The sequence below is a fragment of the Acanthaster planci genome, linkage group LG21 (genome assembly GCF_054643075.1).
Source record: "Acanthaster planci isolate LZ-2023a linkage group LG21, COTS_SCS, whole genome shotgun sequence".
Lineage (NCBI taxonomy): Eukaryota > Metazoa > Echinodermata > Asteroidea > Valvatida > Acanthasteridae > Acanthaster > Acanthaster planci.
The window spans coordinates 1,561,858-1,633,946 of NC_141797.1; the positions used below are offsets into that span (position 1 = coordinate 1,561,858).

At 41.5% G+C, this 72,089-nt stretch overlaps 3 protein-coding genes and 1 long non-coding RNA gene across 10 annotated transcripts; 2 read left to right on the plus strand and 2 right to left on the minus strand.

The window, feature by feature from the left end:
* Nucleotides 1-4,956: 4,956 nt before the first annotated feature.
* On the plus strand, nt 4,957-7,292 carry LOC147795669 (uncharacterized). Its single transcript, XR_015423625.1, has 2 exons — nt 4,957-5,093; nt 7,117-7,292. It is a non-coding gene; the product is annotated as an uncharacterized LOC147795669 (long non-coding RNA).
* A 2,695-nt stretch (nt 7,293-9,987) lies between these two features.
* Nucleotides 9,988-11,931, minus strand: LOC147795670 (uncharacterized). Its single transcript, XM_087131448.1, has 2 exons — nt 11,451-11,931; nt 9,988-10,927 (listed from the first exon to the last, which is right to left on the minus strand). The coding sequence occupies exons 1-2, from the start codon at nt 11,849-11,851 to the stop codon at nt 9,988-9,990; spliced, it is 1,341 nt and encodes a 446-aa protein (XP_086987574.1). The 5' UTR covers nt 11,852-11,931.
* Nucleotides 11,932-16,782: 4,851 nt separating this feature from the next.
* Nucleotides 16,783-58,571, minus strand: LOC147795671 (serine/threonine-protein kinase MRCK alpha-like). 5 transcript variants are annotated; one of them, XM_087131061.1, is made up of 33 exons: nt 58,460-58,571; nt 56,359-56,880; nt 42,874-42,965; nt 42,326-42,409; nt 41,306-41,401; nt 40,659-40,901; nt 40,164-40,220; nt 39,331-39,474; nt 34,174-34,339; nt 33,290-33,452; nt 32,540-32,682; nt 31,640-31,756; nt 31,397-31,508; nt 30,386-30,526; nt 29,983-30,118; nt 29,522-29,632; nt 29,042-29,188; nt 28,446-28,649; nt 27,672-27,793; nt 27,001-27,106; nt 26,427-26,575; nt 25,615-25,721; nt 24,851-24,927; nt 24,498-24,545; nt 24,250-24,303; nt 22,017-22,188; nt 20,632-20,703; nt 20,053-20,257; nt 19,370-19,451; nt 18,756-18,972; nt 18,125-18,265; nt 17,251-17,574; nt 16,783-16,970 (listed from the first exon to the last, which is right to left on the minus strand). In XM_087131061.1, exons 2-33 carry the CDS (start codon nt 56,540-56,542, stop codon nt 16,798-16,800), a joined length of 4,389 nt encoding a protein of 1,462 aa, XP_086987187.1. In that variant the 5' UTR covers nt 56,543-56,880; nt 58,460-58,571; the 3' UTR covers nt 16,783-16,797. The 5 variants fall into 5 exon arrangements, with proteins under 5 accessions (XP_086987187.1, XP_086987186.1, XP_086987189.1 ...); XM_087131060.1 differs by having other exon boundaries at nt 22,017-22,191; XM_087131063.1 differs by lacking the exon at nt 24,250-24,303.
* A 2,887-nt stretch (nt 58,572-61,458) lies between these two features.
* Nucleotides 61,459-67,051, plus strand: LOC110978439 (tetratricopeptide repeat protein 9C-like). Of its 3 annotated transcripts, none has more exons than XM_022233445.2 (4): nt 61,459-61,558; nt 65,077-65,498; nt 66,005-66,206; nt 66,472-67,051. In XM_022233445.2, exons 2-4 carry the CDS (start codon nt 65,141-65,143, stop codon nt 66,581-66,583), a joined length of 672 nt encoding a protein of 223 aa, XP_022089137.2. In that variant the 5' UTR covers nt 61,459-61,558; nt 65,077-65,140; the 3' UTR covers nt 66,584-67,051. The 3 variants fall into 3 exon arrangements, with proteins under 3 accessions (XP_022089137.2, XP_022089135.2, XP_022089138.2); XM_022233443.2 differs by lacking the exon at nt 61,459-61,558 and adding an exon at nt 61,995-62,290; XM_022233446.2 differs by lacking the exon at nt 61,459-61,558 and adding an exon at nt 62,002-62,290 and having other exon boundaries at nt 66,005-66,187.
* Nucleotides 67,052-72,089: the final 5,038 nt, after the last annotated feature.

Genomic DNA, 72,089 nt, shown 5'->3' on the forward strand with positions numbered 1-72,089 from the left:
TACGTACTTAGGACAAGGTGAAAAACGCCGTGGATTTATGGGCTGTTTGCGAGTAGAGCATTCCTCTGTGATAAACACAATGAGCGGGACTCTAAAAGGTCATGACTTGTCAGGTATTCCTCCAACGACCTATAGAGGTCGCTATTTATGTTACATAAATGTAAACATTGGGCTTTGGGGGTACTAGACAGGAATTTTTACTTTTAAATACTTTTAATGATTTCTTTTTAATGTTACATATATGTCACATGGGGCTCCTTATACGATCAAAATGTCTTGGACAAGCAGAATAGTTTTGAAGGAAATTGTTGTTGGCAAATTAGCGAAGCTTAGCCTGGAGAGATCGCGTGTCGTTGTTCCATGCTTGATAGCATATATAGCGACGGTTGACTGTAGTACTGGTCGGAGAGCTTGCTTTCCTCGTCCAGGTTTAGCCGGTGCAGGTTTCCGCTAGAGTCCGGTGAGGACTTTTATAATATGCTTCTTAATTGACTGACCCTGTGTTATTTCATAATACGTTGAAGTGGGTTAGGGTTAACTAAGTCACCTTAAACTCTGTTGCAGTTAGGAACTGTGTTGCTTGGTAAAGCAGAAGAGATTATTGTTGTATAAATCTACCCTTGTGTTGTATAATTACGAGGGTTACCTGGCCATTCACCCTGGTGTGTGTTGAGGGTAAATTTTGTAACTAATCAAATTAGTGGTGCAGTTGACCACGTAGGGGTACCTACCTGTGAGAATCATTTATACGTAATTAATTGCTTGTGTATAAAGGGTAATTGATGCACTGACATTGAATAAACCAATCACACTGTTGCACACCTGCAAATCTTGTTGGAATTCTAGCGTCCCCTAGTTTTACTCGTTCTCGTACCTTGCATTCCCAGAGTCTCTCATTTAGCTCAGCTATGCATTATGGAAATGTAGTACAGACGCAAATTTTGTATTAAGTTATTCATGCTGTACTCTAGCGTGATCGTGTGTTCCTTCACTCCTTTGTCCTTGTGTTTTCTTTGCTCAGTTTTGGCATGTTGGAAATTCCCCTTCACTTGGCTGCGTGGTTGGGCGTGGTAAGGTTCCAAGGAACGCTAACATTCAGAAACCTCGGACTTTGTAACTATCAGTCATTCACCAACGATGACCGGGTTAGCACTTTCACGCACCCTGCTCTATACTTTTTACACGCGATTTCTTATTCCGCATTTCACTTTTTTACACACGACACTTAGATTCTTGCACACGACTCTTGCAGGAAGTCATGGTACCCTTTGAGATTTAAGAGTCCCATTGATTGAGCTGTTCAACGACGCTCATGTTTCATTAATTCCTAAACCTCCGGAATCCTGTAGGAGGAGCACATTTTTCCCTAGCTCGTTGGACAGGTGCGGCAGACCAAATCCTTGGTACAAGAGCCAAACCTAACGTAGTGCAGCGGTTGGACCCTTTCCACTCTTATGGCAAAGAAAAGTAATTATTTGAATGCCCAGCTAGCTTAGCTTGGACCGATGCAAGAGTGGTACAAACTAGTCCAGGGTGCTAATGAGAGTCGTAGCGGCCCGTCACCACTACATCCGAATCGATTGCTAGAGGAGACACCCTCGTGTCCCTCGCCATCCTTGTCCTACTGACTAGCCCCGGTCCTCCCGTCTCTACTCTAAGCCAATGGTACATAGTGCGGTGATTCTATCATTGCGCTCATCGCTATGCTGTCAGAGCGGCAGTGAGGTCGGTACATACTGCTGGCCCCGCCCAGCCATTGCTCGTCACCGTGTTGGCCAGTGACAGCTCCCACCACATCCCGGAAAAATGAGTTTAGTCTAGATGTGCGATGCTATACACCCTTACCGTATCCACTCCGTCTGACTTTCATTTCCAATGGTCCTTCCAAAACGTAGTTTAGGTATACAACTTCGCCTCTCTGTAACTATGCCTTTTGTGTGTTGTATTCTGCTAAGCTACACCTTCATCAAACCCACATTGACTTTTGATGAAGACATGTAAGAGCAAACAACAAACTGTACAGTTTGATTGTCACCCAAACCCACTTGTTTCCCGTACACTTTTAATAAATTGTTGGCCCCAAATATCACATCCTGTAGACACTAGTACAGTCCATGCTACAATCGACTTGATATTAAGGGAACGCAACAATATAACTGTCTTTGGATTCACTGGTCACCGTGAGATTTAGTCCAGCCTATTTCACTTCTATTAGCATCTGTTGTAACCTTTCCTGACACTGGAATCAATTACTTAATCAGAGAGTGGTGGCAGTAGCGTCGCTAGGATTTTCCTATTGGGGCACAAGGGGGAACCAGCATCTTATGGGGGCACCAGCTTTAAGTGGTGTTGTTTTTGGAGGCAAGTTTTCGTTGGCCTTTTTTAGTATTCATTAGTTGGGGGACCTGGGGGGACGGGAATTTGTGGGGAGGGCACGGGCTCCCCCCTGCTACGCCACTGAGCGGTGGTAAACTTCCACCAAACGAACAGCCCCTAAGGCATAGTCCATCGTTGGTCCCCTGCGCGTTTGGAAAGCTGCTCATTTTTGCGTAGGGTTAAATAAATATATTTGTAGGGCTAGGCCAGGCCAATTCCATCTCCAATCAGGCCAGTCTGCTGGTCTGCCACAAAGGTGCCCTGGATACGGATGAGTTTCAATTCCATTTTCCTCCGTCAGAATTATTAATTAATGATTAATTTCATACAGTCGATGCGAATGTGGGGAGTGTAGAGGCATGTTCGAAATCTTTTCAATTGATCCACCAATCTCAAATTATCAAATTCATCCAAGACAAATTTAACGTTTGCTTGAAAAACCAGTTTATTTGCCAATTTGAACGAGTAAATGAAGAAAATACAGCTGATCATTTCAAAAATGTGTACATTTGGACTGTTCTCGGCATGTCCGTGTTACCACCGCCCGTAATGTTGTTAATTGTTTGCTCCCGAGGTCATAAAGGTCTTCTCTCTCAGCTACCTAAAGCTGAAAACAAGCGCTGGTACTCCTGAGAGGGCAACCAGTCCTTTTTTTTACTGGCCAGCAATTTCCTTAGCAGTGACTGGTGAGCTAGACCTGGTTTGTTATTGGCTCCTGCGTGCTTTTATTAAAATGCCATAAATATACCATTCTTATGTATGAGTTTGCATGAATTCGATACACATCACAGATGTACACCTTTATCCTGAACAATGGCCCCGAAATAGCTTATATGGTACCCCCCGGCTTTTCCATGGCCGGGCAAGACATCCCCCCACCTTTCCCCACCCCCAATTTCCAACACAGATTTACGCCACTGGTAAGAGGGCAAGTCAAGGGAGCAAGGGATATGAAATGATTGTCAACTTTGCTAACCTACTGGAAGCTCAGCACGTTTTGCTTGTCTCTATATTAACCAAAGGAAACCCTGATGTTTCTTTGACCACCCTCAGATTGCCACACATTGTAAAACCAACGCACATAAGAAAGGCGTCTTTGCGTCCGTTGTAAAAATGTAACCGTTTGAAATGAAACACCTTTTATATTAACACTCAAAAGTATTTGTTTGTTTCAAACATAAAAACCAAACCGTGCTTAGCTAACACCACAACACGTTCAAAAACTTTTACCAAGAGCGTTTAAAACGTCTTTAAAACAGTAATACTTGTTTTTACAGTGTTGTCCAGAAACCCGTTGGGATTTCTTTCCACGTCGTCGCTCTCTGCTCTGCCTTGGTCGTTTGTTATCGCTTCGCCCTTTAGCATTATGTAGAAAACTGCCACCTCTTTAGGGCGAGTAACTCGACATTTATCTAATAATGCGTTGCTTCCACCCTGTCATGTGCTGACCACATTTTAGTTCGATCAGTACAGTGATTCCGAACATACTGCTGGTCTTATGAAGCTGTTGATACTACAGCGATGCCCTTGTGCTGTGTTCACTCTTTCCGACCACAACCCATAGTCCTGCATGCCGCGTCAGTAATTAATTTCTCCACCTTTAAGTGTTACACTACTTGCCTAAGACACCACACTTCTCCTGTTTTCACAACCAAACGAAGCAATGAAAGCGATTCAAAAAAAAAAAAATAAACCAGCTAGTTTGACAGTCATCCAAGACCTTTTGTCCCGCTCTGATCGATAAATTGTTGACCTTGAATGAATAAATAGTAGTAATGCTATCGCCTGCCTGATACCAAGGGGAACGCAAAAATTTACGAATAATGTGGAACAACCGCCTTTGAAGTTGACAAAAACAATGGGAAACCAGAAATACGAGGTTGAACACTTCAATACATAACATGATTTATGATTGTCCGAATTTCTGATTTCTGAATATAGGTTCCTTTACAGTTTCTTCTGTGTGGGTACTTCGTTAAAGTGCACTCTCAATTCCCAGTACCAGCAAGTTCCCAACGATTTTGATTACAACCGTTTCTGGATGTGTGCTTTCGGAAGGGTTCGTAAAATGTCATCTACAAATATGGACAATATGTACACTGCACTTCTGGAACTTCAATCGCGAACATCCATCCCTGGGATCTCGGGGCATCATTAACGAATGGTAACTATGAAGACTGATTAATAAAGTTATTGAAGTCAGTAGTTGTTCTTTTCTAGCCAGTTTTTGCAGGCATGGTATAACGAATGCGTTAATTATTTCCCTGCCCCAATTTTTATAGCGTCGTCTGTCTGTCTTTTCAAGTGTTGTCCAAGGCCGCGCAATGCAGACCGCATCGGCCTCGTAGTCCAAAAAATCCTGTAACATCAATGAAAAAAACAAGTAAAACTTTTGATTGTTTTAGACTGGCAATTGAAACCAAAAGTGCACCTAAAAAATCTAACAGAGTGTCGATGACAAAATTATGGCGGTAAGACTTCCACGGGCTTAGTTTTACTGTAGCAAAAGTCACAAGGTTTCTAAATTTTGTGAGGTATATAAATCACTCAACAACGATCTTTTTTATTCAGGGTGATTTTCTCTTTCGAGTACACTTGACCATTTGTTTCCATTTCCATACAGAGACTTGACTTCACAGATTTTGAGAATGACTACCATGTGGAAGCTGGTGGCTCTTGCAGCTGCGTTTGTGACGGTTTCATCTTCGGCCATAATGGTGAGCACTGACTAACAAGGCGTATTAATCCACTGCAACATCTTAAAATGGGTGTTGGTGCAGTGCTTATTTGTTGTTTTTAACCATTGGTCCATAACTTCATAACTGCTGTTAGTAATAATTTTCATCGGTAGTCAATCATCTCTGTTTCCTCCGACAATTTGGAAGATATGTACATGAATGCCCTCAATCCGGATATGCAACTTTGCCATTCCTCATTTGTTTTAAAAAGGGTTCAACCCATTTCGCTAAATATGCAGGCGATTTCGCGCCAAAGTGTGTTTTAAGGTATGCCAGGTCAAGCATAAGTATTCATATGAATATTACCAAAAGATATATTCTTTAAAAATGTTTGAGTAAATAGATATATGTTTGAATGTTCATGGTGATTTAGGTAAACCGATATGTGTAGTGTTATTGGTGAGTTGAGCGCTGGAAATTGAAGAGCTTAGTATACCATACTTAGAGGCCTTGGAAGACGGATCATTGACCGAAATAAAGAGAGAGAGACACAGAAATGCATACAGAACATCAGAGATGCAAGACAGTAGCTAGATTTATTTGCAACAAAAATGTGACAACTTATGTTTTCTACAATCCAACAAGATTACTTTGGTAGGTATTTAGTAGATTTTCATTACACTCTCATTAACCCTACACTACCACATCAGCCTTAATTCGTGTGTAGGCCTATGATAACTGTTTACTCTCGTCCTGCTGGCATTCGTTATCGAATTCGACGAGTGTTACTGCGAAAATCATCACCAGGTTATGCGTTGTTTTCAAAATGTGCGCAAAATTCAATCTTTATTTTTCAAATTCAAAACACATTTTCTGAAAATGTCTTTTACAGTTTTATTGGCCTAGTCTGTTTCATTTTAATGAATGCTTGCTCTGTCAGCTACAAGTTTTGGCATGAGAGCGGGGTCAGAAGATTCACTAGCCCGACTACCAACAGTTTGGAAAACTTGTTAGTGCGTTAAATTGTGCAGACAAGTGCGACCAAAAGGTATTAAGAAATTTAAATGTCCCCTGACAACAAAGTATTCCCCCTCCCCGGTACTCCGGGATACATTTATTTCATGTTGGCGACGAAAGACGTCCCAAATATATAAATTTGCCTACTACAAAGAAATTTGTTACAACAATCAATGAAAACTAGCGTATTATCAAGTTTGGTAATTGTACACAGTTTGATTTATTGCCAACGCTAAGGGGAAAAAGAAGCTGTGTGCTTTTGGGTTTTCCCATTACAACAACAGAAATTCAGATCAGACAAGAAACCTAAGATAGGAGATAGGGACAATACAAGATGATACACTGCAAGGACAGGCAACAGTAAGACTGATATGCTATCTGTTGGAGCCAGACCATTTAGAAGCATTCAAGTAGACTGACATGACTACATGAACTAGGGTTTATCATACAAACGATGTAGGTTTTGGTTTCTAGGTAAATGCATTAGGGTTGAGGGTCTTATAAGATCATTAAGGTTGGTCTAAAAGGATACAAGTCATGGGATATGATTGTTTTCTGAAAAATGAATCGGTTATAATTTACACTTTAGTCATCCGAGGTAACTTCTAGCTGCATAGGAATGTAACAAGGAGACAATTATAACACAGTCATTGAAATCACGCAGTAAAAGACCACGTTTGTATATACACACAAATTTACCCAAGTTCGAATTTTAAAAAGTTAGTCTATATTTCGTATTCTTTACTCCAAGTTTAATTTTACAGCCATCTTAGAGGGGATTCTGGGAACCAAAATGCATTCAATAGCACTCAAAACATTTTTAAAAGACCTCAAATGTTGCATTGAGGTAAGGATCTGCAGCAGTGAAACACATTCCAAACTGTATGTACGTAAGATTGCTTTTCAGTGGTTGGTATCAGTACCATGAAAACGTTTCAGATTTCCATTGATGGGAAAGTCACCACCTTACAATATCTCATCCCATCCTCATTCTCCCCGTTACCATCAAAAATTTATTCTATAACCATATGCGCTTTTTGTACAGGAATCCGATCTCGAAGTTCTGCCATCCAAGGAGGAGCAGCTGATTCAACTGCTCAGTGAGGATTTGGCTGAAATGACTCCACAAGAAATCGCCAAGTTTCTCCTTGTCGACTTTAATTCCGGTGAAGTTATTTTTACCTAGTTGCTTTTTAACTCGTAAATGATCTGAGAGTCTCCCAGCTACAAAAGCTGTTTCTGTTAAGCCCCAATTAAGCACAGTTCCACCTACGCTCTCTTGTGGCCCAGTACCCGCACTTTGAACTTTGCAAACGAAGCTTAATTTTATTGCTGTCTCTATCAACAACAGTTGGCTGTAAACAATCTTTTAGCTGAGCACGCCTCTTTCACGACGATCCATGTCAAAGGATGTACTCGTAACGGTTTGTCGTACACTGTACCCAATAATACATTTTACAAAGACTTGCTGACCACTAATATAAACTTTCATTTTTTGAATCAGTCTTAGTGACGAGTTCTAATTTCCAAAGGTTCAATACAAAAAGGTCAAGCGCGCAGGTTTAGAAGCAAAAAGTGAATAACCCGGGAAAGGGGTTGAACTTGTCCATTTTGATACAGAAGACCTTAATTTTTTTTCGTGTTTTCCCTGAAATGATTAAAGACATAATTTACCCGGTAGTTTCTACAGTTAACCTACACTTGTGGCGTAATTCTTTCATTAATGCTGGGTAGTCTATCGCCCTTTTTTGTGTGCATGACCTGGCTCTGCAGGTGAATTGCATTGGGCTCCAACAGACGTACATTACAAACTTCCAGGCATATTTTTATCTTTCAGTTCCCATTCCCAAATTACATAGGGACGGCATCAAAAATAAGTTTACCGTTTGCACGCGTGCGAACGCCAGGAACGCATTCTTTTGTTCGAGCCACCTCAGATGGCATGCAAGGGAACGGGCCCCCCGTTCCCTTGCGTTCCTTGACAACAAAAGGCCCGTCACGGTCTCTGCACACAGCAAGACGTCTAGGGGGGCAATAGTGGCACAAAACGTATCCGGAGAATGGTATACGCTTACTGACACTTGTCCATTGGTGTGAAATAAAATTCTTGGCAAACACCGAACAGCGGGATAGTGAAAGGTTTGGCCAATATTCTAGGTAGCACATTCCTTTTAATTCTCAGAAGCAAAACACTGTCGGTTGAGCACAAAATGATCAGGGCCTCTTATTAACAAAAAGATACACACTGTATATAGTTATGGAATACAAACACCCGCTGGGTCTTAGGTGGAGGGATTGCGATCGCCCATTATTTTATTCGGCATATGAGGCCTGCCTAGCCAACTTTTAGTTAACAAGTTAACACTAGTTGAAGTTAACACTTCTGACGTCAGATTAGAATTGGGTAGGATTATTGCCCGGCCGATGGAATTCTTTTTTCAGTGCCTCTATCAGACAGCATAAACAGCGTTTTTAACAAAAAATCCTCAACAGTTTCTGAAGACAGACAGCCGAGATAATGTAATGTGTTCCGCGGGAGACAATGAGACTAATTTATTCTTTTTAGTGGTAACGTCTTTTCTTTCTTCAGAAAAGATGAGATTTTTGTGGAAGAGGTTGTTTATAAATTTCGAGGCCTGGAAAATGTGTACTTGTATGTTAGTTTCAATAAATGTCAAGAAAAGGAGGTGAAGGAACATTATTCAATTTATCCAGGGCTGTACAACTAAAGGCAGTTATGGGCTCAGCGCTAAAAAACAAAAGCCTGGCTAGCGGCCATGCAGTGTACAAGACAGCGTGCCCCGGCAGAAGGCCCAGGATTTTCCATGGCAATACTGTTTCTTGGCAACAGTGGCATAACTCTGGGATTGCACAAGTATAACAATCCTACCAATGGCTGCTTTGCTTGCAAAGAATCAACTTGTTAATTGGCCTAGGACTTATGATAAAAAAAATGTGCCCAGCAAGTCTTGGGGCGAAAGCGGTGTCTTCAAATACAGGTGACCCAGACCCAAATTCTTAAAAATATACATTGTGTCTGACGGAACAATAGAGCTGTCAATCAATCCTGGGGAGATTTCTTTTTCGACAGAGCTGGGGTGGATTTATTCTCGAATTTTTTTCATCGGGACTTGCGGAGCCACTTGAAAATAATCATTTCTTCCCACGTATTTTCTATGTATTGGCGTAAGCAGAATTTGAGTTGTCAAGAGTTCTATGATTTAACTGGGTGCTGAAGTGTTAGGAAATGTAAAGATACTTCTGCAGCATCATTTGAAAATAAAAATTCACCCAGACGGTGTTAAATAAACTTTGTGAAAACTCAAACAATTACTTCCATTTCCATGTACACGTACATTTAGGAATTAAAGGTCGAATTTTACGTTGAATTTGCTAAACCCTTAGTAATATTTCAATTTGCCGTTTAAAACGTTTGCCAACACAAACAATAAAAGCAACCCCATGTCGGCTCTGTTTCAGCCTAACAAATGAGTTTTTAATGCAGGTGTAGCTCCAAAACAATGCTTTATTAAAAATTTTATATTTAAATTCAACATTAGTTTTTCCAAACTATAATTATGTCCTTGATAACGATTTCTTTTTGAGGATGAGAAATCGCTTACGTTTGATGTTTTGAATATATTTGTCTCTCTTGTCCGCAGATAGTTGAGCCCCAGATTCATTTATTTACTACTTCAGTGAAAAAATAAAAAGTAGTTTATACAAATTGAAATCAAAGTATTAATTTATACAAAAGACATACCGTCTGAAACTGTTACGTCTTGTTCATAATCTTTATATTAATGCATGGAGCCTAGATTTCCGTTTTATAGTCTAAAGTACAGTGTTTGCATGGCACAGTGAAATTAGTGTTTAATTATAAATTTTCTATACTGACAGCCAGCTAGATCTGTATTTATTGGGCGCCATGGTGCACTTTTCTTCTGTGGTCGTCTACATCTGTCTTACTGGTGAACACATACTTGCACCGGGACTTGTTGCACCGACCAAGTGATTTTTTTAAGTACAAGGGCATGTGTTGACATGGAGGGTGTCTTGGGTGGCGAAGGGCTTCTAAAAATGTCAAAAAGTGACCAGGGTGCTCTTCAGAGGGGACCGGTGTTGGAAAAGTGCGCACACACTGTAGCATATCATTTGCAATCGGTGGGTTGGAAGAGCAGTGCTGACACCCTGGATCGGTGCATTTAGCAAAAATTACCATGCCAATGCGCCGATCCATGTGTCTCATAACGAACTGATATTCGTCATACACTGCTCTATCCTCCCGCAGCCGAGTTGCCGATGATGTTACTGCAGTGTGTACGCGCTCAAAGTCACTGAAAGGAGTGTCCGGAGATCCACTGGGCGTGCTGATTGTTGTGACCGGGTGCCCAGCATACTGCAGTCCTCTCCAGTACTGCTGCACTGTGGCCATGGCTTTGTCAAAGACCTCCCGATCTTTCAGTAGGCGTTCCTCTGCGGTGAGCTCGGTTTGTTTGCTGGGCGGTATTTCCCCAGGGAGTGCTGCTGGTATGATCGTGGATGTCAACGCGCGGGTGCACGGTGCCCACAGCCGCTCCACGGGGTTCATGGCTGAATGGCCGGGACAATAGGACGTGACGACAAGGGCGTCCAACTTGCAATGCTTGAAGAGGCGGCCGTAATAGATTTCGTTCACCACATGGTTAACGTTGAAATCTGGTCCACCGTCAGCAATCATTACAAGGAGTGAACGGCCTTTTGCCACCTCCTCTGCTATCTTCAGATGATTGACCATGTCGTTCATGTGTGTTGAAACATGACATGCGTTCTTTGGACTCCGGATGACAACAGTCGCCTTTGACCTTTGGGGGGTTCTGGAAAAAAATAACACGGAACAGGAAAAGAATGGAAAAAATGTCAAAATATATTATGTCAGGCTGAAATTGAATAGAAAATCATTCTTGCAAAAGAGGATTACCGAATTAGCACTGAAAGAATTGTATCAGCAAGGTGGTTCAGGCCTACAGGAAAAAATGTGACGCATGTTCATAAAACGATCAGCTGAAAAGAATTGTTTCAGTCGCCCGGCTATTTAACTGAATTAACTTGCAGAAACTTCTTGCAACATCGATTGTCTTGTTTTCGAAGACCTTCTTTAGAGTTGTGTTCATGTATAGTTGAGTTTAACCACAGTGTCATTAAACTGCTTCAGTACATACATGTACATGTACGTAACCGTGGTAACCGTGTAACAGCCAAAGATCATGTTCAAAGTTGAAAAGTCGTTCACTTTTAGGAGGCTCCTGATGTATGGAAAGAATTTTCCCTGTTCGGCGATACATGTACTTTGTCCCAATCATTAAAAAAAATGGACACATTAAAACTACTTTGACTTACTGAAACTGGTCCCTCCCGAGATCATCTTTAGTCAGTGTCGTTGAGGTTGGGGGAACCATTTGAAGGTAGCCACAGGGGACAATGTAGTAGCCTGGGGTGGGGAAGTCATGATCCGGGAGGTTTGGGCTGTCGTCAGTGGGGAAAAACCGGTTGATTTGGATGCGACGATCCACGGCTGCCACCTGGCTTCCTAGGAGGATTTTATTTTTGTTGTCCACTGAGTAGACTATTGCCACTTCCTGAAACTTGGATGCCAACTCTAGTGCGTACCGTACTCGTGCAGCATAAAAATGACTATTCTCGTTCTGCTTACGGATGGAGTTCTCCTTTGCTGGCACCTTGGCGTCGATGTAACCCTGGTAGTACTTGGAAGACCTGAGTCCTTTGTTAGGTGGCTTCATCCATCTCGCAATCGTACGAACACCTGCAAATTTAAATTGTTTAAACAATTTAAACAGGAAAGAAGGATTGCAGTTTTGTGTCTTTTGCCCCCGGGTGGAATCACCCTTTGTTGTACCGGTAGAGCAAGTTGCAAACGACAGAAAGAATATTATTGTTTAGTTTTACATTAAAACATGAGTTTCAAAAACGAATATTAAAGTAGAAATTGAATATAAAGCAAATACCTATGTTTGGTCGGTTTTCCTTTAGGTCTGGAAAGGTTTCCAAGAGATGTTGTTTAACTTGCTGGAGGGTTGACCCGCAGGTACCAGTGTCCTCTCGTCGCCGACGATGTGCTTGATATCCATTGCCTTCAACAAAGGTTCTAGCAGCGTCAACGATACCGGAATAAAGCTCGGCCACAGCAGGACGACCCTTCCTCCTCCCTTCCTTAGGTTTAGGCTTTGTACGTTTGCGTTTTGGACTAGCTGTAAGACAGCTGATATCGACATTTGAGCGATTTGCTATAATTTCTCGAAGTGGTGAACTCATTCCGGACGAAATACATACGATTCTTCAAACTAAAGTGAAAGAAGACAGGGTTGGTTTTCTTTCCCCCAGCCTATTAAGGGACGGGTGCTATCTTCAAACCCGCCCTGTTCATCCTTCGCTGGGCCATCAAACGATCTCAACAAAAGCTTGGTTTTAATTGTTGGAGAGCATGAATTTCGCGGTAACGCCTTGGAACTCAGTTTATAAAAGGGGGATTGTGGAGGTAACGCCTTTCGATGGGTGGGTAGAATTGAGGCGGAAGAGCTCTGTGATTTAGTTTCATAAAGGGTTGGACTGATGTATTGTGAGTTGGTACCGACTGGGGGTAATCCTCCCAGCAAACCCCCATTGACAGTTGGATCTTACACTGGGATAGATTATTGCGGTAACGCCTTGTGTCGTTCGCGTGTAAAGCACCACACAAAAGAACCGAACTACGAACCAATCAGCTTGAGCATCTTTGCTCTTTGGCGCCCGTTTCAAAGCCATGCAGCTCACTGGAGCAAAAGCATCATTTCGTGGGCATCCTTTTTAAACTGCAGCCTCTGTCATTTAGAAAGACAGTTGCCCGAGGAAAAATGTCTGCAAAACTAACAATTAGATGGCTCAATGAAAAATGGCATGGCATCGAAGAAGATGTGGTTCGGAGCAGGGTGAAATCTTGCGATCCCCTAGAAATCGGCATGGAGGTTCTAGTGAGCTACAAATCCAGTCACCACAGAGCAGAAATTGTACGACTCGGCGACAAAAGTAAGTCAGACAGCAGTTTTGATGTGTTCAGATTCACTGATAGATCAGGTAGGAGATAAACAAGGTGGTGGCGGGTAGCCGCACGAATGGACCTGCCCTTGTCTCTCGAATTTCCAAATTCTAATTGAATTTATGTATCATTTTATAGATGAGCCAATGAGAGATATCAAATTTGGTTTATAGAGGTCTAATAAATAAATATGTTTTTTTTTGCATAAATTGATTGACTATTAAACTTCCTGTCGCTTTGTTCACACTTGTGAAGGCTAACTGTATTACCGTACACTCAATTTTGATCCTATATCAGTCCTCTCATATGACTTTCAGAGATTTCTATCAATGGTAACCTAGAAACGTGAACTTGCATTATCAGATTCATTATTGCCATAACATCAACATTTTGCAGCTCGAGTTTTTAAATCCATGTACACTAATAATCCGTATGTGCAAGTATATACGACGTTCAGATTGGTTTTGACACTTGAGATTAAAGAGTGGCATACATCCTTTCACCACCGTGCATCCATTCAGGATGCAATTTGAAAATGAGTTATTAAAAGCTAAATTCAAGTTAATTTCCTATTTACAGAGAGAAAACTTTCGGAGGATTCCGATGATGACGACTTGCCGCTGGCAATGATAAAAAAAGTTGCAGTTGGCCCCGCCATCGTTCCTGAGCCCCAGGAGCCGTCCGTTCCCATGACCGATGAACCCACGGTCACCGATCCTGAACCCCAGCAACCCGCAGCTCCTGAGCCCGAGGAACCCACCGGTCCCACTAGCACTCCACGGCCCCACGAACCCACCACCACCGATCCTGTGCCCGAGGAACCCACCGGTCCCACTACCACTCCGCGGCCCCATGACCCCACCACCACCGATCCTGAGCCCGAGGAATCCACCGCTTTCAAGCCCCGAGAATCCACCGCCTCCGCTCCAAAGCCCCACCCTTCATGGTTTCACCCAGCTGCGAACACCGTCGACAACCACCCTGCTCTCCTCCATCCTGAGTACGATCCACTTTCAGATTTCGACCTGGATCTTTCGGCAATTACCGGCTCCAACACCGAATGCACCCCTATCGTGCATCTCCTGACTTCCCAGCTTGCAATGGTAGTTGCCAAGCTGGATGAGCAGTCAGCTGAAACCAGAGGGCTACGGAGTGACATTCAGAAGCTGCAAGGAGACGTCAGTGAGCTTCGAGCTGAAGTTCAAGAGCTTCGGGACAAAGGAAAAAACGCGTCTAGCATACAGGAGCATCGTGAACCGCAGTACATTGTCGTTGACCAGAACACGATAACCATTGGCACATCAAACAATGCCACCCATACAATGGACAAGGATATTTATGATAGAATATTTGATAGGGTGAACAGTCCAAAAGAATTAATTGTTAAACTTATGGCCGAGGTGTTTACCAAAGAAGAGCTAGCCCGATCTAATTTCCATGGCGGTGTTGTGTTCAACGGGAAAGAAAGAATAAGTAAGGAGTGCATGCGAAAGAAACCTGAATTCGTTGCAATCATGTCTCAGGCGGCCCTCGAATTTCCTAGAGTAACGATCGACAACGACTTCAAAAAGGCACTGAAAGATGCCGTGAACGCAAAATGCCGAAAAGCATCGCTGTTGTTAAGGTTGTAGAAACGTTTAAAGTATATTTCTGGAACTTAGGTGAGGATATCTTTTATAATAACGAATAGGCCTATGTGACATATTACCACCACCAACTTTGTGTATCACTCCCGTAGAAACAGGTTTATTTTAAGTCCCTGAAATATTCAACATTTTAAGAATAAATGAAGTAGAACACCAGAACTAGATTGTCATGTTTATATTTTGATTTAGAAAAATCAGGGAACTTGATGCGAAAGCTGTGTATCATTAAACGGAAACTCATCCTTCCCGATTCACTGTTTTATTTTCAGCCGCCATCCTGTGTACGCATGATTACTTTTATTCCGGATGTATATGTACAGTTCCTTCCCTTTTGAATATATTTCAGCTTTATCCATTCGTGAACCACTCCCAGCTTTGATTTTTTCCCCGCACCGGCCAGCGCATGTCATGCATGTAATCAGTTTATTCATTAGGAGCTTCAGACACACCGCAGATTGTTTCCATCTCTGTAATAATTCTCTTGACTTTATACAACCCTGAATTTTATTTTGTCGCATCCTTGAATTTATATTTTATCCAAAACCTGTACCACCCGGATGGGCTTTTTGACTTCCCAGCCCCATCAAATAATCGTTACTTCTACACAAACCCTCCAATAGTCCCAAAATAGTTATTTCCCTGCTCAGTACACATGTACACAGACGTTTTTGCTTTTGTTTTTATTCGTCCCCATCCCAACAAAATTATTCTTTACTCAAACCTGGACTACGTGTGGTGTCTTTTTTTTTCTTGAAACCTTTTGCAGAAATTTTATTCTGAGTGTCTGATCTGCCAAAAGCATTGTTTCCCATCTGAGCATCTATCTAGAGCCAGACAACATGGGGCTTCTTTTTTCCCTACCCCACTGAATAATTATTATTTTACGTTACAAAATGTCCTTTCCAAACTAATCATTTTATCGCCATCCTAACTTGGACCATATCTGGGGTTCTGTTTTGATCTTCAAACCAGTCAAAAACCTTTTTCAAAACTGGAGCCTCTGTGTAATCATTACATATTACTTTGTTCTTAACAAGCCTGTTAGAAGAATTATGCTCCCCATCACTCGGCAAACCTTTAACCATTTTTTACCCCAAAACACCCAAGTATGTATTCATGCTGCCAGACTGTGTAAAAATATATATTTATTGAAATCCAGACCTTGCAAGGTTCGCCTATCGTCCGACAGTTTTTGTCCCATACAGCACATTCAGCTTGCCGAAAAAATAACTTATCGGTGACCACAACCAGTGAGACTTTTTTACGTTCACCCCTGGTATCAGTACACAAGAATGTATACTATGTAAGACGTCGGTACATCAGAGGGTCAGACACTTTCAGGTTAATAACAGAAAGGCAGAAATCTTTCACATCGGACCAAACCCTGTGAACAACCAACAGTTATTCGGATCTTTTTTGTGACGTTGCCGTTCTCGCACGCACCAGAACGGCTCATTAACATAACAATGCCCTCTTGGCTACTCAGGCATGCGAACGGTGTGGAACGCTTTCCAAGGCACCCTTTGGAACGGGGGTGAACGGGGTTGTTTGCAGAACGGGGGGGAACGCGTGCGAACGCGTGCAAACGGTACTTGTATTTTTGATGCCGCCCCTAACATCTCCAAAGCAGTCGGACAAATTTTTCTGATTACTTTCATTTCCCTCAACAATTTCACAATATGAACGCTCCAGCACTTTCCAAGCTAGACAGAATGTATACATGTCTTCTTTTTTAACAGATGACATATCTTCCAACACAGTCAGATGCATGAGTATTTTGGATGTAGTGACACACATCAACTGTGCCATACTTTGAGGCTATTTGGCTCAAAACACGCATGCATAGCACATTTTCACATACTGAGTGCCACTGGCACCTGATGGCGTTGAAAATGCAGTAGCACCTGTCCTGCAAAGATGATGCCATATGAGAGAGACCCATACTCCATTATACAAGACTAGCTCCACAAATACGGGAAAAAATGCACTAGGGGAAGTCCCCATGAGGCTAAAGACCGTTTAAAAAAACATAAAACTCTTCTAAGAGCCACAAACCCTGATGCCTGTACTTACTCATAAAGCATAATAAATATTCTTTATTGCTGATCTGTACGGCAGCCAGCGCGTCCACTGGTGTTTTCTGAAGGTAGGACAGGGAGGGATCATCCACATTCAACAAGGCTGTAAAAATGCCAACAAAAGGAGTTGACAAGTCAATAAAACACACCTTTTCATTGCTGAGTGCAACGAACGACACTCTGAGTAATGACAGGATTTCAAGTTGGAAGAATGTGCAGACTCAAGAAATCAAACCAACTCAAGCGTGTAATTTGAATTTCAAACATAAAACTCTAGTACTTTTTAAGGAAAGAGGGGAGGTGAAAGGCTGTCGGAACATCTACCCCTCCTCGACCCCCGCCCCACGCATTCAAGCTGGTTCCACAAGGTCAAGAGAACTTACGCTGGATGTGCTGGCCATCCCCTTGTATGCTGAAGAGGCCGAAGCCGGACGTGTAGCCGGCGCACAGCCGCTCTTGGAACAGCTCCAGGCAGGAGCAGGGTGCCGGCAGGGTCAGCTCCTTGATCTTGCGGTGGCGCAGCTTGGTGCGGTTGAACTCATAGACCACAACGTGGCGCTTCATGGCCACGCACAGGCACATGGTGGAGCCCTGACGGATGCGGCCCGTGGTGAAGAGGGTGCTCCCCTTGGGATCCTCCACTTTGATGGTGTTGGTCTCCTGGTCTAGGGCCAGGATGGGGATCAGGCGAACGTGACGACCCCTGCCTGCAGGTTGAATTCAATGGTGAGAAATACAACCAGTAAGATTACATCCACGTACAGGTATCTGTGAACGTTTGTTGGCACATAAATTTTCGAGTACATATTTGCTGCTAACTGCAGCTAAGCAACTGGGAATTCAGGGGAAACAAGAGGAAATTCCAACTGCATTTTTGTAGAGTGTTTCCAATTTGTAATGGTACAAATGAGAAAAAAACATAGAAGGAAAACAACGAAAGCAAGGGAAAGTTGCGAGCCGGTAAGAAGCTCTATAAAGATTGCTCTGCACTCTTCTACAAAGGTTCACTAATAACACCTCTACATCAGAATGCCAGGCATTGCTGGAGTGTTTCTTAATCAGATCATATAGTATTCCCACTGGATTACTCACTACGTTCAAATTTTTCCTTGCTCTATAAAGAGCCTTAAAACGCCAAAGATGAAGATCCACAAGGTCCACTTTTTCCTCCCACAAGGTTACGGGCCAAGAAAAACAACCAGAACGTAGACACCCTGAGAGAGTGAATAGCTCTCAAGGCGACTCACCGACACCTACCTGAGATGACAACAATGAGCTGTTCGGTGGGCACAATCTCAACCTGGAATATCTTCTTGTTATCTACCCGCACAATGAAACCGGTGGACAGCTGAAGGCAGTACAAACCCTCGTCCGTCCCAAGCACAAACCTATCCGAATCTGCACCACCAAAAGACATCGAGTTCCAGATTAGTCATTCCAAGCAACGGCTCTACCAGCACTTTTCATATCTAATGACTGTGAGTAGGATCACTTAGGCCGTGTCCGAAACGGGCTTCCAGAGCTACGACTAGGTCTACTGTCTACGCGTCTCCACGCATTTCTAATGGAGCGAAGACCTAGACATAGCTCTAGACCAGAGATTCGGATGCAGCCTTACTTTGTTGGTTGAATGCTCATGTGCTCATTATATCACTCAATTCCCCAACACTCCCATGTTATTGATTTATTTGATAGCAGTTTTATTATGAGTTCTTGAATTTGGTTCATACTCCTATTTCTGTGTAACTTATGCATCTATTATGTCTATTCTCAGTTAAACCTTATCAGAACACATATGGTCAGTTGACAGAGCAAAGCAAACTGAGACAAAATGAAACGGCGTTCAGAATTTCTCTGGCAGGTTAAACTTGTGGGGTGCAAGACTAACCGATGATATCTGCACAGTGAGCCATCTTGATCAGCGACATGCTGGGGTCGCACACCTCCTTGGCAAGGAAGACGGGCTTCTCTGGCCGCTTGTTGCGCCGCAGAATGCGGTGCAGCTCGTTCAGGGCGTTCACCCACTTCCTCTTGTCGTTCTCGCTTGAGGCCAGGAGGAGGAACTGGGCGGTTATGCCTGGGGGATTCAGCTGAGATGCTGCCACCTGTCAGGGGCACAGACCATTGGTTAACAAAGACATGTCATCATGGATGCCAACCAAAAAAGTTACGATTTTCCTGTACTGCTGTATTCCATAGGAAAATTTACAACTCAAATCACAAGGGTCCTTCTTGCTTCATTTCAAGTGACACCAGGAGGTTTTGAGGTTTTCCAGGACCACTCATTATTACTTGGCCTTGGCCTACTGACCTTGTAACTAAAATTTGTGGTTTACGAGCATGAAATTAACAAAATAAGAGCTATCTACACTGGAGAAAAAGTCCACTACTCTCAACAGGATTTTTTGCCATGAAGACAGAATTCCTGCAATTAGTAGGAAAGATACAACAGTTTGAAATGCAATTCAAAGCACATATATCACTGCTCAGTATGACCCTCACCTTGAAGATGCAAGGAACATCCTTCCGATCAGCATGAATTACATCTGACTCTTTGACAGTGCTGACCTGGAAGTCCTCATCCCTAAAGAAAAAGACAAACGACATTCTAGTCTTCGATTTAAAAAGGAACATGAGGCCCAGAAATGATACTCAATTTCGAACACTAATATCTAAGAATTAATACGCCCGAGACAAGAATCACAAGATCAGAGACAGTTGATTACAAGTAGAATGAAGGAGGAAGCATGAAGGACGTCCAGTAGGTGCTACCTATCTCTCAGTGGAAGAAAACACCACGTCACCACAGTCAACAATAGACAAATACCTTACATGATCAAATGCAAGCTTTTCCAATACATCGCTTTTGCTTCTTGCCATCCGCAATTTCATTTTCAAGTTTTGGACTGAGAATAATTACTTCTTTCTACAATCCATGAAGTACAGGCTTTGAGCAAAATCCCACCTTCAGTGGCAGGAAGAGAGAAAAAAATACTGCTGTTGACACTGTGCCTCTCACAGGATGTGATAAGTTCTTGCACTTTCAGTCAAATATTGGTTTAAAGAGGTTAAACCTGAATGTAGGAACCAATGCCCACATGATAAATGGCCTTTCTTGGCCCTCACAATGCACCACCCACGATCCCCCCAGAGAGCCCCTAGTGCCAAGGGTGGCCTCCCCTCACCTCATGTCAATGATGTGGGAGGGCTCCAGATTGCTCTGGTTGCTCTTGCCTTCCACCATGTCAAACAGGAAGAGCTTGAAGTCGCAGACCACGGCAAACTGCCGCATCCAGCCCTTGCGCACCCCGCCGGGCTTGGGGATCCTCAGGATACCCTCGTAGGCCGTGCCAATGCCCCGGTTGGGATCAACCCCCAGGGGCTTGGCGACTATGGAGGAAAAACAAGGCAAAACAATGACTGGGTGCAAGGTTGGATGCAGTTGTATGAACGAATCGTTTCACGTGACATTTCCGATGGCCCCCTTTAATGGTAGAAACATTGCATTGGGTTTTGTGTGGAACAAGCGTCACGGAACAGTGGCAATGCACAATAGTTACAACAGTGCTCACTGCCATTGCTAGGGACCAATGCAACTGATCAGCAATACTGTTTACCATGATTACTGGATTCATCAATAATATTATGGTTCACAAACATCTCCTTTTGAGTGTTGACCAATTATTTTCATGCAGGGTCCCCTTACTTTCCTCAAAACGCATCCTATCCCTAAGCATAAACTTCAACGGCTTAGAGGGTCTTACTTTGATCCGCTGGAAGGGGACACACCGGAGCGGCCTTCTGGGAGCAGGAGACATGACAGGAGTACTGGCACACTGCAAGAAGCAAAAAGGGTTCAAATATTGAGATCATTTTAAAGGCTATAAGCACGTGTCAGTGTTAACCACTACCAGCCGGGGACTCCGAAATCGGAGCCGTATGGTTTATATGTGTGGCCGGGGTCTCCGAACTCGGACAAAGGAAACAGGGCCCTGTAACAAAAGACCGTACTCCAAACAAAAGACCAGGCTGCTGGGCATTACCGGCATTTTTCACTCTCAAAAGTGGTGATAATCCAGCATTATTTTGAAACCGTATACCAGGATCTGGGGTATTTAGAGCAAGAGGATTACCACCGGGGACAAAAGCTCTCCACCACCGCAGCGATGAGCCACATAGCACCACTGCATGCTAATCTGGCCACTATTGAAAAGAGGTCAGCAGTGCACTGAGCCAGGTTCGTGAACAAAAGACAGTTGTATAACACCGCACAATCTGGGCTCTGTTTACAAGGCTGCAGGCCTGGCTGAAATATTTGGTCGTCAATGAAGGTCACCTGTCAACTTAGAGTAGTGCCTAAAGATTACTCCGTGCGGCTATAAACGACTGTTAAATGGAATGATCAATTGTTGAAGGATTTTGAAAACGGAAAAAATGATAGTCATGCCGGCCCAGCATCCTCAACGTTGAAAAATGCCCCGGCACGAAGTGGTTAACCTTCTACACTATTGGGACTCAGGAGTGGGGTGAAAATACTGCTGCTTCTGCTGTGAAGCCCACGCTACATGCCCCATGACTTTCCCTGTTCAGACAAGTTTCAGAGACTTCTTACTTGTCACTTTCACTTGATAATGAAGACTGTGACACAATGATTCCTTTCTACCCAAACGCCCCACTAAACCTGCAGCTCTAACCCCAAATGCCATTGTTTATTTTCCAAATGGCCTGCACTGAATCCGCCCCAAGTTGAAGTGCACCCCCAAGTGGCCAAAGAAAGACAGATGGTTGTAAGTATTCCAAAAACACGTCCTCTTTTGTTGCGCTCGGAGCGGATAAATCAATAATCCTCTTGTAAAGATGGTTTTTGATGCGTGCATCTTTCAGGATTAGATCTGAAAGAGGGAGTCTCAAATGTAGCACTCATGACAGAAGCACCTTTTAAGAGGTTTACTAACCTAAGCCCTACCAGGGTCCTTCAGCATACAACCACAGGTTTAAGACGGTTTTGCAGAATTGAAAAAGGTACAGATGGATTACTCTGACCATGCATGTTAAAGAACAAATATTACGTTGTTAGTTTTGGTGCAAGTTCTAAAAATGTCTATGGAGTAAGGATATACTGGGAAAAAAAAATCAGCCCTGTACTGACCTTCACATCTCATTCCCTGCCTGATACGGCCGAGCATCAGGGATGTACAGTGGGCACATTTGAGAGGCACGCTGAACGTGCATATGACAAATCTGTGGGGCTTGGGTTTGGGCGCAAGAGGCATGACTGGGGTGACAGTGGCTACCGGCTTGGGGCTGCTGGCCTGGTCCACCTGCTTGAGTGATCACAGAGACATACCCCAGAGGTTAAAATTAAAAACAGCGAGCTTTGTTTAATTGGTAAAGGGCACAGGGCATGAATCTTACCCGAGGACCATATTTAGCGCGACTTTCTAATTCTTCTGAAATGGTTCCTTTTTGGTTAATCTTGCGGAAGTGTAACTTTCATTTACCACATTTTTCTTGACAAATGAGGGTGAAGTTGCTGTGATGTATCATTTCAGGAAGGCAATGTTTATTACATGGAGTTTTCTGTTCAAAATGTGAACCTACAGCATGCAAATGAACATAATGTTGAGAAAATTTTTCTTATTTGCGGACCTTCACATACTGCTCAAACATGAATTAGCAAAAAAGTAAACTCAGCATCATCAAAGAAATTCTGATGTATGCTTTTGCTGAACTAATTGTAGTAATGAGCTTTCTTCCTGGAATGACACTACACTTTTGCTCATGAATATGCAAATTTTCACAAGCATAAAAACGCTAAACCTAAAATTACCTTCAAAATGGAAAAATGAAAATTAAAATGGGATTAAATGAAAGACAAGGGTGCGTTTACAAGGACTGCATTCAAAACATTTATTGCATGGAATCTACGGATGAAGTTCAGGGAGCTGAGAAGCACAAAAACTGGGTAAGTGCAAAGAAATTTCTTCGGGGTTCCCACAGAAAACTGGAGACCAAATTCCAGAACTTTTCCAGGACTTTCCAGTGCTAAACTATGTCAATTTCCATGACATTTAATGCCATTATGCAGAGAAATATGTTTGGTACTATGAACAAGAAGATTGGCATAACCACAACTACAGATTGACAACGATGCAGCCTGTAAGTTAATCATCATTCCCCTATCAAAAAAAAAGTACCACATCAGAAATAACTCCGGCATGATCTTGATTTGCCACGACATTTTCTCCAACTTTTCTTGCCTCTCACAACAGGATTCCAGGGCACATTGTTTTCCCCCTAATTTTCCATGACTTTTCCATGACTTTTCCATGACCACTTTCCCTTCCCCACCCCTCAAGATTTTCCATGACCATGGGAATCTTGTTTCTTGCCTAGCAAGAGCAGGGTATCAGCCACAATGCCGTGTGATGCATACTAGCTGTGACTGGTTCTGCTTAACATGCTTGGTATGCTCAACGGATGAGCAACAATTTCTGTTGAGAAGCTCAATGAAATGAGGCAATGCAATTATAGGAAGCAACGGAATGTTGGGGAGATATTGTGTTTACTAATGGAGCAGGTATGGAACTGGGAAGCTAAATGGGGTAAAAACAAGGAAATTCCCAGCTGTACCAAACTTCCCACAGACTTCCAAGTTTGATGGCATACATGGGAAACATAAATGTTGAAGACGCCAAGTTTCGAGGTCCGATCATTCAGGTCTTGCTCATACTTTTGCACTTCATCGAAAGCGTACGATTACCGAATCACAGCCGTCTGGGAGGGAATTCAGGCCTTGGAAAAGCTTTACAGAGTCACTGCGTTCTGTCACCTATGTATGTAACTCCTCTGTTGGGTGTTTTGTGCTTTTTTCTTCATTTTGTAATCTGATCTGAGAAATGTAACAACTAATGGAGGGTTTGTACATGTCAGCTTTTTATTGGCACCTTGGGATTCCAGCTTTAGTTTTATGGATTCTGGCTTCCAAAAGATTAAAAACCTGCTGCCAAAAGCCATTCAAAAAAGTATCAACTTTGCAAAACTTTATTTGTAACGGTGCACGTACAACTTAAGTCTGGTTTGCCACCCCTGAGGTGAAGCCAATGCTCGACACAAAAAAACATGATCTTTAAAAAAAAGTCAGCTGATATGTATCTGGTCTGGCACACTGAGCATTTCATGCTTGAATTGCATTGGATTGATGATGGAAACTAGACTACATCCCTGACAAATATAGCTTTCTTCTAGTGAGGCGTTGCACATAAAAGGTGGGGTGCGATTTCAATGTAAAAAAAAGTACTGAAAATAGTTTGGTGAAGGAAAATAGCCAGATTGGTGCATGCTAGGGGCTACTTTCTTGCAATGGTCAGAAGTTTTAATACCTTGGCAGGTTGCTTACGATAGCGCGAGTTTCTGTCCATTTGTCCTGCGACATGCTGCGAAAAGGCGAACATTAATGCACACACATAAACATCATGCCTTGGACATAGCTTTGGACATAGAATATGCCAACTGAAACGATAACAACAGACCTCTGGGACAACAGGGAACAAGGGTGGGCGGTATGGGCTGAGGAGTTAGGGATGGGATAGGGATGGGTTGATGGGGTTAGAGAGGCAGGTGTACTCACCTCATCTTTGTAGTTCTCGGTGTACTTCTCTTCGTTCACATCATCCTCCTATAAAGACATAGAGAGGCAAGGTCCAACTGGTTTGAAATCTGAATGAATTTCGAAACATCTATCTTCTCTTCATGACAAATTGTGAAGAGATGCAATACAAGCACAAAACCAGTTCTGGCTTGCATGTCCAGTGCAGTTACATAAAAGCTCTACAAACTTGTGAGGGATGGATTTTTACAAAGCAAATAGAATGTTTGACTGTCTCAGGCCATGTTGCTGTTGGGCCACTGGATAAAAACAATAAACCAGAACCTAGGATGAGGTGCTTTTCCACGATCTGTGTATTTCATTTCAAACTTTACCAATTTAAATTCTTCAATGTCGGTCTTCAGATACTCATCAAGGAAGGACAGATGTGAGAGTTTAGTGCCTGCGGTTTCTGAAACGCAACAACATTAAAAAAACCAAAATGATCTAAAATCCTGAAACAGTATCGTCGGTGAGAGAAACAAGACACAAACACTCCAGTTCAAATTTCACAGATGTAAACAGCAGTGCTGTAGTCAAGACCAAAGATTATATAGCTCCGCAAGGATTGGTAATTCGGCCATAAAGGTGTTATCACCATGGGCGCCATTCGAGTGTGAACGTTCATGTATGTGCGTGCCTGTCGCGGCGCCTGCACCTGTGCATTAACATGCACTGCGCAGTCGTAGTCCAACCAGAATGGCGCCCATGTAATAACAACGGTTTACGCGTATTCATGGTGAAGTTCCCCATCTTGCGCCACTACACGGCGCTATACGATCTTTGGTCAAGACTGTCGCAAGGTCAGTCACATGACCATTCACAAGACCAGTTTCAAGTAACGGGGTAAGTAATGAAAATGGAACGCTTTTGTAGCAGTTCCTTTGAATAGTTTGTGACCTGAAGTCAGACTGGAGGTCTTAGAATGGTCTTAAGAATATTAGTAACCAGGTGAATTACGCATGTTAACCATTGGTATGCTAGACAGTGTTGAGCATACAGAGCTCACAGTAATGCCTATTTTGGCAAAGTTCTGGGGGTACCAAGCACGGTCGGTCCAAACTACAAGCCCATTCGGGGTCCATCTGGAGGCACTCACGTGAGCTGCAGTCTTCAAGTTTCTGCTCCATTTCTTTGGCTTGTCTCTCCAGCGCTTCAACTTTATTCTCCAACTCCTTGTTGCGGGCTTCAGCTGCTTTCAACTTGCTGCACGGTACAAACAAATAGTACAGAACATGTGACTCGGGTACAATCAATTTTTTTTTTTAAATGTATCGGCAGCGTTCTCAATCAGTTACTCAGACGAAGGCTGCATTGGATGAGAAATATGCATTTTCATTAACCTTTTCAGTCCAAAACAAAGGATGTCCCAGTTTTTACATTTCACATCTTCAAGTCCAGCACCCACAATATCCTAACCTCTTTGTACTTAAAAAACGTGATGATATGTCTCCAAAACTGAAGCTCCAGTTAACACAATGGTTCACGTCAATTGGAATTTGGTTCAGTCTTAGCAACAGCATCCATCAGAAAATGTATAATTATTTCAAGCCTTGAAGGAGATCGTAAATTCATGAATGAACATAAGAGTGAGTGAAAGCTTTGAGGAGCTAGAGAAATTTGATATTATGTAATGAAATATTCTGCAGTGCCAAGAGAAACCACTACAATAAACCATTATGGAGTGCTTTCTGGTCAACACCAATGTTCAATGCTTTACAATCCTAGTTTTGTGGGGTGTTGACGGTCTCACAGCTGCCTAGCCTAGAAATGTACTTCACACTGAGCTCGATGTTTCAATTTTCAATTAAACAAACAGGCAAGATTCAGGAAGAATGAGGAACCTTAAATGATAAAACTGTCTTTGGACTTTAAGTTAACCGGATGGGTCTTTCAGACCCAACTGCTTACTTCTCTGTCTGGACTTGGTCAGCCTTGACCTTGGACAGCTCCTTGTTAATCTGGTCCTTGGCCTGCACTTCGCTCTGCAGGTTGGACTGCAAGTTCAGCAGCTCCATTTTGTCCATCTTCTGCGACCGTCTGGACTGCCAGTCTTTTTGCTGCGGAGACAGGAAAACAGAATCATCATGCATGCCGTTTGGTAATCGTCTTCAGTCAATCTTGCCGCCCTTTTCCCTTCCGACCCAGTTGGCTTTTCACAACCATTTAAAACAAGTGCCATCGAACTTGCAGTATTTCAACACAAGCTGCACGTGCAACTTGTTCCTACTTTTAACCGCTTCACGGCAGGATTATTTTGACTGCGACTGCTGGGCTGTGGTATGCCCTGAATGGGGGGCTTTGTCCAGCAGCAGGCCCCATTGAACCAGCAGCTGCATGGTGAATAGACAGTATGTGTGGTATGCACTAATCCTCACGCAACGGTGCGGTAGTAGCCGTCATCCGTAGCGAAGGGGTTAAAATTCTTGACTCTGTATCATAATTGGCAAAGACACTTCCACAAATGAGAGTGGATTACCCTTACCCTTGCAGCACCCACGAGTCCTGACTTCTTGACTCCTTCCAGCTCCTCTGTCATCTTTATGGCCAGTGCCTGGAGATAGCCCCGAGCATCTTTCTCATCACTCACCCTGGCAAAGAACAAGATGTCAGACTAATGAAGACAAACTACACACTAACCTACTTTACTTTGGCGGACAGTACTTGGTCTTGCCTAAGGGAAGATTTCATGGACTGACTTCATGGGAAAATGCACGGCACTGAAGAAAAACTCTAAAAACTTTGTTAATTCTCCAAAATTGGTTTTGCTTGAATAAATTCTGCATTTAAAACTCAGATGGCTCTTAGTTGTCAAAAATACTGATGTACTTCTTTCATTGATAAATGAACTTCTTGTTGCCATAAGGAGAATTGCTCACCATCAAAACTAAATAAGTATTAATGCATATCTGCAAAAATGAAATATATACTAAGGAGTGAGTGCCTCTGACAAAAGTCTTATTTCAGTGCATTGGATTTGGGCAATGGTAAAACATACATGCATGTACAGGAGAGTAGACCACGGAATCTGGTAACCCAGCCTGATATGTGCCAATGTCAATCAATTTGAATACTGAAGATATGCCAGTCACAGATTCGGGTTCGTAATTCTCAGTTTGTTTGGTTTTGGGTTCTTGCATCCGCTGGGTAACTTACCACTGGATGATTTCACTGATCTGGGCCTCCCAGTGGGCCACGTTGTCCTTGTCTGACATCTCTCGCAGCTCCTCCTCACGAAGCTTCAGCTCCCGACACTTGTTGTCATAGTCAGACGACAACTGCGAGGGAGGGAAGAAACAAAAGCTTCAGCTGGTTCGCAGTGGGCCAAACGCGAAGCAACGTAAGCTTTGAAAGGGGTGCCCAGCTCTGCATTTGAGTCTCTTCAGTCTGCGTTCAAATTACAAGTGATGTCAACGTTGTCTGCAGCTCATGCTTAATTTAACAGCCCCATTTCTGAATAGACCATGGTCACTTCCCAAATCGTACCTGCGTCTCTGTCCTAAGCTCAATCAGACTTATGGGTCTGATTCGCCACACAAATATCAAACTGACTTACATGATACCAATCAAAAGGCCGACAAGTTTTATCAGGACTAGCAACAAAGGCAAGGCCGAGCCTTGAGAGGGGCCCTTTTTACATGACATAAATCTGCCAGAACATTTCATATGAAGAACACACAGGGAACTGAATTCTGCATTTAACAACCACGTACCAGTTTTCTTTCCATTCCACAGCTTAACAGCTGTATGACACAACCATTTTTAAAAGAATTAAATATTCCATGATGTCCTTAAAACATCTACCATAAAGCGCTTCCAACAAAATCTGAATACTACAAGTCAGGGGTAATCTGCACTTGTGTACCACACCTGCTGCAATGAAAGCAATACCTATCAAGGTTGGGACCTCCAATGATCTGAGCTCCTTACCTTGTCCACTTCCAGGGTGAGTCTCTTGTTCTCCTCGTCCAGCAGGCTCTTCTCCCGTTCCAGCTTGCGCCGCAGTGACTCCAGGTCATCCTGCTGGGACTGGGAGCTGGTGGCCTCCCGGCTCAGCTTGTAGTTCAGAGTGCTGACCTCTCGCTTCAGGCCGATGATCTGCTGCTCGTTCTCTGATATTGTCTCCTTCAGGCCCTGCCAAAGCAAGACAGACAACCAGGGGATGTTCAGATGCAGTTCCCCTGTTGTCGTACATTTCACAAGTACTTTTTGCTAGTTGTCACAAGTCCAGTCCCTACTTACAGTAGACGGACAATAACAAATAAATATCAGGTTCACCATGAAGCTCTTTGGGTATAAATTCAGGCTGGGGTAACTAAACATATGAGGACTTGTAAAGTAGAAGTGAGGACATGCAATATACTCAGGTGTGCAGACCTCAGTGTGAGTACTTGTACACAAGTACAAGTATTTGGACTAAGACTCTGCATGAATTACAATGAAAGATCTCGCAACTTCACTTTGCATATTTTAACTGGCTCCTTAACTTATTTGTGCTAGACCCAAAAAATGGCTACTGGTCTGACCTTTTCTTCGATGGTGTGCCTGGATTTCTCTTTGGCCAGCGCCTCATCGTAGGAGACCCTTTTCTTCTCCAGCTCGGCCTTGAGCCTGGCAATCTCCTGCTGGCTGGCATCCTGAGTGCTGGACTGCTGCTCCACACGGCCTCGCCTCTGTCGGGGGGGGGGGGGGGGGGATGGGCAAAGAAAAATTTTAAAAACAAGCTGGAATGAAAAAATTGAGTTATCTACAGTAAACAGAATGTGCCGCCAACTTTTCTGAATATTTCCATGAACATTTGAGGGTTTTAAAGATTCAACTGTACTGGTACACTTTTTTTATTATTGCCAAGTTTCAAAACTTGGGGGTATATTAATCAACGCTGAAAATCCTCCAACAATTCCAACCCCTTCTAGCGACACAATCATGTACAAAACTTGATCCATTCAATTTCACTGTACATCCATTATAGAACTACAAATATCAAAAGTAGCTGGAGTTCTTACCCTGACCCTTTCCAGCTCTTCTTCCCGCTGTTTGACCAATTGCTCGCTCTGCTGCCTTAAAAACTTCTCCTTGTTCAGCTCAGCTAGTTTATCTTCCAACTCAGTCTCAAGCTGAGAGAGAAACAAAAAGAAACAAACATTCACCGAGGTCTACCCAGGAAAAGAGACAACTGCTACGCTGACTACAACAGAGATGCAGCAAGGTGATATATCTTGCCATCGTGTCTTGCTATTCAGAAGTGTGGGCCTCAGTACCCAAGTCCATACTCAGGTTTTCCATTCCAAAATTGTTGCTGGGCAAGTTCATCTTGCACGTACATTTTCCTGAAATGTTATTTCCATCAGAGACAGATGTCATTTTTTGCCATAGCTGGCAAGATTGACTATGTACACATTAACAAGAAGAGAGGCGGGGAGCTATCCACAGTCTCTGAAGGGAGATGGACTTCCCTGCTACTAACCTCTTTCCGGATTTTCTCAGCTTTGCGGATATCCAGCCGTTGCACTTCCACCTTCTGACTCATGGCGTTGTACTCCTCTTCCCTGTCCCGGAGTTCACGAGTCAGCTTGGTCTTCTGTGACCTCAGATCCGATAACCTAAGTAAGGGAATCCAGGAAAAATTTTGAAACACTAACATTTTGCCAGTTAGAGAAAAACCGGACATTCCATCACCACCTCAGGAAGCCACTTTAACAAGCACCGGCGTAAAACACTCAGTAACAGTCACACTTGATCGTCATCACAGCAATACTGCAATGGTTTCCATGCAGAGAGTTGAGAAATTTTCTTATTCTTGACAAATGCACATATAATTAATTACTTGGGTCTCTATTTTTTTTCCTGGAGATCAACGTTCGGCCTACCTTTCATTGATCTCTGAGAATTCTTGCATGGTGAGTTTATACTGCGACTTGGCCTCCTTGAGTTCTTTGCCTTGCAGTTTCTGCCTTTCCTGCAGTTCCATCAGCTCTCGCTGAAGCTCCTCTCTCTCTGCTTTCAGAGACCTGGAAGGAGGTAGAGAATGGAAAACAATATTAACCAAGAATTTATATGATGGTAAATGTGGCAAATCAAAAATTATTTTGAAAGAAAGTTACACAAATCACTACTTCACAATAGAGAAAAAAATTATGCAAACCAGGGACTATCACTGTTATGTCCAGTCTTGAACATATTCTACAAACAGATTTCAGAGTTATTTAAACAGAAATCAACCTTAGAATTCATTGTTCGAAGGTAATAATGGCACAGACTGTGTCAGCTGTAAAGGCTAAAACATGAGCAATTTTGGACAGTACACAAATACTGGAAATAACACTTGCTTTATCGTGACCGTGGTCACAAGATAGAGGACTCACAACAAAACTGCTTTAAAAGTAATGCTGGTTTCTTTTCTCAAAGCCTTACAACAGAGGCGCAAAATGAACACATACACATAGCGCGGCCCTACATTGGGAGAAGTAACAGATGTCAGACAATATACATGTGACTAATTCTCATCTGCTGTGCAAAATGATACTGATAAAAATGACTGCCTAAATAAATAGTATCTTTTTAAACAGAAGTAAATGCCGAACACAGCTTTCTCAATTAAACGTGAAGTGGATGGTCAACTGATATTCAAATTGACATGCAATTGCTTGGAGTCAACTTGAGGGATGTTGCGGACATGGCCAAGCAGAGGAGAGCCATAGGGAGAGAGTAGGCCAACCAAGAACAGACTGGAAAATGGCCTTTAAGATGATGATGAAAAGCATTTTTCAGAAGGTTTTTAAGAGTTTGTCTTTTGGTATGACAGTCAAAAAAGTGAAAACCACTCTCCCCCTTTGCAGTAGTAGCTGTGAAAACTCTCTGAGATGCTAAAGCACAGGTACCTGTGTTGTTTTTCTAGTTGCCTGATCTTGGAGTTCTTGTCCTCGTCATCTTTCCTCATGCCAAGAGCCTCTTGTAGCTCCTTCTCCAAATGGTTGTTTGCCACTTGGGCATCTACAGTTTAAAAAAAAGAGTTTTCCCCATTTTTGAAGGTAGGTTTGCAGGAGTAACATGTCTGTCAGAGCTCTTTCTCAGCCTTTTCACAAAAGAAGCCTCTCTATCAAAGACAGAATTGGTTGGCTCACCTGTAAACTTCTTTGACAACAGTGCAATCTCATCCTTGAGATGTTTCACTTCGTTGTTTTCTGTGCCAACTGATCTGGGATCTTGCCTGTAGCTGTCAGCACCTCTTCTTGTTGCTTCTACAAAGGATACAAAGGCAGAAAGAGGAGGGCAGGGATTTGAGTCGGATAATACACTGCTGTTTGGTCAAATGGTAATCAATAAGCTCTTGAATTTAATCATCAGAAAAAGCACAGGCTTTGACTTTTTAGCAGTTTTGATTGGTTCATTACACAATGTATCAGGTCAATACTTGATGAAATATGGCAAAAGATATCAAAGTGATTGTCGGGATCTGGGTAGCATGTCTAGGATAACTGTGCATTGAATACACCCCAATGCAACTGGTGAAGACATCGTGCAGTATGGTCAAACACCAATGTAACCAAAAATGGTCAGATTTACTGACAATATTCACTGCGGTGGTTGTGCCACATAATGATCGATTTGTTCAATCAAATTTTCTTTGACCAAATCTGATCATTGACCATTAAGTCTCAAATGGAAGATCAGCAATGTGCCTTGTACTTGTGTGTGAATATGGGAAATGTACATGAGCCTCGGTCAAACTTGGTTTGAAGGTCACAAAAACTTAACTCTGACTACCTGTTGCATGTTGCAATACGCTCAGCTTCTGGTGACCAGCAATGCCACCAAATTTGTAAAGTCAAACTGACCTGTCAAACATGTTTGATGAACTGGAGATAGTTTGATCTTCATTACCTTTCCTCTTCATAGAAAGATCTGTGTTGGTTTCTTAAATCCTGGACTCATGTTTGAATGACCCCCCTAGCTGTACCCCTTCAAAGTAACCTGCAATTTTGTTCCTATCTCATAACTTTTAACTGGATGATTATGGATACCTGATAATTTGTGACTCAAGCTATTCTTCTCAGACTCTAGCCTCTTGATCCTTCTCTCGTAGGCCTCCATTGTTAAACCGTCAATGGAGTCTGATATGACCACATCCTTGGCTTCGATCAGAGAGCCCAGGTCCGACAGGCAACTTCAAAATCAAACAAAGTCAAGCGCAGAATGAGCTACACTTTTCTTTGGTCACACACTTGCAGCAAATCTCTCTTCAGGGGCTTGCCAACTTGTGCCACGAAAACGAGATCATTCTTGGCAGTGCATCTTCAATCATGGGTGGAAACGGGGGAATTTATCTGATGGGTTCATGTGCTCTTTCGAAGGGCACATTGTTGCTGACTGCATCCCCCCAAAGAGTGAATGGGTACCCCACAAGGGCAGTTGCAGTTATTTTGTTTGAACATTTTGAATGAAAGTATCAAGCAATAGACAGCTGAGATGATTTTTCCATTTTTTTTTTCAGCCTGATGACGGGTAATTGACGCTGTGGCACTTTGTGCACCAAAAACAGACAGACAGGCTCATCTCATAAATACGCATTAATACATGCGCACCCATCCATCAAACTTAGGCCCCGGGATCTTTATGGTTGCAACCCATTCACAGGGTTGTCATTCATACTTATGGATGGAAAAAACAGGAAGGGGACGATATACATCATTGGGACACCATATTTAAATTCATGTAGTATTCTCTGTCCTCATTAGAGATATCAGAAGAGGGGCAACAGGTGCCCATCTCACCTGTTTCTTGTGAATGAAAAGCCTACAAAGGGGAGGTGGTTGCCCGTGAAGGCTGCATGGGTGTTGGGCGGTACAGTCTCTGACTGCTTGAGGTCTGTTTCATCCACGTCAAAGTTGGATGTATCGGTTGGACTTTTGACATCTGGTTTGTATGGTGGAGTCACTGCCGAAAAAAAAAAGTAAAACGCGTGATATTATCAGATAGGTTTTCGCTTGTCAACATATCTGAACGTACATGTAGTTAGTGTTTCATTACTTTGAGCAGTCTGTGTCATCCTATGCAACTTTCTCTCTTTCATGCATGTAAACAGGTTTTTCGCTTTTTACGGAATCATAGATAATTGAATATCCTGAGGGAAAACGGCTGAGCAGGTGCTATTCAGATGGGTTTCCCACCATATCTACAATAAAATTAACCAGGTGATGTTTATTGCACGTTGCCATTTTGAATACACTGCTGGCACTGGTAAACTATGGAATAGGCGATAAAAAGCTTGTCAAGATAAATACATGTTTACTGGCGTGATCCACAGATCAAGTAAAAATGCCATTGCCTAAGTATTACATCCAGTAAAAACTTAAAAAAACAACATTTCCCCCCCCCAAAAAAAGGGTTTATATTGACAAACATGAGTGATGTCCTTCATTTTTGCCTGAAATTTCTGGCAAACAGAAAACATTCATGCCTGCACATGTATGGTGCCAGTGTTCTTTGTCTTAAATTTAAAGACAAAGAGCCTGAATCGGACTATTGCAGGAGGACTTACATTGTAAACCCTGAACAGTACAACGAAATGACGGGAAAGCCCAAATTGCATGTCTTGTGGAGTCATCAATGATGTTTTTACCTCCTCCCCGTCCCCTCCATCCGTCTATTTACTTACTTTCTCTGATGTTGTCCCAATCAATGCCACTGAAGAAGGGGTGGTTCTTGAAGTCTTCCAGCCCGTTGATGCCCAGACGCTGATCGGCGCTGCATATTAGCTTCCCAATCAGGTCCATGGCTTCGTCTGACACATCATCAATATCAGGCGGGAAGGCAAACTGGTCCTGGATGGGAAAAACAGGGTTGGAGAGTTATTGGAAACATTTTGTTTCGTTGATCGTAACCATCCTGGATCCTTCATAATCTTGGTAGAGTTTGTAAGATTGTTTAAAGGATTGAGGAAAAAAGATACCAGTCACTATTACTTCACAAGGGACTTGACTTTTGGACAGCTAAAGCAAACACGATAGTTTCCTGTGTAGTGGAAGATTTGGGAAGATTCTCAAAGGTTCCTCGCCAGAATGTTTAGGGAGTAAGGGTAAATTCTAACATCACCACCATGACCACAACTGGTAAACATCCACAAAGAGTGCCAGTGAATATAATGGCAGGTCATTCTCAAAGAAGCCAAAATAAAGGCTGCTGAACATCTACACAGTGGTTTCTCTCCATTTAGCCAGGTTAACGATGCCAAAAATACTGTACTACCTGCTTAATTGAGGGAATAAAAAAATTGGGTTAAAATACCCAGTAAGGTACTACTGTTGGGCATGATTGATTGATCACCATCAATCTTGTTGCAATCTAGTTGCACTTCTAGCCCAATTTGTATGAAATCATGGACTTGATTTCTCTTTTTTTAAAACAATCTTCCACAATCGCCAAGTAGAAACAAGGCGATATGCTGATAGCAGAATTGTAAGCAAATTGAGTAACAAGATCAACAGCTTGTGCAAAGATCAAGCAATTGGGCAGACCGACCAATCGCTCCCAACAGCTCCATTTTTCTTGTTTTTATTTTGTTAATACGTATTCCCGAGTTGCTTTTTCTATTTACTCCTTCATGAACTTAAGACCAACTCAGGGAAACATTAAATCAGATGCCATCCACACTTTGAGCCGTGTTCCAGACTTTGTCAGGAAAGGGATATATTTTAGACACTGTCCGTTTAATACTGTCACACGGCATTACACCATTTTCCCATCGTATCAGTCAAAATGCAGGTTTAATAAGGACCAACTGAGGCAAAAGTGTGAAAATTACGTTCAAGAAGAAAACTGGAAAAACTTTACAGAAAAAGATCTTATTGGCCATACATTGACCACAGAACCTTAGTGATTGCCCAATGACAAGCCAAAGACTGATCAACAGCCCTTTATGCAGTCTAGGTGTCTCATGTCTGTCTTAGAGTTAAAATCTAGCTTTTTTTTTTTTACTCTTCGGTTCCTTGTTGTAGTCAACATCACAATTGGGCCTCCACATTATCAACAGCCTCGTGTGAATATCAAATGTTATATAGAATATCACACTGCCACCTGATATGAGTACATGTATCTGGCTTTTCACAATTCAGTTCCCTCTATGGCAAGAATAATCCCCTTTCTAAAGTTGCCCCAAGATAATCCGTTTACCTCGATACCCATTTTGGCAGTATCTCTGATTGCAAAAAAATGGAGGTGGAATTTTCAGCGGAGCAGAAAGCCAAGCTTTCTACTTCAACATTCAAAATAATGGTACATACATGTCAATGGGGAGCCCAGCCCAAATCAGCAAGATGAGGGGGGAATAGGGACAGACTACGCTGTAACCTAATGCCAGTGTGAAAAAAACCTAAGTCTTTGCATAATGCCTGCTAAACAGCCCACCCATGCATTCACATGCAGTCTGGATATCAGTATCACTGTTCCACCATTTCCACAGTATCTGGGGCATGCACAACAAATGGGCCAGTGTCTGATGCACACAACAGTTTCACTATGCAACCATTCTCATGTTCAGAAATCAATTCTGAGAATCTTTCGCCTGTCAAGAGACAGTGATTTTTGTTTCCTTTGGAAAAATACTCATTTCCCATCTGAGATCATCCCATATTCAGTTTCAACCGCTAAAACGATGCAGTGTCATCTCATGGCAGGTACCGGTACATGTAATAGATAAAATGTCAATTTATGGGGGAAAAAATTACTTGACAGCATTTTCCTGACAGTTTTGCCTTAGATAATTTTACATGTGCCGGTACATCATCCTGAACTGTACACAAACCCAGCAACTGGCAAAACAGAACAGTACTTGTCAAATTTCTATTATTTTTTAAGTTTCCTTTGTTAAAAAACAAGCATTCGCTTCAGAAGCTAAACTGTTTCAAACTCAGCATTCAATTCAGTTAAATTTCCACCAGCAAAAGTCACGAACCCTAGAGTTGTCCATTTTTTTTTGGTAGGCAATGCCAGGGAAACTGCTCTGCCAAATTGCAAGATTGATGAGTTTTGTGATTTAGGGGGCTTTCAAAATCTAAGCTTTGTCTATGTCCCGTGCTTCACTCAATTTTTAAATCCCTCACTTTGGGGTTTTCAGATCAAGGAACAGTCATGTCTTGCTGGAGCCGTATCAACATGTCTGTTATCCAGAAAACAATGAAACTTTTTTCAAGAAGTTAGACGAGTACGTACAGGCCTGTAAGTGGTTTCACGGTGGGTAAAGATGCCCGAGACAGCAGCAGGGCCGAGATCTAGATAACAAGAAGTTTCCGAGCACAACCCTGCATACATGTACCGGTATGTACATGTAGTACTTTGCTAACTTCATCCTTTCATCATGCAGTATAAACCTCTAAAGTGCCTTTCAAAGTAAGGTTGATAATCTCTACTTTAAGCAATTTTTAATTGAAGTCCTTTCTTTAAGTTTGAAATCAGCTTCACCCTCTCCTGCTCAACGGCAAATGTTCTTGGCATCCCCTGTTATTAATTATTATTAATAGCTGTTATTAATTACCCTGTCACTGTAATTCACTTAACATTTCCAAATAAAATTGGAATCACGCTCCTGTTCTGTGTTACTGGCAGCCTTCTTTCTATCTCCTGAAGTACATGTGCGTAACACAAGCGGATACATTGTTGTACTTGTTCCAAGTTTACAGCATGTACGGTACTTCAACACACCACGTGAGTCATACATGTACATGAACTTAACTTCCTTACGCAGACATGGTAACACCAGACGTCATACCCGGCGGAATGTGCATATATTTTACTGGGTTGACCAGCTGTTCACACATTTTGCTCTATGTGCACCACATTGATATACACTGTACCCTGATGTACGAGTATTTCTCATTGTGTAAAAAAGCAAAGCAAGCCTGGTTGGCAGGCCATTGATCAAATGTTACTGAACTACATGTACATGCACATGTGTGCATCCCAATTCAATGTTAACAGGGGTAATATGCCACACTGAATCAAAGTTCTATTCCAGGGGGGAAAGGACTTTCCATTGCACAGTCACAAGAAATTTCTGATCTCTTCAGTGATGTGGGGATTCATACAGGGTTTGTCAAGCACTGCATGAACAAATAATGGTTTGCATTGGTAAAACAAACAAAAAAATTGGCAGGCAGATTGTTCCTTTGTCATTAGTAAACGAGGATAACCCACATGTACATGTACAATGTTAGAACCATCATTAAATGTATCTGTACAAATGTTGTTTGATCCAATGAGTGTCCACTCTGCTGTAAACATACGCTACACATGCAGTCATAAATACATGTATATCTCTGCCTCAACACCAGCATCTTCCCAAAACCTAGACATTGAATCAGAAGATAATTTCTGCTTTTCCCTGCTCCACAGGAACTTTGTGTAATAAACATGTACTAGTCTGACCAAACCGAATTTTTCTTATAGTCAACCCATCCAATCCCCCTTTCTTCTTGTACGCTCTGAGGGCATTCATCATTATACTTTCAGACACTAAGCACCATCCTATCTGGGTTACAAAGTCTCCCTATTCAGTGAGGGTTCCCCCCCCCCTCCAAAATATAAACAAATGGATTGGGGGCTGGCGTTTGTGACTTTGGCCCTGTTAGGGTTAGGCAAGGGACCTCTGGCAATCGCACTAACAAAAACAGCCAATGTGCTTCATCCTTAATGTTAAACAAACCTGGGTTTGGATTACCAGACCAGTTGAAATTCTAGAGCTCCTGACTTGTGCCCAGGAACTCTAACGAAAATATATATTATAGATTGCACCTGCTTCTGGTCAGGGAGAAATCAGGGTGAATATGACTGGTGAAGTGGAAATAACTTCACACAAACAAAGAGCAACCTAAAGTGTGCATGGGTGGACGCAGCAAGATGCTATGCTATGTCCACGGATTATGGAAAATCCTGACCCGGAGTGTAACCAGGCACAGAGCACAGTCAGTCGTGCTTTGTATTAAGACAAAACCGACAGACTTCATTCAATGTTATTCGCCACTGTGTAATGAACCATTCAAAATGGCATAAACTGAAAAAGACATCAGTGTCTGTCCACGCACCTGTACATTCACTTTCTGATTTTTTTTTTCCATACATTTTTTACAATGTGGAGCAGAACAGTTCCTTACCAACAAGACCTGATATTTACAGTTTATCCAAGCAAATTCAAACCCTTTGCATGACAGTGCATAAGTTTAAGAGACTGATGAGGTATCACATCCCAATCTTCACCAGTACACTGTATATGCAGAGGTGTTATTGCTTTACGACTAGTGTTAGACTTCAGGGATTGGGGAAGATAATTGACAGAAATGCAGAGGAAATAGGGCTGACAAGCATGGACAGATGTAAACAACTCACTACTCTCAGACCTGGCAGCACTGTGAAGCAGATGGATCATTAATGGGTTTTGGTCTGATTTTACAGGGCACTCTCACTGACTCATGTGACTCACCATACCGGTAAGTCTGCCACTTTCAAAGGCAAAGACTGAGACATCACACAGAGTATTTTACTAGAAGGCAAGCCCGCATAGCTTTGGCAAAATGGCAGAGAATGTAAGAAAATCATGGAGCCAGCACCCAGTAACAGATTGGTACGATAACAACAACTGCACACCGCATTACGTAGTGATCGATAAGCCATTCAATAAAGAATTCGGGTTAGGGTATAAGAAAAATAAAGGCCTCACTGTCTAGTTTACAGTGTTGCTAATCACATGCTTGTCTAAACTTAGTGGCGACATGGTCCTCTGACGGCCTTTGATTGGGCCCAATTTCATCCAAAATTTTCCTACCTTGTGGTTCATGATCTTGCTGTAGGTCTCCACCAGTGATTCTGCGTAGAACGGAGTCTCTCCAAACAGCATTTCGTACATGCAGACACCCAGGGACCACCAGTCGCACTCTGGCCCATATTTTCCCTGACCGTCCTCCATGGCCTGGTAATAAACAGATTAAATAACCCTCAGCTGATATCCTCCTGATCACCATTTTGCTTTAACTGTCAAAAATAAACATAACTTTTCTGAGCAGCTTGCATTAGTAATTATCTAAATCAGGCTTATCCTTCTTGGACTTAGTCTTTTCTGTGGGCACCCCTTTAACTTCCAACAGTCACGGCTGCTGAATATGTAACACTTGGAAATGCACTTTGGGGCATAAATCACAAACAGAAAACCCTGCTTATGAAAAGACCAAAGAGTCTTAGCAATCCTTGCGACCTAAAAATTCAAGTACCCTATTGGGATTAAAAAAAAATTCACATAAAATACGGTGCAAGTGGGAGTAAGTGAATTATTCAAGAAAAGAACATTTTTGGCCAACTACGATATGAGCAACTACTGGGAACCTTTCCAACTGTTTGGGCATCAGAAAACATCTTGATGTGGTACTCTCTCGGTGATGACAAAACAACTTGTAAGGGAGAAAAACATCACTCGACCACAGCTCTGTAAAAAATCCCCTGATTAGAATCCTTTGGCTCCAGTGTTTCAAGACTCTAGTCAGCACAGAAGACCCAGCATGATTCCTATCTTCAGCCCATTTCTTCTGGCAGAGCAAATGCTACAGCAGCACAAAGGGTATACTGATTACCCCCCAGGGATGGATTTAGTAACTAACAGCTTACCCTGAGAATCTCAGGAGAGATGTAGTCTGGTGTTCCCACAGCTACATTTGACTGAACCTGAGAAAGATTTTTAAAACAGTGACAGAAGTTGCAAGTACTTTGCTCTTAAGCATATAAATTAAGTCTAAACCTGTAAATCATTTGAATTATTTCCGTTTTTAATTTGGTCTATTTTTACTTAATCTTGAAACACAGGTGTATATTATTTTCCTCAAATTTGTGAGTCCGGTAATGTTAGAATCAATATTCTCACAATTACCAACAAATTTTCGAGGGAATACTTGAAAGTGCCACACTTCTATATTTCTATTCTTCGAAACCTTACAGCAAAATAAAATTAGCGACAGGAATTGACTCCTTTAAATTTTGATTGCACACATTGTGATTTGGGAGCACTTGGCTTCGATAAGTGAGACCTCACTGAAGACCTTTCTGACAGAGGGGGAATAAATTTGAAGAGGCATCTGATCTGACCAAATGGCGATCCTCTCTCACCGAGCCATCCTCCTGCATCTTGAGGCAGGAGCCAAAGTCGGCTAGCCGTATGTGGCCATGCTGGTCCAGCAGCACGTTGTCTGGCTTGATGTCCCGGTGCACGTACTGCAGCTGGTGGATGGAGTCGATGGCCAGCACCATCTCTGCGATGTAGAAGCGGGCCATGTCCTCCGGCAGCCGGTCCTCAAATTTGCTGAGGAGGGTCAGGAGGTCACCCCCGCTGTAGTAGTCCATGACAAAGTACTGGAGATCGGAGGAGAGGGGAAGGGGAGAAAGACCGATACACGATGAAGCAACATCAAGTTGTGTCCATCATATGTCCAGTCATGAGCACATCATGAGTCAAAATGATTTTTTTTTTACTTCGGTCACTAGTAACTCCACAGGTCTAGTCACAAATAACACAGAGTTACATGTCTACATTTCTGACAAGGCTTTTGCTGAAAAATGGAAACACCTAAAAAATTCTACATTTCTAGCAATAATATGCTGAATGCTTTGCAGACTGATAAAATCAAGATGCCTTAAATCTGCATGTCTGTCTCTGTGCCAAGTTCTGAAAATGTGTCCTTAATATCACCATCAATACAAACAGGGTAGGGGTGCACCATTTTGTGGTTCCCACTTTGTCCCCGCAGGCAACTCACCAAATAGTCATCATCTTGAAAGGAATAGTGTAGATGGGTTATCCATCTGTCGTCACCTTTCACAAGGACATCTCTTTCTTCTATAAAGCAGGCAGTCTGACAAAAAAAAAGATTTAATGTCAAGATGCGTCAATAATTTGACAGAGAGGTCATGTCCAACTTTTTCTTGCAATGGCTGGATGCAACATGTCGCTACGGAAGTCTTTAACTAGCGGCTACTGCCACTCCCCATAGACTTGTGTGTTATTGTCAGCCAGAGCCATGTTAATGACCTATCCACTCATACATTGTAATTAATGTTCAACATATTTCATTCCCAAAGTATATTTCAACAATTCATTTACCAGTAGTTTGCAGTATTTGTTAATATTTTGGATCAGCAGGTACTTTTATTTGGTTCAGAGAACAAATACCATCAACATATTAGACTTCAGGAAAACATTTCCATGTATCTATGTAGAGATAGTCACAAAGTTAGATCAAGTTACAGCAACTGTACTGTATGTTTAAAATAATGCCACATGCATGTAATTATGTGCTAAACAAGTGCAGAAGACAGGACTCTCCCTGCCTGAATCCTGCAAAATCCTCCCAAAATCCTGGTGGATTTTGAAGGATCTATAAGATCTATAAGAACTGGGACTGGGACTAAGGGATCTAGCATCTATTTAATGGAAAATTCACAGATTTGCTTTTCAGACAAAACTCTGTAGCAGGTTGTCCATTTTTCATAAGCTCCACCAGTGCATTTGCAAGTAGCAAAAATAGTTTACAGAAGAAGCGATTTAAACCTGTTTGATATTAACTACGGTAAGGCTTTAAATGACCCTGGGTGGTTTTCATGGCACTGATGGGAAAATTAGCCTTAAAAAACAATGAAAAGAGTGTCAAAAGCCTTAGTATTTCCACTCCCCTTACTTAAAAAGAGATGGAGAGAACAAATTTTATTAAGTTCACTCCATCTGTAATACCTGTAACCTGTTCACTCAACACTTGAAATATTTGGCGCTAAAGACTGACCTCTGCCCTCTTGAGCATTTCCCATTTGTTGAGTAGTTTCATGGCAAATATTTTGTCACTGTTCTTTAACCTCACCACAGCAACCTGTAAGACAGAACCAACCAAAAAAAAAATCTCATTGGTTTCATCAAACCAAGTCAAGCATGTGCGACAACAGATGGTGTAATGGCTTGTGTTTGGTAAATGTGCAGTTAGATGCAATGGGATATCTAGATTCTAATGAGATCTTTTCTTCCTAACAAGACTCCCAAAGGTTGCAGGAAACATTCAGGTTTAAAATACTACGGAAACAAAAACAATAACTAGTGTTAATCTAATTAACCAAATACAACATAAATTAATTAGTCACAGCTGTATGCCACGCATGTAAATTGTTTATAAATTTATTTTGGACATGTGAATGTAGCTGCGGGGTGATTGAGCAGTAATTTACGTTGGCCTGCAATTGCTACAAAATATCCAGGAATTGACCTTCCTAAGAAGATCATATATCATTGGAGGGGAAGAGATTTTTGCTGGTAGTGGAGGAAAAGTGGATTAGTACTGACCTCACCGAAAGCTCCTCGACCAATCACCTTGAGTGTTTCAAAGTCATCTCTGCGTAACCGCAAAATCTTGACCTTCTCTGCAACGGGTTTTGCTGTGTCGCGGAAAATTAATTAGACATGAGTTTGGGATTTTTTTTACAAAATATGTGAATGCTTTTACAAAATAAAAAATCAAAGTGTGCCAATCATATAATCTGTCAAGTTTAGCACAAAGTTGTTCTGCATGCAGTTTAGTTTGGTAAAACTTTGTTTTGTTAGCTTAATGGGCTGTCAAAGTTCCGATTCAAGATATGTAAACATATACAAGAGCATACAAACTGCACGTACAATGTACATGTCCACACATGTATACATGTATCGGTAAGTACATGTATATTCAGGGGAAATGATGTTGGCATCAGGTATTAATTAATGTAGCCCATGATTAACATGTACATGTACGTTTACTGGTATGTTGGCTCTCTGAAAAGGAGAAATTTGACAACAGTAATTGTATACTGGCAACTGAACTTGAAATCAAGTCTGACATCCTGCCACAGCAGGAATCACTTCTCTGTCTCGTTTATACAGATTCAAGTCCCGCAGGGAACTTTGAACAACTGAAGCTAAAAAATACTGAAATAGGAATACAGGCAACAAAGATAACCCATGAATTAAATAGGTACACTTGGCAAATTTCCTCCCATCACGAATGACACATACATGTACGTTCATATTATTTATTGTATAGCACATGTACATGTATACGTACAGGTATACCGGTATGTACATGTACCATGTATGCACACCAGTAATCCCTAGTATTTTGACAGGGATACTTCTTACATTCTCCAATATGTACATTGACACCACTTTGCAGAAACCCAACACATTCTTTGTACATACATGTAGGTACAATGTACATGTACATCAACTTTCAGGGAGCATCAAGCCAATACAAGCGGCTGACAATGTACATGTACGTATTCCTGAACCCTACAAAATCTTCCAAACCACCCAGGGTACTAGTACCAGTACCTCAAAGGAGCTGCAAAGGTCAGAGTTAAGGTGCCTTTCCATATGCACGTCAACACTTGCATCAAGCGTTGCATATCCGTCAAAGTCGCTCTTGATTTTGACAGCCGAACGCAACTCACACGTGTTATGTTAATAGAGTCTACGTGAAAGTGAATCGCATGAATGCATTGTGTACGCATCACACCAAAAATACGTTAATATGGAAAGGCACCCTTACTTGTTCAGGAATGTATGTGCGCATTGAAAATACAATGTACAATGTACACGTAGTTTACAATACCACACTCTTGTAGCTACGCTCTCCTAGAAGAATCCTTTTTTTTAGTGTTACCAATACACATCCATTAAGACTTAATAAAGATGGAGAAAGGGACTGCTTTCTTTTAATGCTTACCGGTACATGTATAAGTAATGCAGCTGTGATATTACTTGGAGAAAACATTTGGTTCACAGATTAGATGCACGTGACACAGGCTGCACAGGTGCCTGAACACATTCTTATGCATGTGCTGCCAACTTACTGCATGTAGTTCTTTGTAATAAACAATGCAGTTCTCAATGCACTCATGTTAAGGTACAGTAAAGCACAAACAAGACTGAATGCCAATGGATACAGGCAAAATCAAATTAGTGAAATCCAAATGTTATAATTTAATTACATTTTTCTTGCATTACTGTACTGGCACAAGGAACACCATTTTTTTCAACAGCATTTTAAAATACATACATACATGTACTCGGTTATATACTAGTATTGTGTACATGTACATGTACACATAGCAACTCTACAATGTACATGTACATATGGTACAAATGTATGTGCCGGGGTAATCGAGATCATTTCAAAGTGGCAACCACACCAGATGATTACACCTGGCATTCACATGTGCTTTACTCATTCACAAACATTAAAATGTAATCAAGGGATTCCAATACAGTGTAAACCCATTTGCTTTTTGTTACTACTGGTGTCTCTGTGTTCTACATGAATGAAAATGCTTTGGATAATCCAATGCGATTTTACGCATTTGAGCAAAAAGAAAATGAATCATTCTAGTACATGTACATTCTTTGGAAATATCCAGCGAGGGGAGTCGGGTTGGCGTAGTGGTTCTTTCCTCGCCTTCCACCTTTGGGGGCCTGGGTTCGAATCCTGACCCAGTCCACATGTGGATTGGGTTTCCAGTCACAACCTGATTCTGTGGGTTTTACTCAGAGTATCCCCCTGCAGTTTTCCTCCCACCTCTAAAACTGTACATGTAACTGCTTCTCATTTTCTCCGGGCTTGCGAGCTACAGTGCCAAGGGCGCTTTTGAGGAATCCTTGGTGTCATTACCAGAAATGATTAATAATAATAATAAAGTTGGTGTGATGTTTCCTGATGGATGCCTTGCCACTCTATGATTCGGATTCAGAAGTCTATTGTTTGAAATGTAACATTTATGTGTGTACATATACATGTACATGTGTACTTGATTTTGGCCTCCGGTCATTTGGCTCAAACTAGCCATGTGAATGATTCAGGCATGCTGTCTCTCAGGATGTATATTTTATATTCAACAGCTTTTATCACAGAAATCAACACTTTTATAGTAGGCGAACTGCCTCATCGTCCTGGGATATTCCCAGAGCTTCAAAATGCCAATAGTTGTGCATCATCGTGAAGAATTGTTCACTCCATGTGACAGTTGTTGTTACTTGTTGCCCTTTACAGCCGATGGTACTAGTAAACACCGGTACGTACATCATGGAGTAGAGGAATACTGTACAACAGAAAGCCCCTTAAGTTTCTGCTTTGACGGCTAGGAATTCACTAATGCTCAAAGATACATGTAGATGTACATGTACGAACAAACTTTGCCATGTTGATATTTATCACCAGATGTACAGTACCGGTCCCTGTACCTGGGCAGACGTTGGTCAACAGGCAACAGATGCTAGCAATGATGAAGACTCGACTCAAGTTTGGGTCTTCCGTGTCGTTGTCTGCATTTATACTTTGCATGAGGAGGCCGTGTGTCTTTACCTGCTTCATGCCCTCTTGTGGCCACTTATTACTGTGAGTTCAGAAATCCTGACTTGACGAATCTGCCAGCCGTTTGTACACAGCAAAACAGGTAGCAGCCAATCAAATTGCTAAACTTGTTTTTACATCATTCCTACCTTCATTATGATGAACGAGTCTACATTGTACAAGTCTGACTACTTTGATTGGTGGAAATTCCGAGTCTGACCACTTTGATTGGTGGAAATTCTGTGTACATTAAGCAAGATCATGTCGTTCATATGCAATTATGAATAACTACATGTACATACAGCACATGTATCACTGACTGGGGATCTGATTGGCTTATACGTCAAGTCGGACTTACTGACTGGTGACACACAATGTAATGTATTATCTTTGTCGTTGATGCCGGATATTGCAGAAGAGCTATCGTATGAGGGTGTTTTATAAGAAGTTATGCAAGTGGCCGAGTGCGATGACCGTGTGTACGGTATATGAAGGGATGGCTGACTGGGGGAGAGCATCACAAGTCTGACTTGATTCAAGTCTAGCAATGACACAGAATCGAGCAACACAGCACAGAATAGGCTGGATGGTCAGCAAAATGGTTTGAATACAATGTCAGTGTGTACCCAAATAATCAAGGGTGGAGCCTGGCACTGTCAGACCATTTCATTATGTATACCGGTACATGAGCACTCACCAGGTTGCTGATGTGTACATGGACATGTGTACCGTACATGGGGATACCTTTCTGTGTACCTTCACCCTCATGCACAAACATGTACAGGTACATGTACAAAATGTACTTCAGTACTCTGATATTTCTCTCTCCAATGTTCGGACAGTTTTGGTGGGAAAGCTTCTCCCTGATGCTGCCCAAATCTAGTGCCACATTACATTGTACATCAAAATTGGGGCATCGTATCTTACACCGTACCATACGGGTGGCTTGCTTTTAACGCACATGTAGGTACATGTACCCTATGCCATAAAAGCCTTTGAAACGACATGTACATATGAGAGCTTTGCAAAGTGCAGTAGAGTTAGCTATGAAATATTTCAACAAGTACATACATGTACATGTATGTACCGGTACATGGTACACTGTACATGTACATGTTTGCGCAATCATTCCATGCTAAATTACACGAAGGGCTCAAGCAGTGTACACGTCCATGTATTATATTCAGGGAAGTTTGACCACCCATGCAAAAAAGACAGAAGTCCATCCAGGAAGGAAGTATCCCATGTCAGAGTATCTCCAACCAGTTGTTCAGCATGTTCAGTGGGATGGTTGCCAAGCAATGGTTAAACACAAATAGAGTTTGTACCCTGTTAGCTCTGAGTTGATTAAAAAGCCTCCAGCTTGGTTTTTGTGCTCCAGCACCCAGTTGTTTATCAACTGGCATTTCATGGTTGTTTAGCGAGGGGATTTTATGACCCACAAATGTACTACTATATTTACCCCAGTTCAGGGAACCGTATGGAATGGTAAACAGTTGGAACTGTTTGGAAAGTTGCTTCTATAAAAATGGCCAGAAATAATGCAAAATTTGTATCAAAAACTATCCAATTGGTGAACAGTTCTGTGTTTTGTGTGGTGTGTGTACCGGTAGTTGCAGTGGAAATTAGACTGTTGTGAGAATGGGAACCGCTTCAAAACTATTTTATGTAAGGCACAGTTTATAAGATGCTAAGATGCTGAGAAATACTGGACACCTTGAATTTATAGATTTGAAAGTAATCCCAGCGACAATTCTGAGGACAAATACATATTTGCAGGGTTCCCTGGGTCTGTGGTATGGAAACTCTTGGAAAAATTTTGTCCCAGAAAGTCACAGAAAATGATGAACAAAATAGGATGTCATGGAACCCTGTTGTCAGAAGTCATGGAAAAGTCCTGTAAATCAAGATCTTGCAAGGGTTTGATGTGATAATGGAATAACGACAGATTCACAGGTTACATGTACATGTATGTACATATCTTTCCTTGTTGGTCTATAGTAGTGGTTATGGCAGTCTTTCATAATAGCAAATAATTTTTTTTCTGTAAACTGGCAGTACACGTCACAGACATTTTCATATTTTAGTCCTGGAAAGTCACAGAAGAGTCATGGAATTCTTGTTACCAGATTTCTGTGAACACCCTGATGTGGTACATTGCATGTACATGCGGCAGAATATGTAAAATTGCTTAGCAGGGGACCAATCACAAACAGCCTACATGTACATGTTTTTACTCAGCATACACTGTTTTTATTCAACAGATGTTAACTTCTGTTCTTATCAGCTCTGTGAAGAAGGTGCTTAAGACTTTTTTCAACTGGTATTCACTAACAGGAGATCATTTATATAAATCTGTGTCTGTACACGTGCCAAGTGTTTTACTTTTAAACGTAAAATATTTGTATCGCTTTTCTGTGAATGCATGTGTTGGTACATGTACGTGTGTGTTCGCCATGTACTTGCACAGCAGCAATCACACTGTATGATACCGGTACGTACATGTCAGAGTGATATTTTCATAATCGGTCCAGCCTGATGCACTTCAAGGTAGAATTTCAAACAGCCACAGCCATAAACAACATCTGTCCTCACATTCCCGGCGCTAAATGCTAACTTTGTCGGATGCTGATGGAGACTCGTGAAAGGGGGCCATGTGAGCAGATCGCTTGTTTGTTCCTTTCATGTTTTGCTCTTGCAAGAAGCACTAGCTTCCTTCCTGCTATTTGACTGATAGGCAGCTGTGTGTGCATGTAAGAATCCAGTACATACATGCACATGTGATATTCATGCACATATTCACAGCCAGAACTAAATTTGACCTAGATCATTCATAACCAATAATAATTCTCAATAATGGTCCTCAATCCTCCAGTTTCAATTACGATCTTACATAGGGGGGGTTGGGTTAATGATGATCATCAAAAACCCATCGTAATGAAATGCAGAAACAAATAGAGCCTACCCCTGCAAAAAAAAAGGACACAGAAAAAGAACAAAAAATAAGGGGCTCCTGCTGTGATGCATGCATCTCCCTCGTATGAAATGAAGACGGGCACTGATTAACTGACAGATGGAGTAGAGAATTACGATAGGCAGTCATTAAATTTGGCCTCCCAAATCAATAACCCAGCAGGTTACCAGACCTGACAGGGTACCAGCCAACATGATAAATGTTTTCATTGACAGACCAACAAAAATGTCAGTACGTGTCGGCCTTCTTGTGTACACAGCCGACCATTTCAAAGTTGTTGTAGGGGTTTAAAAAAAATGAAGCAGCGGCCTCCTCCTTAACCTTCCCCCCCTAAAAATTAATTTCATTTTAACCTTCAGGTACATGACCAAGCGACGTGGGGAACCCCAGCAGTCTGATATGCCAAGAATGCACAATGCATACAGATGTAAAGAACTTTGGTTCACGTGGAATTTCCTTTATAAAGGTCAAAGTTGACAAGACAGGCAACAAACCCGCCCCACCTCTGGTCTGGCTGGCCGACACATGCCATGTTCCCGTACGGGTACATGTACATGTACTGGTATAGTGTCTCATAAGCTTGTTATGTGGGGAGAACAGCCAGACAAGGAGAGACAAAAAAAGTGGCACTGCAGAGCACGGACGAGCGATGACTACTGAATGTACAATTAAAAGAGATACATGTAGATGTTACATCAAGTAGGCTAGACTGTGTGGCGGTTGGGTAAAGTTTACACATTCTGATAACCATTATTCACTGCAATAAGAAAGGCGCAGTCATGTACATGTAGCCACAGGCATGATTCTATGGGCCCCTACTGTTTCTATTTTAGTCAGCGCTCAATCTCTGGGGGCCGTTTGTGACAGTTAACATGTACTTCCATTAAAAGTACCAGTATTACCTTAAAAGTAAACCATTTAAAAAAAATTTCAGTCAGCAAAAATGTTGACAACAATTTCTAAATTCTAGCTAAAATCCTGACGGTTCATGAAGTTGTAAAAGGCAGCTAGGAAAAACACAAAAATTGGGAAGAATCAACACATACACCGTATGTTAATCTCTCTGTTGTTTGTTCTACCGGTACGTGTACTGTACATGTATGTACCAGAACACATACATTGTACATGTACTGTCTTGATGGACTTCCTCCAACAAAACAAATTGTTGCAAACTGCTTACTGGCTGGAACAGCCTGAAATTTTACACATGTATGTTAACAGCCCAGGAAGGCCAGGCACTGATACTAGCAGAGTCATTCTCTGTGGATGAAATACGATGATCTTCCTGCAATGCAGTATGATCAATCACAAATTGGAAACTGTATTTCAAATGTTGTTTACCATTCCACATGGCGTGATTAAGGTAACTTTTTCCTTTTAAAAACAAAATCCAGAGACCAAATGAAACATGTACATGTACGCATGGTTACTGTATACATGTACCTACACGTACATACATAGCTATCTGGTGATCCTTGGAACTGAGACAACTGAACATAAATGCAGCCTGAATGAATGCTGAGTTTCCAATGAACAGAGGCAAGAATGGGTGAACCCATGTAATATGTGTACACACAATATTCTTGCAAAAACAAAACTGCAGTTGTAAAGGCACGGGCATAAAACATAATTGACAATCACAGATCACAATCTGTTCTAACCATTTACAAGTACGTGTACAGAACTAAAGAAAAATGAGATGCCACCTTCATGTACCAGTACATGTACAATGTTCATGAACATGTTCAATGCAGTACAGCATCAGTGTTGAACACGTGTACATGTATCGAAAATCCCCACGTAAGGCACAAATTATAATAGAAATTGCACATAAGCCTTGCCCACATGTCCACAGAGATATCTGCATGTACATGTACATGTGTACAGTGTCAGATGCAGCCATAGGCTTGATTAATAACATCGGCGACTCATTCATTTGTGATAGATTGAGTCATCCCCACCAGGCAAAGCCCAGCAAAAACAAACACGTACACATAGATGGCCTCCCTATTGTTCTTGGACACCAGTGATCAATGCTTTGCATACACACTGAATGCCCATCATTTCTGGGTTTCTTTTTTCTTTTTTTTTTAGGTATTAATATTTATGTCGCATGATGTCTCTGGGTGAGTCACTGCCAACCAAGCAACGTCATGGGCACACAAGCACACGTGCTTGAGAATATACAGCCCATTACGACTATGTGTGTATCTAGTATACATGTACATCTTATGTGAGGGAAAGGATGATAGCAGTCACATACATGTACAACATGTAAGAGGTACCGGTAGGAGGGTTTTGGGCAGGGCCATATACCGTACATGTTAAATACAATCAAGAAGAGCTCAAAATTTGTCCAGAGAACACAGTCAAACACAGCCTCAGGGCTTTTTTTGGGAGGGGGTCAAAAGCTGTATCCAACCACAACAAAAATTCCAGCATGCTTGCCAAATTTGCTCCTTGAAAAACCCACTTATGGTAGCTGAATAAAAGAAAAACCCACAAAGTTACATGAAAGTGATTGCTCATGAAAACTTAATTTCAAATTTAAACTAATGAATTTCCTGTAAAACCTTCAAGTTTAAAACAGCCAAAAGAGCTTGTAAGCAAAAGTACACATATTGATGTGAGATTGGCTTGGTGATACATGTACATGTATGTATTTCAAAGCCAAAAAGTACTGCAGGCTGCAGGGTTCTAGCCAGGCATTCAAAAGCATAACGAGCCAATACACTGTGAAAAAAATTGACACGCTGTCATTCCCCTGATACGCAATCGATACGCTTCTTATTTTCTGGTAAAGAGTTGCTAATATTGAGTTTAAGAAACATTACAATCAGAGATTGGAAAAACTTCTTTGAAATACACTGACGAACAGTTACAAGAATATTGATAAAATGCACCGAAATCGAACGCCCTGGCAGGCTGGTTCGTGTACCCTGACCTTAAACATGTTGAACAACTTTGTACATGTATCTACTCATTTGCAAGTTTTCTACGCACAGTACATGTACAGTACGTCTGAGCATCGAGAAATAAATCTTGGGTCGAGGTACCAGTACATGTATACACATGTACATGTGCATACATGTACATTTGTACATGTATACACATGTACATGTACATTTCTTGGGTCGAGGTACATATACACTTGTAAACACAAACTTAGAAGTTCCTGAATGTCACCATTCACCTACTGGTATACACAGGACTTTCTGAGATTCTTTTCAGCAATAAGGAAAAGTGCTGTAATACTCATACTCAAGCACCTTTTTCTGTACTCGTACTCATGAAAAGTACTCGCACTCTCAAGAAACCAAATTCCCCATACTCGTACTCAAAGAAAAGTACCCTACTATGAGTACCATGCAGATAGGGAAACATGCATACATGCAGTACACACAGGTGAATTAACTAAAGCCAGTGCCTTTCCAATACCGTAATGTGCCAGTATCTTTGATCCATCATTTTTTTCAATTGATGAAATTTCTCTAGGAACATGTGTGCCTATAGTTATCTGTAAAAATTCCCTTCATAGGAGCTTCTGAAAAACTAATATTACACTCCATTAATACGATTAGGTAATCACATGTGTAGAAAACTAAACTGCATGCAGCGCTGCACACACTAAACACTATGGTGCCTGTTCTCTTGGTGCAACCCTAGTTAAATGTGGATGGGCCCCGTTTTATGCACGCAATGTACATGCTGGTGACGCCAGACCGACACACGGCACCAATCTGCAGCTTACATGTACATGTATGTGCATAGCCATCTTCCCCCTTAGTACCAATTAATGTTATTTTTACTTGACTAACTTCTCACCCTCCGTGCAATTTAGCCAGCCAGCAGCCAGGCTGTGGAAAGAAACAAGCACTGGGGCTTGTGGAAATAAAATAGTCGCATAATGTGATTAAATGGCGAGTCACCACGGATATATGGCATACAGGATTAAATTTCAATATGAACCGCGCTACTTTGGGACTAACTGGAGCATCTGCCACAACACTGGAACCTCAAGATGGACGAGTATTGTTCAAAGTACATGTACATGTACCTGCGATTCTGAACAAAGAAATCCAACTTACATTGTACAATCTTTACTGAGTTTCAGTACATGCATGTGCTCATGCCTGAGCACAAAATTTATACACATATCAACACCCATGCATTAAAGCATCATTAGCAAAATGACTGTAAGAGAACGTCATGATGAAACACATCAAATAAATGCTATTAATATCGGTGTGTGCGTTTTAAAATATAGAATAAGAAAAAAAATGCAAAGTTGATCTTTATTCCGATCCTGTGTTAACATATGTACATCAGTAGACTTTTGCAGTTGCCTTCTGATGTTTCCAGCTGACATTTTTGTGTGCATGAGGGCTGGTAAAGCCAAGAAATCGACGGCATTATGGCAAAGGAGATTTTCATCACGTTACATCATATGTAAAATGTGAAAGGGGAGTACATGTATTGGTATCCCGGTTACTCTACACGTACGTGTAAGCATTTAAAATTCATTCTTGATAAGTATGCGATTTGATGTGTGCAACATCCAGAACGTAGCAGATAATTTAAATGTGTTCATGCTTTCCTAAAGTTGTGTTCTCAAACCTGAGGAAATCCAATCCGCCTTAAGCTAACTGAAGCCAAGATTATCAAACTGAATACCTGTGTACAAAGGCAAGAACACAACTTGTCTTGTGTTCTTCCCATGATTGACAAACACGACACAGAATTAGCAGATCGTTGGAAACTGGTAAATTAAGAGCGATTCCACTGAGAAATTTTATTTGCCCTCCCCAAAGCCTATGCAATCAAAATGTAAATATTACTGTGCCATGTGCATACATGAACATTCTAACTTAGGACAGACCTACATGTACATGTACATATACATGATGCAGGTGCTACATGTAGATCTAATTCAGTTACAATATGCAATGCCAAACATGTTTTTCACAAGCGTCCTACTAATAAACACAGTCAAATCATAAACATCAGAATATGAATAGCTTTTGTGCAGAAAAATGGCAGACTCCATGAAAACATCATCAGCCCCACCTCCCAGCATACTTTCATTTCCCGAAATTCTTATTCATTTGACTCTGAAGGGCCAACTCCACTTAAATCATTCTAAAGTGACAGCCCTTTACTTAGTCCTTTGAAGGTCATCTAAAAAAATAAATGGCAACGTGTTTACTGGGAAAGGGAACCAAGCACATCTCTGAATGATCGAGAGCAGGAGTTTTTCTCTGTGGATTTATTGGGATACTTCCCTTAGAGGTACATGTACAGCATGCCTGCTACAGTGGGAAATAATCTGATAAGTGTATTTAAAATGATCATACATGCACTTTATTTTTAACTGTGTGTACAATACATGTACTTATAAAAAAAAGTCGAACAGAACAGAAACAATGAAATCTTTACACGTAATCTCTTTGCACATAAACAGAGTGTACACTGTTTCACAATGCCTGCAACTCTACCAGTAGCTTCATGACAATCTGTGAATACAATATAGAAACTGAAACCTCCTTATTACAAGCATTGAAATGATCATTTCATTTCACACCTGTAAGTTATCAGTTGCATATGCAATGTATTGGATACAAGCCTACAACCAACCTTTTTGTACATAACCGGTACATTTACATGTATGTACATGTACCAGTATACAGGTACATGTACATGTCCACAAAGTCACAACCTAATGTGACCTTTGTATCTGGGAGATGTACATGTACAGTTTGTACACATTTCCACCAGAACTACATGTAAACGAGTATATGTCAATTACAAGTATACAGACTTAAATGTACACGTACATGTATGTACATGTACATGTACCAGTACACTGCATCTTCATAAAACAAGATTGTGAATTCAACATGTTCAGTGTGAAAAATAGTACCCCATCAAGTTACGGGGCTCTACCAGTATTCTCTACATCATGGTGCAGAAGTACAAAGGCATTTGAACACGAACATGTACGGACGACATACATGTATACATGTACATGTACATATACACAGGAACTGATGGACTACTCAAAATAAACAAGTATGCTTCCACGTATGTGCAAGCATGCATACGTACTTATCATAAAATGCAATGTTCCCTGTGATTGTGATCATAATATCCACAACAAACTGGTTGACTGTCTGCTCTTTCAATGCTTGCCTTTGTGATACCAACGTCGGGCCCACATTTTGGTCACATGATTAAACAGCAAAATAAATACAGAATCACAATCAAATTGTTTATGATCCAGAGATGTACCAAGTTGCAGCCATGGATACACATTTATGCGCACCAAGCAACAATTCAGCATTCTTCTCTTTGGAATGTTAAAGAGCGTGAATCAGAAGCAACACGGGCCCAGACATGGATCCCGAGGTATTGCCAAGCCCATATACCGGTCCTCCAAATATGAACCAAAAAAAAAGGGACAAACTCAGAGCAAACAGTGCAAAGGTTAAACAGCGGAACTGACACAACCACACTGGCTGTTAATGGGTCCGTGTATTAGCATGTGGGAGCAAGTTCCAAGTGGGGGGGGGAATTGGATTATTTGCGGCTCAATGCAAAATGGGATGTTCTTGGTAATTTTAAGTAAGCTTACCTCGTACACAGCAGCTGTATCAAGGATACAAGCACATGCGTAACAGCAATCAAAGTTTAAATCACCTGTGCGTGTACGTGACTACGTGTGCACAGTGAACAAGGTTTGATCTCTGACTTCACAGTTTATTCTGATGACCTCAACTCGAGCACGTTTGTGGTATAAATGTGAGGACGTGCAATGTCCTCACATGATATCACACTGGTTATAAGACCGTACTGGTAACTACAGTATGTGCACTGGCCTTGCCCCAAAAAGAACCCATACACACACGTTGTGTGATCAAACAGTGACATTTGAATGACAGGCCCCCACTTCAAAAGTCACAAGGACTGACGTGCCTCATTGTTCTCAGACTTTTTTCTTGAGGAGGCACCAAGGCCCTGTTTGGACTAATTTGAATGCCCAACTCTACTAAATTATTTGTTTCCTGCAATTTGGTGCATGCCTTGGGGTATATTCGAGTCGCATTGTATGCATGTTCAAGCCGTTCAAGGGGACTACCTGTACATGTGTTGCAAAGACACATGGAAGTCCCCACAAGTTGGGCCAAGTTTTCATTTAATGTTGTGCATATACATGTACAGTCAATACAGTTTCACATGATGGCTTATCAATCATGTTTTGAAGTACTGGTACATACATGAAGGAATATCAAAAATTCAAAATACAATTTGCTTAATTACACAATGTAATAGTCAATATTTCTTCACTCCAAAACCATCAATCTTACAGGACTGGTCTATTGGGTAGTTGCTCTTCAAATTATGCTTGTGGAAGGCAGTACCTAAAATCAAAAAGTCGATGCATGTGTACCAAAGCCTTGAATTTTCAACTGTCTTTACTCACCATATTCCAAGAAATCAGAGACGGATTTCTCCCGCCGGAGCGTGGAATTGTGACATTCGTTGTACAGAAGTAGGAACACGTCCAGCAGTGTTTCAATGCTAACAGCCTCCCCACAGCTTTCCTGCACACCGCTAAGATACAACTTCTCCAGGGCTTTCAAACGGTGCTCAGCATTGGACGTCATGGCGACGGTCTAATTTCAGCCTCTCTGAAAAGGCTTGCTTTAAGTGCATAGGTGTTGGTTTCTTTTCTTTTTTTTTTCTTTCTCTCTCTCTCTACTCAGCGTTGTGGGGGGATGAGCCATCTACATCTGCATGAGTCTTTGGCATGTTCATTCAACTGCTAACAAAGAGTGGGTGCTGGCTGCTAACACCTCAGGAAGAGTTGACGTTACACAACATGTAAATCTGTTTTCTTCTTAAACAGCGTAATTGTTGTCCCCTACGTACACTGTATGTTCGTGAGAAACATACATTCCATGCTTCATGTGACTTCAATGTGTTTGACTGTTGTGTCATACATCTGAAATTGCATTAAAAGATGATTATGAAAAAATACACTTACGCATATAAGAAATCCAAAGCAAACCTCATATCCTGATGTCCTTGTGTTTTATTGGGTGAATGTACTAATAAGTCAGTTTGGTATTCAACCAGCGCATGCCCAATACGAAGCATGTCCGAGGGTCATTCGGACACGTGTACAAGGTCTGCCCCCTCAGTGTTGCCTTAAGCGGACTCACAGGCGTGCCTTTTTCTCCCCAATGACCTTGCTTTCTTGAAATACTGAACTGGCTCATTGCATATAGACCCCTTGCGTTAAGGCGGAGTCGGAGGCTATTCTTGATTTAAAGTTAAATATAATGAATGCGCAAAAGATTTACTCGAAGTCTATCCTAGAGGAAGAAAGAAATGCCCTCTAAATTGACGTCATACACAAGGGGTCTATTGGAATGAACACATGATGACTTGGAAGTGCAAACATTTTCGATTGACTTACATACCAAGCAATGCATGTTCTTTTCGCCCTGTGAACAAGATGGGCCATATTACCATGATTACCGTGAAGCTGCTTATGAACCCTAACAATGCTGAACCCAACAGAATCCAACAAAGAATTCTTGCTCTTGTACATGTACGTAGAGTTCATCATGCTACATGCATCACGTCTGTTGGATGTCATTGGGTTCAGCAGTGCATAGGCAGAATTAGGGTAGAAGGTTATGGTTAATGAGTGACTAGCTAATGGCAAAAGTAGCACACCAATTAGTTAAATTTACAATAAATCATTTAAAAAATACAGGCTTGTTGCCTGTCAATTAACACCGTCACTGTAGCCATCAAGGTCTGTACACTGTTACAGGTATGTGACAGCAATGACAAATTGGCAGGACAGAATGCAGGTATATGGATCAGGCAACTCCAAGGTGAACAACGTAACAGTTGACAAAGCTGGACATGTTTAACAACATGCTCAGCGCAATCTGTACTCTTGCACAACTTTATTGTAGGCCTAGGCCTACTCCCTCCTGAATTGAATGTCCTATAATGGTATGAATGGATTTCATTCAAAAGGCAAATCAACTAAACAATTTCCACTGACTGTGACTGAGTACATCGTTAATTTGTGCAAGATTCAAAAGTGCACAGAACTGACATGTTGGATGTCATGATGGCTGGCCACATCAGTGTACAATGAGCAAAGATTTTTTTTAACAAGAAGATTATTTTTATTAACTATTAAGGAAATGTTACAGAAAAACAAACAGGAATGCTGATGTAGATAACGTGACGTGAGAAGTGCATATCGACAATAAAACCGATGACGGTCAACCACTCAGCGACCATGTCAACTGGCTCACTTATTTGCTTATGGCTACACCGTCATGACCGTACGTTACACGATGTAGGCCTAGGCCTACATAAAATTACTGCATAGGCCTACATCAGTACATGTCCATTGACAATTACTCCCTTCCGTAACACACCTAGACTACAAATCAACCGATTTCGCAATCATACAGATTAACTATATTTATGAATACTAAACTTTCTGTTTTGTTTTCATAAATTTTAGTCTTAACCTATTCAAAAACATTTACCTCGAAAGTTTCGCCCGGTAGCCTACATCAGTTTTTAACACTTCCGACAGTGCTCAGTAAGATGGCTGTTCATCATATGCGAAGAGCAACTGAGTATCGATACGAGGCGTTGCAATTCGATATTCGATCTGACCACCATGAGAATATACCCAGGTGGTACCCATCACTGTTTTATGTGCCAACATTGTCATGATTGTGGTTTCTGCTTTTTTTTCCTCTTATTTGGTTCACAAGTAACATATTTGTAGGACCAAACCCTATGAGGGGGGGGGAACAAGTTCAACATCTTTTTGGCTGTGAAAACTGAACATACTGGTTGGATTTGATTTTTTTAGCAGTTTCTCCTCTCTCACTATGCTCTGACATTCTGTACAGAACATTTAGAAAAGTATCCTGAATTAAAAAACATTTGGGGGGAAACTTTATTTATCAAAAAAGGGTCTTTTTACTAGGAGGAGAGACAAAACTCCTGGTCATACCAGTCGTCGATTGTGAGATTTCCTCCTGCATGTAATGTCAGGAAATCTTAGTCTATGCCAAAATATGATAAAACTTAATAATCTTTTCCTTTGTTGATAAATTCAGTTTTTAAGGCACAAACAACTTACTAAGCGCAGCAAGCAGCAGCAACCCTACATGCACACATACATGTACATGTACAGTACACTGAACATGTACTGTACATGTACACTCCGTCTGTGAATTTCTCGATACCATTTTTCAAACTCTACTATTCGCAGTATTCGGCAATTTCGAGCTTTTGCTGCTGTACGCTATGCATCCTGGGAAAATTCTCTAGCGCAGCTTTTTGGATATGCAGATGTCAAACAGAATGTGCATGCGCAAATAAATTCTTCCTGTTGACGTAATGGCTGGTGCGGCTAATAACATGCATATGCATGTTATTGCACGAGTTCAAGAATTGGTGAATGTGTTTTTTCCCTTCTAACTTAATTTTCTCTGACATATTCGTATTTTTGAGATACCATATACAGTACAATATACATCATAAAGCCTTAGTACTAAGGCTTTATAAGGGTTACACTTAAGCTATTCTTATAAGCCTTAAACTTTACATTTTTTTTTCATACAAGGAGAAATCTGTCAAAACTTTTATTACCGGAACTGAAACATTAACTGATTTTTCGTTGTTCACCATTCCACCGTAAAAAAATCTGTATTTGCATATGCCCTTCAACTGACCATTTACTGATCGATCGTGCTTCAATCAGTTGGTGGATTGGGAAATTATTTCTCACATTGTATTGATACGTTTGTAGCTTGTGTACTTTTTTTTATTCAAAGATGCTTCCACCTATTTTTTTAATGGAGGTAAATTTATGTACTTTTGTTATTGGTGTAGATGCATTTGGATGTTTTGACTTCTTAAACGTTAGAGGAATTGCTATTTATATGGAAATAGGATACAATGAAACAAATGTTGGGTCATATCTTAACTTTACATATTTCATCAAGTTGTTATAATGCTATAGTTCCAGGCTGCTAAGCAGAAAATATAGCTCGGTAAATTAACATGCTAAGAAAAAGGAAAACAGCTAAGACCCAGACAAAGATTCATACATGTATTTGTACATGTACATGATGCCGGGGGCTTAATATGTGTGATAATGCGGCTGGTGATCTGTTTTTACGGACGCGTATATAGGTCCTGACTGGAAAAAAGGGGCCTGCTATTTCGCCCAGGCGGATTAGTATTTCGCCGGGCGAAATACTAATCCGCCCGGGCAAAATGGCAGGCCCAATTTTTTTCAGTTATGTTCTATATACGCCTCCGTAGTTTTGCTGTGAAGCAAATGCATTATGCATCAAAACGATTTTCACGTAAAGAAGGTGTATGCGGCTACGGCTGTGCTCCTCAAAACAGACGTAGCCACTTCCTGTGGCTAAAATCACACAAGAGTGTTAAATAGTTTTGAGCCGCAGCCAAATAATTCAGACACTTAAGCCATAGCCATATATGTTCGACGCCATATGGTTGCACTACACCAATACGCGCCCATAGAAACAGAGCAAAAACGGACCGAAATAGCGCCGCCTGTTGACTCTCGTGAAGAGGTTGGCCTCCAATTTTTTTACTGGAAATTCAAGATTATGGCCAGAAGATTACCTTCCGTTTCAATTTCATGGGGGTTAGCCACAAAGATCGTTTTTTATTCACCTTTCGAGGAAGATACCCCAAAACAGCAGTAAAACAAGGTGCTCATTTCTAAATGTAGCCTCCCGCCTCTATCCAAAATAGGCCCGTAATTTGGGGCTTTTTGTGAAAGAAATACCCCAAACTGGAAACCACCAGTCCAAATTCGGGATTTATAGAAATATTTCTATGATGCCTCCTGATCATGGCATGTCTTATTGTAAAAACCCTGTAGGATCACAAAATATTAATGAGCTTGCGCGCAGAAATCCAACCATTTGGTGGAATATACCCTTTAATATCACCTCGGGGCCCGTTTAGCAGTAAAAGTGGATCAAAGCGAAGAAAATCTATCCGAAATAGAGAAACCAATTCTGAAAACTGAATACACTTTCCTATTTTTCTGAAGAAGGATAATACAGCTTGTCTGTTGCCACAGAATGCGGCAGTGTTTTGTGCGCAATGGCAATCTTATTCTGTAAACAAACGGAGAAATCAAACATCTTCTGCAAAACTGCGGGACTCAGAAAAGAAAAACTACCAGAAAGAGGATGAGCAGACGGAATTGTTGATTGAACCTTTCTAATTTCTGTTTCCCCGGCGTCCTGGGGGCAGTTTTTTGGAAGAAAAAATGTGGGGATTTCATGCCCTCTTCTAGTTATTATAGGACAGAATAGTCAATAAGCCCCTCCAAGAGACACGGTGAACATTCCTCTGATCTTTGGCTATAAGCGTTAATGTTTTGACAGCTTCTATAGACAGAACTGTTCATTTTAACCGCCCGTAAATAAAAAGCGCTAAAAAAGAACAGGGCGCCCGCTTTTGGTCTGTTGCTATAGACGCCGCCATCTTGTCTTTACAGGTTGCACTACACCATGTAGTCGCCTTAAAAAACAGTGCAAAATCGGACCATAATAGCACCGCTTGTTGACTCTTGTGAAGAGGTTGGCCTCTGTTTTTTTTTAATGGAAATTCAAGATTATGGCCAGAAGATCACTTTTCGTTTCAATTTCATGGGGGTTTGCCTTTCGAGGAAGATACCCCAAAACAGCAGTAAAACTAAGTGCTCATATCAGCCGCCCGCTTCTATCCAGGCCCGCAATTTGGGGCATTTTGTTAAAGAAATACCCCGAACTGGAAACTATCAGTCCAAAAATCGGGATTTATAGGAATATTTTTTGATGCCTCCTGATTATGGCATGTCCTATAGTAAAAAAAATCACACAAAATATTAATGAGCTCGCGCGCAGAAATACGGGTGAAATGCACCCATATATTTTAGCTTTGGAAGAACAATGGAGGGCGCTATGTACATTTTGTGGTGAGGGCTAGGGCCGGCCGGCCATGCATGCGCCAGCGCAGTTGCTTTTGGATGGCCTGCTGCGCTCGCGCCGATCGCGTAAGTTGCTGGAACCGTTGATTTCCTACTCGACCGCATTATTATTTTGCTTCTCGCCTGTCGCGCGTACAGCGTACACGTGAGGATTAACGACTAGGAAAAACCTAGCCCACAGATGTCATACTTAGTCGGTCTAAAAATATTTGTCCATATAACTGTAAATCAGTAGGACGATTTTGACGTAAATTGTGGCATGCTTATATAGCCTTGGCCCAGGGGCACGGCATCAATGCAAGTGGTGGGCTAGTAGTATTTGTGAGACCATCAGCATGATCAGGTAGGCTGGAGGTAGGCCTAAAAAGATATTTAGGAACTGCCAAAAGTGGGGATGAATGGTTCTGGGTCTCAGTTCAGTCATGGAGGGGTGTATGTTTTATTCCTCCATTTTTCATTTCACATTATTTTCCACATATTATTACTGTATAGAAACAGTTTCACAAAGTGTATCTAGAAATGTGGATGGGGCCCCCAAGAAGCAGTGCTTGTTGAGTGGGGGTCCCCAGTTACGAATTAACAAACTTCCACAATTAAATACAGCACATGTACATGATCATGTAGCCTTGCCCGCTGCAACCCTGTGAGAAAGAAATTAATCATTACTTAAATAGTTAATCAGTAATTTACTTTTATATTTGTGTTTAAATTCTGAGAGACTAGATTCACACCTCAAGGAAAAATCAATGGAACTCCATAACTTGGGACCTGCATGTTTCACAGTAGATGTAGTGAGCTTAGTTCGTGCTAACTAGCGATGAAATTCATCACTTTGCCTCGTAAAATGGTGATGAAACTCTTCATTTCTTAAAAACATTGAGCAAATTGATTGCAGTAGCTGAGAGTTATCGAGTTGAAACATTAAACTTTAAAGAGCCCAACTGGAAAGAGTAGATGTCCGTGATTTTTAGAGTATTACAATTGTAAAAAAAGAAGATTACTTTACTTACAAGAGTTAACATTATTAATTATACATAAGGCCTTTTTCTGTAATTGTAAAATGTTATTAACCCTAACCCCCTAGGGTGTATGTGATATCGTATTGAAATTGGAGGATTTGAGACTGTAAGGGTTAATATGACCGACACCACTATTGCCCCATGCAAGAATTCCATATGAAATGTATGGTAATATAAGGGTGTTGTGTAAAACCATTAATACATCATGGGGAAAGAACCATTTCAGTTTAGAGATCTTACCTATACTTCTCGATATAAATAGTGGCACTGTGATTAACATGCTGCTTCCATGTAAGACCATCAACAATGTATACACCCAAAAATTTGATACAATTCTACATCCACACTGATAACAGGAAGTTCCTGATAATGCCTGTCACTAAAAAACATGAAACTTTTTCCATTCCTTGGTTAACGGTATCGAAAAGCACATTTATATCAAGGTGGCTGTAAAACAGATTACTATCACCAGCAAATAAAATGAAAGATAGTTTATTATAAGATGCATCAGAAAATACATACATTGAAAATAATAAAGGTCCTAAAATGGAACCCTGTGGTATGCCATAGAATATACATGTATTACAAGGAAGAGATTGGGTACAAGAAACAGATACAAATTGCTGACGGTTAGACAGGTAGCTTCTGAACCATTCCAAGGCCACTCCTTTGATTGGCTACCAGGAACAGATACAAATTGCTGACGGTTAGACAGGTAGCTTCTGAACCATTCCAAGGCCACTCCTCTGATTGGGTACCAGGAACAGATACAAATTGCTGACGGTTAGACAGGTAGCTTCTGAACCATTCCAAGGCCACTCCTCTGAGTGGGTACCAGGAACAGATACAAATTGCTGGCGGTTAGACAGGTAGCTTCTGAACCATTCCAAGGCCACTCCTCTGAGTGGGTACCAGGAACAGATACAAATTGCTGACGGTTAGACAGGTAGCTTCTGAACCATTCCAAGGCCACTCCTCTGATTGGGTAGCAGGAACAGATACAAATTGCTGATGGTTAGACAGGTAGCCTCTGAACCATTCCAAGGCCGCTCCTCTGATTCCACAATACTCCAGTTTAAACAAAAGTATGTCCTGATCAACTGTGTCAAAGGCCTTGGAGAGGTCCAGAAAAATACCAATTGTTGCTGAAGAATCATCTAAATCAGTAGATATTTTATCAATAATTTGAATAATAGCATGTGTAGTTGAATGATCTGCATGAAATCCATTCTGGTCATTAGATAATCTAAGAACTGCATAGTGTGTTTGTAAACAGCTCATTTGATGATTTTAGAAAATGAAGTAAGTACAGAAATTGGTCGGGAATTTTTGACAAAAGTGGGATCACCGGTTTTAAAAATCAGGGTGATCCTAGCAATCTCCATGCCATCAGGTACTACGCCAGTAGAGATAGAAGTATTTATGACAAAGCAAAGAGATTGCACGGATCACCTGTTTAATCAATGAGCTATTAATCAGATCAAAACCTGCACTCGTTTTGTTAGGTAAATTACTGACAATATCAAGAACTTCAATTTCTGTGACAGGAGAGAGGAATAGGGAATTGGGGTTAAAATTATTGGAGTCAATAGCATTTGAGAGTTTTGGCCGATAGTGGTAAAATAATTATTGACATGATTTGCAATAAATTCTGCTGTGTTAAAAGAGGTGATTTGTAGAGTCCTAGTTAGTCGAACTATGATGACATTCATGGTCGTGATAGCCATGTTTGTTAATCGGGTTGTTGTGACTTTGTTAGTGTTGGCGCCATACCAGTGAGCACTAATAGACGGACCTCAAGATGGAAAAACATGCAAAACAGCAGCAGGCCCCATGACCATGATATGCATGTACTCATGGAGGCTAGCCATAAATGATGTGCTCAACATTATACAACAAATTGCCTTAAGCAGTTGTCTGAGTAGTCCAGCCATGTCTAAATGTTAAAAAAGGTCATTCGTAGAGTCCAAGTTACTCGGACTTTGCGAGCAATGGACTTTGTCCAGTCATGCCAGTTGATACACACTCCATATTTTATGCCTCAGCTTAATTTATTTGTTCAAATTCAAAGATTTGTACAGGTAATGACTATTATTATAAAATTCTGCAGAACCCAAGAGGACCAGTGAGTGGATGGACCTGATCATAGACCAAATCTGTGAGTGAGAATAGAGATGGCATCATCCTCGTCGTCTGCAACCTCGCAGGAGGTCTTATCCCAGGAGGCATTGCTCGTAGCCCTGTCGGATCGCGTCACCAAAGCTGAGGAGTACAAAGCCAAGGGCAATGCACTGTACAATGCCAAGGACATTCGTGGGGCCATTGGGAAGTACCACCGGGCCTTGCTTTTCATCCGGGGCCTAGACGCGACCCTCCAGAACAACAGTTTGCAGTACCAACTGGGGCTGGGTTTTGGAGGGGTTCTGGAAGGACTCTGTGGAGCAGGAGGGGCCCCCAGCCTGACCAGCCTGCCAGAAGAGATGCAGAAAAAGGTGTCTACCATCGAGGAAGGGTGCCTCAACAATTTAGCAGGTAATGATTTCCATTCAGTGCCTGTTGGTCAGAAACAGCTGTGAAATCCTTCAAAATCCTTCACAATGCAGAAATCATTGGTACATTCTTTGGAGTTCAGCTTCCAAGAGATGCCAAGTCCCCTGTTAAGTATTAATGGCTCGGGTATCTCCCCTATACTACAATATTGGTCAAACTTTCCCAGTGAACATGCCAAGGATTTAAGAGAGGAACAGGTGAACCAAACCATTCACACACTTATATTACGGGTTAGGTTAGATTGGTCAATTACTGTGCTGTCAGTCAATAGTGCAGCATCTGTCAATCCCTTTGCTGTCAGCCGAGCTCTTTTACTTACCAATGGACTGTTTGTTAGGGAAGATTGTTCGGAAAAACGGAAATGAAGTATATGATTTCCTTCAGGATCCACTGATGGCCAAGATATCAACAGACCGACTGATCCCACCCATCACTGTACCTACAGTTTAAGTATTCTCCATGTCCTGAATCCCTTCCTTTTTACCCAGCCTGCATTCTCCTCCAGGAGGAGCCAAACTACAAGAGGGTAGTCTCATACTGTGACAGGGTACTAGCCTCCAGCCCAGAGAATCCCAAAGCCCTGTATCGCAAGGGCTGTTCCCTCTACCACCTGAGCTGCTACGAGGAAGCATACGACTGCCTGAAAAAAGCACAACATATCTCAAAATCTGGTATGCAACATGCGTTGAGGTTTGTATGTAAGGAAACATTGTAGAGGAGTGCAGTGTTGGAAGATTGAAAAGAATGGGAATGTAAGTCACATCTGAATTGAGATGAAAACATCAACTGAAAACTGGTTGAAGAAGAGCTGGTTTTTAGCTGCCTAATGCCAACTTAAAACAAACATTTCTGGGGAGAAATGGTCTTTAAGATGAATGTAGTAGTATTTGGTCACGATATTGTGATTCTCCAGCATTTGCCTTCCCTAGCATTGTGAATTTGTTTCCCCTTACAGATGGAAATATTCGAAAGTACCTGACCATGACCAAGGACAAAATGGCAGACATCGACAACGCACAGCGGTCCATGTATCAGGGAATGTTCGACAAATCATCAACGCAATCTGATGGCTGATTCAATTGAGTTTCTTGTTGAGTGGGATGCTCGCTTACAAAACAAAATCCAAATGACTCTCTGTACAAAGTTATTTAGCGGGATGTAGCATTATGGCTATTTTGTGGGAGATGTTTCATGTCCAGTATGCAGAAATTATGATAAAATGTTCAACGGGAGCTCAAATTGTACGAGTAGAAAGACAAGCCACGCTTTACGCTTTAGACATGCTTAGGACAAGTAGAGAAAGAGGGTTGGAAATGATGTGAAGAGCACATCTCTTTCTCCTGTTTTTCTGAATAAAAAAAAACTGTTTTGAGAAAGTGCTGCATATGTGAATAATTTGTCTATGTGTGGGCATTGCATCTTTTTCCACCAAGTATGTTGCTTGTCTTCATGTTTTTTGTAATTATTATTACTTATCAAATGTACATGCATTCAGTACATTAAAAGTTTTACAAAATGACTTTTACCCAGGAAAATATTGTGTGCAACTTTTTTCTCCAATTCCAGTGGTTGAAAACTATTGTGGATCCCTTTTTGTCTAATAACATGTACTATGAAAGTGCTTTTTAAGAATTTATTTGTTTTTTGATCGTCCATTTGTTTCTGACAAATTAAGATGCTTTTGTGATCTCTCCTCGGGAAGATGCTATTTTTATGAGGTTTGGGGGTTCCAATGATGAACCCTAAATGTACTCTTTAAATTTTTTTGCAGAAAATGTTGCTCTCTAGCTTTTCGCAATTGTGGTGAAAAAAAAAACATTTAAGACTGCAATTTTTCAGATTTCGGGCTTTTTGTGCGTATAACAGCTGAGGTTTTTTCCCGGAATGACAGCAGGCTGATTCTCAGATCATTAACATAAACGCATTGCTCTTAAAAGTGGCAACATAAAAACAGCAGCAATTTTTTTTTCTAAATACACAAGAACTGAAGATTATATATCTTTTACTAACAAACTTAGAAAAAAAATTATCTTGTAAAACCGAAGTTGAAAAAAAATATCCTTCAAAAAACGAATTTGGGGAAAAAATGTACGTCCCTTTTGAAAATATATTCTTGATGGCACTACAAGGCTTTCATAGTATCGAACGTCGATTGCTTAATAGAAATTGCAGCGTCGTTGTCAGTTCCGAAGTTTATTTTTGTCTAAATGTGTGCTGTAGTTTACGTGTCATTTCTTGCTCGTAGCAGAAGCTCCTTTTCTTGGATTTGCCCGTAAATGTCACCAATTATTTTTTAAACGTTGTACCAGTATCCCGTTCTTAGAATGTGAATTGATTTTGTAGAACACGAATGTGTCTATTCTGAAGATCGCCCCGAGCACTAATTATGTCCACAAAGAATTTAGACTCTTAGATCCTTACCCGTTAATACGCTCTAGAAATTATGATGGTTCGCACGTAAGACACGCTGTGGACACATCTTGGACATCTCAGAAGATGCAAGGGTAAATAACGCCTCTCACGGCGGTACTCTGTGCAACAAACGTCCTTGTCAGTGGCGTGGGAGGGGGATGCAAGGGCCCCTGCTTGAGGCCTGTACACCCCCCCCCAAAAAATAGAGGAGGAAAAAGTCTGGCAAAAGTCCGCATTGGTTAGTGTTTCTACTGTAATCGAATACATGTACATTGAATGCCCTCTCCAGAAAATGAGGGCCCCAAGGTCCCAGAACATATACCCCATTTACGCCATTGCTTGCAGTGCATCAAAATGGCAGGACTCATTGGTATCGGATGAGATGCCTGAAGGGCCGAGAGCTTTTTCCAGAAGTGTCTATTTATCTCGTCCTCCAGTGTTACACGTTCCCAACCAACTGCCCCACAAAAATGTTCGAATTTATTTGAAACCTGATTCGTATTTGCGAAAAGATGGTTAACATTACGGAAAGGAACAAATCGGGCAATGGTTTCACTATATAGCGCCCTCTGTCAGTCGTCGGAGACGAGAGGAGTGCCGCTGTCAAAGTTGTCGTAGAGGTCGAAGAGCGTTGTCAATGTCGTGTCGTTGACATATCGTTATGTAGCAATAGCCCCCTTCACCCTCGGCAGGGCACAACACATACATGTATATGGTGTCAAACAGATGTATCAGGAGTGGATCCAGGATTTTCCCAAGGGGGAAATCATACATGTTACCCCCACGATTTACAAGTTTGGTGGAGTAGAGTTCGGCCGCCTATGGCTAAGAAAATAAGGGAAACTGTTCTGTGCAAGCAAGGTTCAAGAATAACTGGTCGATATTAGCCTTTTAAATTTGCCGGGGGGGTCAGGATTATTCTACGAAGATTGTTGCAGTGAATTAGATTTTTAAAGAAGGGAGGGGTGAGATTTATTATCAGCATCAACAGAGCCAATCCCCACTCTGTTATTACTGTTTTATTTTATACAGCTTCATGGACGAGCTGTCTGTTTGCTGACGTATTTAAGCAGTTTTTCCAGGGGGTGGGCATGACCGAAAGTAGCAAATGCCCCGCTAGCGCGTTGCACGAAGCACGCACTTACGGCATGGGGTCTGGGGCACTTTTGGATTCTGGGCGCTTGGTGGTGTAATTTTAGGCAGTATGGTCACTCTCTTTTTCTTTCCCCTCTCTATTTTTGTTCTTAAAAAAAATGGGGGGGGGGAGGGGTGTCGCGCGCCCCCCACGCCCCCTGGATCAGCTCCTGTGTATGTCTGTGTGTGTATGTGAGGGTTAACGATTTCAAGAGGATGGTCCAACTGTGCGATTATTTGGAGTCCCTCCGAACAAATACATGTATTAAAAAAAAAAGACCTATCGACATGGTTATTCAAGTTATCCCGTGTTATTCTTTTTTTTCCCTATTACTTCTGCAATGCAATGATCGATCGAACTAGGCTTAATTGAACAAACACCCCCAAAACCTCATAGTCCGGATTTCCTCTCTGAGAAGACAGTGACAAATGAAACCGAAAACAGATACGATAACTTTACGATTGTTTTTAAAATGAGTTGCTTGGAATACTTATAACTACTGGACAGCAAAAGAAACTTGCCACTTCTGTCAAAGGCCACACATAGAAATGCATAGAAATAAACAATTTTTGTACAATAAGCTGCAATACTCCTTACTAATCACATGCCCAAGGCAAGTGATTATCTTTATAACTAAGAAGAAATTGACATGCACAGCAACTTGGTTACTGAATCAAAAGTCACACAAAAAAGCACTCTCCACCAAACAAAAATGACCCATAAATGGACAACATTTTAAACAACCAATGACAAAGTGAACACCTGTTGTGTCAAAATGATGCGCATGAGTGGTTTCTGTACAGGGATGCCATCCTTACTGACTATGCATACATTATTGAAAAGTAATGATTGTGACTTCTTTATTTCGTCCTGTGACATTGATTTCTGTTACAATCTGTGACTTTTGATTCAGTAACCAAGGTGCTGTGTATGTCAATTTCTTCTTTGTTATAAAGATAATCACTTGCTTTTGGGCATGTGATTAGTAAGGGGGTATTGCAGCATACCTGTGTACAAAAATTGTTTATTTCTATGGAGTGAATTTTCATGTGTGGCCTTTGACAGAAGTGGCAAGTTTCTTTTGCGGTCAAGTGTATTTTCTCAAAGCTCAAACAACAGAAGTCATAACCCATACACAGTGAAATTATGAGTCATGAATCCCGCGAGAACCTTTGCAAGAGAGCTTGCGGAAAGAGTCGCCATGACGTCTGTCAATCTTTCACAATCACGGTGTACACCCTTATCGAAACCAAATAATTTGTGGGATGTCATGTATAACGTCATTACCGGTTTAGTTTTCCCGAAAACAAAGCGACCCCCACTGCACGTAGTTACACTTCTGCGGTTATTCACTACACCACGTGTTACCGTCATCGAATTAAACTTTGTCTTGCCGAGAAATAAAACAGTGGGTACTTTGAGTTAACTGAGACTGAAATTATTGTGTTGTTTCAAAGATAAGTCTTTAATTGTATACTAAGAAAAATTGTTTTAAAAAACTCTTAACGTGTTTGATTATATTTATTTAGAAATTTTAGTGCTACTTTTAAAATTCAAGGAAATGCTAGTGCCAATTTCCGGAATTTTGGCAGAATTTCAGGCGTGAAATATTTTAATACTTCCACAAATTGCCTACTTGAATTCTGCAGGGAGAGGGATGAACTGCTATAAATTTTGTGTTTTGAGGGATCCACTCCTAAACCTTGTGGGAAATTTCAGACTGCAAAGAAAAAATAAACATGGCTGGATCTGTTGCACTATAACAACCAAAGTTCGTTGTTGCTTTTACTGCCAACTAAGTGGAATGGTAATATGAAATCCACGTGTCCGATAATAAATAATGACAGTCATTCATATTCATCGCCATGCTGTGTTATGCAGAGTCGGATGTCTACCGCTGTACGGTTTTTGTACAGCCACAGAGCTACGGACGGCATTTTGCAAGCAGACTGCCAGTGCATTGCTATGCCGCGACGCATCAAATTGATTTCGGAAGTGACGTCACGAGGACTGGAATCATTCATAAAAATATTACAAGCGCACGCACTGCGCCACTCCTGTGGTCCAGCCTGACCGATCGAAATGGGGTCTTGTTTGTTCCGAATGGTCCAGTCGTATAAGTTTGTAATTAAGTCAGAGTTAATGATTTGTAAGTTGTGAAGTGAAATTCTTGCATTGAACAGGAGAATAAAATAAATTAGCTGATAAAAAGACATGAATTGAAAATGAGGTGACTTTTAACAGAGCCGATTAAAAAAGCCAACGTCAATTATGGTTATTACAGTTAGTATAATTCTTTAGAAAACGGGGTGTATCGACGTACCATGAATAACGAGGTGCCCCACGGAAAGTATGTTCGATGTCCCTGTGCCAAAGTTGCTTTTGCTAATTGTCATGCCCGTTTCTGCATGTGGTGTTTTCATTAGCCCTTATTTTCTGGGCTAAATCAGCCTGGTGTATTTGCGGGTTTGAAAGTAATCCCTAAATATTTCTATGAAATCGAGAATCAGTAAGATCAAGCGAACAGATGGACTCATTAGTAGACTCAAAATATAACTTAAACGGCGTGGTTAGGTTTCCTCAGTCTACACATGGGGTAGACCTGATTTGTTGCTTTCGACATTAACACTGCACTTGTACTCCTATGTGTACATGTACGTTTACATCTGCAATACACTGCGTACTGGTGCTGCTAGTAACCGGGCCTACGTTACACCGAGTGTACATGTACATGTAGATTTACATGTACATGTACTGTATGCTCGGTGCAACCTATGCCAACCTACGGCAAGCTAGGCTAGACAGAGTACAAAAATACTGTCTATATGGTACACAACATATAAATAGGTGCAGTGTTTAGTTTGGCTCAACCCCTGAGTCGACCCCGAGGCGTTGGGGTCAAAGCAAACATCCACTCTTTTTTTCTCCCCTTCAATTTCCCAACAGTGATTTGACTGCGCTGGCTGATCGTTCATGTAGATATGTGTACTGAACTAGGCCGGTGAATCGAATCGGAAAGCCGATAT

Coding starts and splice junctions, on each gene's coding strand:
- LOC147795670 (XM_087131448.1), bottom strand. CDS start 11,851: ATGAAGCCACCTAACAAAGGACTCAGGTCTTCCAAGTACTACCAGGGT. Junction 10,928..11,450: donor CTCGGGAGGGACCAGTTTCA/GTAAGTCAAAGT, acceptor ATTTTTTTCCAG/AACCCCCCAAAGGTCAAAGG.
- LOC147795671 (XM_087131060.1), bottom strand. CDS start 56,542: ATGACGTCCAATGCTGAGCACCGTTTGAAAGCCCTGGAGAAGTTGTAT. Junction 27,107..27,671: donor ATCAGTGAAATCATCCAGTG/GTAAGTTACCCA, acceptor GTTCTTTGCCAG/GGTGAGTGATGAGAAAGATG. Junction 20,258..20,631: donor TCCCCTTCCAGCGGATCAAA/GTAAGACCCTCT, acceptor TTTCCTCCATAG/TCGCCAAGCCCCTGGGGGTT.
- LOC110978439 (XM_022233445.2), top strand. CDS start 65,141: ATGGCATCATCCTCGTCGTCTGCAACCTCGCAGGAGGTCTTATCCCAG. Junction 65,499..66,004: donor GTGCCTCAACAATTTAGCAG/GTAATGATTTCC, acceptor CTTTTTACCCAG/CCTGCATTCTCCTCCAGGAG. Junction 66,207..66,471: donor GGTATGCAACATGCGTTGAG/GTTTGTATGTAA, acceptor TTCCCCTTACAG/ATGGAAATATTCGAAAGTAC.